This window comes from Panthera uncia, chromosome B1 (genome assembly GCF_023721935.1).
Source record: "Panthera uncia isolate 11264 chromosome B1, Puncia_PCG_1.0, whole genome shotgun sequence".
Classification (NCBI taxonomy): domain Eukaryota; kingdom Metazoa; phylum Chordata; class Mammalia; order Carnivora; family Felidae; genus Panthera; species Panthera uncia.
The window spans coordinates 41002793-41074566 of record NC_064811.1 but is presented as its reverse complement, the minus strand read 5'-3'; the positions used below and the strand labels follow the sequence as shown (position 1 = coordinate 41074566).

At 43.6% G+C, this 71774-nt stretch overlaps 1 protein-coding gene across 1 annotated transcript; it reads left to right on the top strand.

The window, feature by feature from the left end:
* Positions 1-18589: 18589 nt before the first annotated feature.
* USP46 (ubiquitin specific peptidase 46) lies at positions 18590-60222 on the top strand. Its single transcript, XM_049630012.1, has 10 exons — positions 18590-18607; positions 22139-22204; positions 23252-23332; positions 26376-26589; positions 28030-28259; positions 41357-41433; positions 49880-49963; positions 52025-52222; positions 55373-55451; positions 56492-60222. The coding sequence occupies exons 1-10, from the start codon at positions 18590-18592 to the stop codon at positions 56591-56593; spliced, it is 1149 nt and encodes a 382-aa protein (XP_049485969.1). The 3' UTR covers positions 56594-60222.
* Positions 60223-71774: the final 11552 nt, after the last annotated feature.

The window sequence follows — 71774 nt, the reverse complement described above, 5'->3', positions numbered from 1 at the left end:
CTTTGCGAAGCCTCAGCTTGACCCCTGGCATAAAGCATTGCCCTCCTGTGCAGGGTGAGAGACTGTGCTTTGCTTCCATTCTCCAGGGTCCCCTTCCCTTCCATCAAAGCGTCTCCCCCCCCCCCCCCCCCCAAGCTGGAACATGTATGTGTTCTTTTAATGCCAGTTGGGGGAGAACCTCCCTTGAAGCTAATAATACAGGCCCCTAAAGGGAATCTGAGAAGGCTTGATTGAGAAGCCTTGGGGTAAGGTGATCTGGCTACCCTGCCCCCGTCACACAGCTTTTTAAATTTTCTGTCCCACATTCTCCTACAAGATTAACACATGGTCAAGGAGCATTACAGAGCCCTGGGTTGTTAGCTCAGGACCCACTGGCCCTGGCTTCGGTTTTCAGCACCGTTGGACGTCGCTGCTGCCTTGGCCAGCAGAGCAAAGGCTGGGGCTTCCCAGAGTGATAGCTGCAAAGGTATTGGCGCAGGACCAGTTAGATGTGGTGGGTGGCCCCTGAAGCCGTTCCATTTCCTCCCTTTTCCTTCCTTCTCCACGCAGAGATGGGTCTCCTGCTCCTTCCTGTCTAGTGGCATTAACGTTGCTTGGTGCAGTGGAAAGGTGATGCCTTTCTTCTCTGTTTCTCTCTCTGCGAAGACCAGCTCCTGAGGGGAACTGTGAAACCAGAGCAGCTCTAATACTCTCTCGTGCTTGCTGTGTGGCCTCGGGCTTACAGGGCAGTGAGGCATGGTCCCAGCCCTTGGTGGCGTTCCTCTCCTGCTTGGATGTGGTGACACCTCTCTGTATTGAAGTAGGCTGGGAACTTGAGAGCTTACATGTCCCAAGAGGAAGCCAGCCTCCAGCTTTCCTCCCTCCCCCCGCCCCTCCGTGCTGCTGGGGCTTCTTGGCACACCTGGGTGGAATGTCACAACCAGTTTCCAGTAAAACTCAGGGAGGTGGACTGCAGGGAGGACGTGAGAGGTGCAGGCCAGTACTGTGTCTGGAGAGTCGACACTGTAAGTGCAAACAAAGGCATCAGGGTTAGCATCATCACCCGGGTGAAATGAGGATCCGGTAATTCCTAAAAAAAGGATTTTTCCGCTCCTGTTTAGACACTGTCTTGAGTGAGTGCAAGTCCTGGCTCTAACATGTACCCGTTTTTTGTCCTTGAATGAGTTGCTGTCTTCCTTATCTAGCAAAAGGGGATGACAGTGGCTCGTACCTCATCAGGCGTTGTATTAAATGAGCTCCTGCACTACACGGCCTGGTACCTGGCAAGTCCTCAGTGAGGGGCAGCTGCTATTATTAAGCTCTTTGTCGCTATTATGGCACCTTCCAATGGTTTAAAAGACCAATGAAGATGATGCGTTCTTGGACCTGGTGGAAGCAGCCACTACTGTAAACGAGCCCCAGGATCATTTATGCAAACCAAGCCGAGAGACTGTATGGGAAGGCTGGGATGGGAGTCCTTTACCCCGCCCCTTGTAAAAGGCTGCTCAGATCACCCCTGTCCCTCCCAGTCTTCCTTCCCACGCGAAAAGGCTTGCTGATGAGGCGGCTGCTGTCTTTTCACCTGGCCGCACGTACCTTTGCACCGGATCCCCCTTTAAATTCTTCACGATTATGAATTGTTTCCAGGTAGGTGTTGTCTGAATCTCTCTTCACTATTTAGCTTCTCTCTGGGGCTCTGACTGGTCTTTTCCACTCCGAACGTGGCTAGGTCCTCGCTGGTTTGAGTAGTTGTAGTAAGAGCAAGTGGCAGCTTCATTTTTTTTTTTTTTTTTTTTTTTTTTAGCAGGTCGTTTGGCATATTTTAAACAGGCTGATGTGTCTAGAAAGGGTGTTAAAAGATACCATCCATCCAGGTAAGACTTGAACAAGCCAAAACCTAGCACTGAAAAGTAGATTTGTTTCCTCTACCAGACAAGAAAGGACCCAACAGAGCAGAAACTAAACTTGGAGCAAATCCTTTATGTGATTGAGAAATGATCACCTTCTCTTTCCCCCCGCACTTCTCATGCCGGTTTTAGATACAGGCGTTCTGGAGAATATCCGCACCCCTCTGCCTGTCTCCTTGCCCGCTGAAATTTTATTGTCTCTTGCAAGTTTCATGCTAGTTCCTATTTGTTTTCCTTTTACTTCCATGTGAACTCCTGCCGTAGTGATTCTTGATCAGCTTGCTTGTGTCAGCTTTGCCACACCGCGCATCTGGTTCAGAGAGAGTAAAGCTTGTTTGGCTGGTGTGTTGTAATTTTGAAAATGTACTAGCTGCTGCCAAGCATGAGGAAATGTCCCTCGTTGATAATCCTCTGATTTTTATCCAGATCAATGGATTTAACTTCCTGTGTATTTTTATGGCTCTACAAATGGAAAGGTTTGGTGTGGGTTTGTTTTTGTTTTTTTTTTTCCTGTTTTCAGTTTGAAGAGCTTGAGAAATTTTTCTAAAGAGGAAGCATTTGTTAGGAGAAACCAAATGTGCCCTCTAGAAATGGGACTTGTACCGATGCAAATTGGTCTGAATCATTGAATCTTCATTTGTTGGGAGCGCTCTAAGATGTACCATAGAGAAAATGCTGTGTGTCAAATAGACTACAGTCTCGTTCGCATCAGCAGCCATTTGTTGAGGACCTGCTATGTTTGGGTTGGCATAAACTATGTGTTGGTGCTTCATGAATGAGGGGAGTCCCTATCCCCACAGAGCTCAGCAATTTCGTATTTTGTGGGCATAACATTGGTAAAGATGAAACAATTTGCATACGGTGTGGTATCTGCACAGATGAACGTTGAACAGAATCTCAGAAGCAATACAAAGAAAAGGCTGATGAACACAGCAGGATGTTTCTTTAACGTAATTTGCATTTGACCAAAGTTGGGTTATTTTTTATTTTATAGTAGCGTAGCTTAGACCTGGCATCTGTTCCATGGCTGTCTCTTTTTTTAGGCATGAGTCTAAGGGTGCCTTTGGACAAGTTGTCGTATTTCTTGGGACCTTAGTCTTTCTCACCTTGTAAAACTCATACACTTTTTGGGGTTGTCCAAAGCTTCTCAGTGAACGGTATTTCTTAGAGTCTTTATAAAAAATCTCCATCTCCTAATTGGTTAGCAACCATTTGAGGACCGAACCAGCTTATTTAAAACTGTGTGGAATTTACCACATATTAGCATTTTTGTATTCATTCAACAGTCCCAGGATATTATTGGACACCATAGTGAGTGCCGTATTTGAATTGTTTTGAATAAATGAAGTCACCTTGTTATGAAGGGAAAGTAAATTGAGTAGCAATTTGGAACAGAGCTAGAGAATTTTATAGAGATCATTTTATCTTGCTAAGTCAATTGCCTGAGGCAGTATTTTGAGACTAGTTGGAAAAAATTTTTTAAACTATTCAAAAAGTATGTACATCTTATGATATGGGAGAAGACATAACTTATCTCTTCCTCTAGTACTGTTACTGTCGTTTCCCCTTCCCAAAGAGAATTGGAGACTCAGTTTAATGTATCAGCTAGGGGTCTTTAAAGTCATGTGTGAGGGTCTACTCCCATAGTGGTCAGAGTTTAGAAATTGCAGCCTGGGGTGGGGTGGGGTGGGGTGGGCTGAGGTTTAAAAAAAATTCTCATCTTCTGGCCTCTTGGTCTAGTATGTAGATGTTTGTGTTGGATCAGTACCTGACAATTAGGCCTATAGATTTTTCTCTGTTTTTTCTTGGATTCCTATATGAAAACAAACTTGAATGCCAATATTTAGTTAGCGTTATAGATTATAATATTATTTTCTAAATATCAACTTTGTGTTCCAGTTCACCCACAGAATAAAACCTGTTTTTTCTTTTAATGTTTATTTTGAAAGAGAGAACATGAGTGGGAGAGAGGCAGGAAGGGGGTGGGGGAGAGAGAGAGAATCTCAAGCAGGCTCTGTGCTATCAGCACAGAGCCCAACGTGGGGCCTGAACCCACAAACTCGAGATCATAACCTGAGCCGAAATCAAGAGTCGGTCGCATAACTGACTAAGCCACCCAGCCGCCTCCAAACCTATTTATTTTTTAACTAATGTGGAATTTGGGTATTTGGGGTTGTAATTGAAAGTATTTTTCAATTTTGATTCTCTTAGCAATTAAGAGAAATCTATAGTCACGTTTCCTTTTTCCCCAGCTTGTTTGTTTGAATGACTTCAGGCTTTATAATCGTGTTCAATTCTGTGGTATCAAAAGGTGTCTCTGGGTGGTTTTCTCTCTAGCCTTCTCATGGAGCTAGCCCAAAGCAAACAGACTGGAAGAGTTTGGTGTATTTTAGTCTAGTTAGTGCTCTGGACCAAATATTTTAATGCAAATTAAATTGCAATTGTGGTGAAACCAATGCTAATCTAAGGGTTTGAAAGGCCTTGCTGATCTTTTAAGAGAAAAAGCCACTCCAACATGAACAAGCAGATACTTTTTTGAGACAAATAAATTCTGTATCAACAATCAAACCTGGCATTAAAGGCTTTTTGGAATGTTTGTGTTCGGAGATTGTTGCCAAGAATTTTGGGTATGTCATAAGTCCTCTACATGAGATGTTAGTTACTACAGTTTTAAGAATGGTTATTTGTGCTGGATATTTTTAAGAGCGTGTGGATGGAAACCTTGTTGGTTCCCAAAGCTTCACGTTTCACCTGTCGGTCCATTCTTCTCCCGCCCGTCCAGTTTTCATGCCACTTGCAGAGCCTGAAAATGCTTTAAAGTTGTTCAGACTTGGGACTCTTTTTCTGGGTGCTTACCTGGGTGGTAAATTTCAGGCACACAGAAAAATACGGAGAATACTAGAGTGAATGCCCGTGTGTTTCCATCCACCACCCAGTGAAGAAATAAAATATAAATACAGGCGAACCCTTCCTCATTTCACTCCCCCCTGCTCCAGATGGTGACCACTCTTCTGCATTTGGTGTTTATCCCCTGTTTGTATACTTTTACTAGATACGTGTATGTTCATCAACCACATGTAGTGTCACTTCCTCATGTTTTAAACATGCTCCCTGATAGTGAGATTGCTTTTGTTTTAAACTCTGATTTCGAGGGGCGCCTGGGTGGCTCAGTCAGTTAAGCGTCCGAGTTCTGCTCAGGTCGTGATCTCGCGGTTTGTGAGTTCAAGCCCCGTGTCGGGCTCCGTGCTGACAGAGCAGAGCCTGGAGCCTGCTTCAGATTCTGTGTCTTCCTCTCTCTCTGCCCTTCCCTAACTCGTGCTCTTTCTCTCAAAAATAAATAAACATTAAAAACAAAACAAACAAAAAAAATAAACTCTGATTTCGAGATTCATCCATTAAAGTCTACGTGATTCTAGGTTATTAACTGCTCTCCATGTGTATGCTACAATATACTCACTTTATTGTTGATAAGCACTTGGCTTTACACTTTTCTGTGTTTGTCGTGACATTTTGAACTTGTCTCCCTGTGCATATGTTTGAAGTTTCTCTGTGGCATATACGTAGAAGAGAGATTGCTGGGTCAAAGGAAATGGGCATCTTCAACTCTTAATATATTGCCTGGTTGCTCTCCAAAGCAGTCGTGCCGATTTGCATTCCAACCAGCAGCGCTGGGGAGCGCCAGCGGCTGCACGTGCTTTCAAACACCCGACATTGTCAGACTTGATGTTTTGCCAGTCTGAAGTGGGATCTTTGTGGTTTAAAATGTGCACTTTCCTGTTTACTAATGAGGCTGGACATCTTTTCGTGTGTTTATTGTGCTGGGTTGTTTTTCATCCAGCGACTCCGGGGCAGTTTTCCAGGGCTTGAAAGTCAGGATTGCATTGGTTTTGTCTGAAAATAGGGAAAGGGAGGATGCAGGGGGAAAGTGGGGAGACCAGAGAACAAGTTGAGAACGGTACGGGTGGAGTGGAAGATACAGGTTGACGGAATGATAGAAAGGGGCTGAAGACTTGCAGCGACAAGACTACAGACTAGAAGGGAGAAGATACGTTGAGTGTTGAGAGTAAATTCGTGATACGTCGCCGGTGAGAACGACAGCGAGGCTGGACTTACAGAGTTTTCCTGTTTACCCAGTTGCTTTCGGAAGTTCTTTTAGAAAGGCAGTGTATTTCTCTGGAAACAGTGCTGCCGTGAACGTGCTCACGCCTGTCTTCTTTGCACACGTGCCTTCGTTTCTCCAGGATGTAGGCCTCGAAAGGAAAGTGCTGCTCTGGGAGTGTGCCCATCCGGGGCTTTACTAGGTGTCGCCAGATTGCTCCCCAAGGTGGTTGCATGAAATGGAGCTTTTTGGATGTGTAGCTTCTGGGGCCCTAGTCTCAGAGTTTGTGACTGTACAGAGGTGTAGGTAGGTCCGCGGTGGGTTTTAATCACCCGCGAGTTTTTTAAGTGCCACCGCTGATTCTGAGGAACATCCCAAGCTTAGACACCAGGGTGTTAGATTGGCGGCTCCTCAAGGTTATCTTCTTCACCGGCATTCAGCGCAGTGCCTGGCACATACGTGCCAGAGGCTCAACCAATGATTCCTGGCTGATCGAATGAAGAGCTGGAGCCTGGGAGAATGGGAGAATTGCCTTGGAGGGAGGTAGTGCTCCTCGGATTTCGGATTCCGTCGTCCACCGGAATTCAGAATTCGCTGGTGAGCTTGTTAAAATGCAGATTCTGATTCAGGAGGCCTCTAGTGGGGCCTAGATTTTGCATTTCTAGTGTGGCCAGATTGTCCTGGTTTGGGAAGCACACGTAGAACAGCAAGTCCCCAGGGAAAAAAAGAAAAAAAAAAAAAATTTTTTTTTTTTTCTAAAGTGAGGAGTTTGGGATTTGGAATCCTGCTTGGTAAATTTCAAAGCCTGTCTCCTCATCTCTTGATAACACAAAAAGGCAGGTGATAAAGTACCTTTCTCACAGCATTCTGGGGAAGAATCAAAGACGATCTTGCTGCCTGTGGAAACATTTTGTGAACTGCGATGCCCTCACACATTCTACTTTTCATAATTATTCTCGTTCTTTTAGGGAATTAATGTTTTCCCTCAGGTTACCCAAAGCACAAAGCTGTTGTTAAAAGAAGTTGAACGGCTTTAGGGAAAGCAGCTGATAAGTTCAGGTAGTTTATAGATACACTGAAAACCACAAAGGATAACACACTGACGTCTGAGAATCACTGGTTTGATGGAATTCTGCTCTCATTTGACCTGCTGTCTACGTTTAGTGGGCATTTTGGGAGGAGTGGAGTTGGGGGAAGGAGGTCAGGCAAAGAGCAGAGGCAAAATTCACCTTGTGTGGTTCTGACTGCGGTGCTGGGATGTGGGGTTCCCTCTTCACTGGTTTGTGGTAGGGGGAGGAACGGGACTAGAGAGAGGCCCAGAACTCTCTCCCACTCAGCTCTGCACTGTAGCAGGTGATAGGACAGTAGGGAGGCTCTCTAGTTTATTTCCCCAAGTCAGACACTTCTTACAGTGAGAGGGGGATGCTCTAAATAGCTATTAGGCATTAATTGATTTACTGTAGGTGTAATCAAAGCTATTCAGGGCAAACCAGGCCTTGTGGTCAACCCAAGGTTAAGCCACCGAAGGACACTGTCATTTAAATGCAGCATTTCAGGGTGCTTTATTTATTGGGGATACTGCCTCATCCACCTGAGAAGAGGCAGTGTGGTGTAGAGAGAGGAGGGCAAATACAAATAAAATAAAAGGGACATTCAGAGCTAGTGTGTATTGTATGCTGCAGTTTTTTTTGTTTTTATTCCCAGTCTTCACTGTATCTTTTTTTTTTTTTAATGTTTATTTATTTTTGAGAGAGAAAGAGAGAGCGAGAGAGGCGGTGGGGAGGGGCAGAGAGAGAGGGAGACACAGAATCCAAAGCAGGCTCCAGGCTCTGAGCTGTGAGCACAGAGCCCGACGCGGGGCTTGAACTCACGAACTGCGAGATCATGACCAGAGCTGAAGACAGACGCTTACCAATTGAGCCACCTGGGCACCCCTTCACTGTATCTTTGAACCACTTGAATTTAGTAGTAGTTTTCCTTGAATCTGTCCAACTTCTTTTAATTTGGTCTCATTCTGTGCTAAGACATCTGTGAAGTAATGGGTTTGGTGAGCTAGTTATATGCTTTTGTAATGCATATCAGAAACATAATCGCTATAGATACAAATATCAGATCATTATGTTGTACACCTGAAACTAATTTAATGCTGTATGTCGATTATATCTCAATAAAAAATGCATAATTGCTAGAGTTAAAAGTGTTCATAGTTGTGCCACCTAAGATTATCTAACCTCCCACTGGGATTCATGGTTCCTAGTTTGGGAGGCATTGGCTCAGATAAGAGGTTCTTTATGGTGGTTCAAATAACCGACTATTGGAGGAACACTTGTGGTTTTGTTGTTGTTGTTTGTTTGTTTGTTTGTTTTTTAAGTAATCGCCATGCCCAATGTGGGTCTCCAACTTATGACCCCAAGATCAAGAGTCCCACGCCCTACCGACTGAGCCAGCCAGGTGCCTCTGGAGGAATACTGTTACAGTGGTTTGTAGGTTACAGGTTGGCGAGCTTCCTTGGGGGGCAGGTTAACAAGTGGAGGAGATCTGGTTGGGGTTTCCACACTGTTGGTGGTTGAGTGTGAGAGTTGCCAATGCTCCCCTTTCAGAGACTCTGCTTGTCACCCATAATGTTGGTGGCAAGAGAACTTCCCTCCCTGTGGTATTGTGGGGCTGAAATGGACTCATTAATGTCTGGTGCTTAGCCCAGAGCCTGACCATTTTACTACTCTTGCCTTCTAGTGCCCCTGTTTTTCCCACTAGCACTGCAGTCCAAAGGATGGAGTGGAGATTGCCTTGGGATCTGAAGTCTCAGGTTCCAGTCTTGATCCTGCCACTTTGTAGCTTTCCTAACATGGGCAGGTGACTTAGACCTCTTTGGGTTTGCACACTGCAATCTAGCACGGCTTCCAGTCAGAGACTGGACTTGTGGGGAAAGCCCGGAGGGGACAAAAGGAGGAAGAAGCTGTGATTTCCCACTGAAAGGTCCTGGGGAGGCACAGTGCAGGCAAAACTTTTGTAATCATCGGTCAGGATACAATGTTTTTCCCTTTCCTGATAATGAGAGCGCGTCATCTAGTCAAAGACTTTTCATCACCTAATAAGTGTCTAACATACCCTCTTGTACTACCTGGCATCTGCAGTTAGGTGTTCCTACCTGAGAAATACATAAGTAACTGAGCTCAGTTTCTTTTTAAAAAAAAATTTTTTTTTAAGTTTTTAAAAAGGTAATATGAGTTCCTATGGTAGAAATTTCAAATTGTACAAAAGGATATATCTTGAAAATATAGCCAGCACCCAGTTGTTATAACTGGCCTGATTAATATTTGCAGTTTCTTCTGCTTCCATTCAGACGTATCCTATGCATATACAAACGAATATGTTTATATTTCTCTCATAGTTTTTATTTTTATTTAAAAAATTTTTTTCAATGTTTATTTATTTTTGAGACCGAGTGAGAGCATGAATGGGGGAGGGTCAGAGAGAGAGGGAGACAGAATCTGAAGCAGGCTCCAGGCTCTGAGCTGTCAGAACAGAGCCCGACATGGGGCTCGAACTCGTGGACTGTGAGATCATGACCCGAGCTGAAGTCGGACGCTTAACTGCATGAGTGACTCAGGCCCCCCCCTTTTTTTTTTTTAATTTTTTTTAACTTTTATTTATTTTTGAGACAGAGCATGAACGGGGGAGGGTCAGAGAGAGAGAGTATTTTTGTTTTTTAAAAAATGTTTATTTATTTAGAGAAGAGAGAGAGAGAAGGGGCAGGGGAGGGACAGAGAGGAAGAGAGAGAATCCCAAGGGGACTGACTGTGCTGAGCGCGGAGCTGATGCGGGGCTCAGCCCCACGACCTGGAGTTCATGACCTGAGCCGAAATCAAGAGTCGGGCGGTCAACCAACCGACTGAGCCACCCAGGCGCCTCTATATTTCTCTCATAGTTTTTAAAAACACAGGTAGTACCTCCGGCATATACTGATCTATCCTGATCTGCCCCTTGCTTTTATGCCTTGAAGGTGGGTCTGTGCTAGTAGTAAGTGAAGAGCATCCTCATTCTTTTTTAATGGCTACAGAGTATTCAGTTGCTTGAATGTATTGGATTCACTTAAGCACTAATGGGCATAAAGGTAGTTTTCCACCCTTTGGTTTTTACAAACAAGGCTATAGGGAACGTATATCCTTATGTCCATAAATGATTTTACATGTGTGTGAATATAGCTGTCGGCTTACTTCTCAGAAATGGATTTGCATTTGTAACTTTGACGGATTCTGCCAAATTGCCCTCCACCAGCAATATGTGCGACTCTCGTTACCCACAGCCTTGCCAAAGCAGTGTGCTATCCAGAAACCTTTTGATCCTTGCCAGTCAAGGGAAAAATGGAGTCTTAGTATATTTTTAGTTTGCGTCTCTCTTGTTAGAAGTGAGCTTGAGCAGCTATTCACACGTTCAAGAAAACCAGCTCAATTTCATTTAACTGTTTTGTTGTTGGCAATTACTTTCGAAGTCTGTAGAGAAGGACCAGTTTTATTTTTATTTTCAATCTGTGGCAGACTGATATTTTTATAAAATACAATAAAAAAGAATTATTAGCAAAACAGAGTTAAAAACTCCAAAGATACATAAGCACACAAACCCCTATTTTTTTTAATGTTTATTTATTTTTGAGAGACAGAGCACGAGTAGGGGAGGAGCAGAGAGAGAGGGAGATACAGAATCTGAAGCAGGCTTCAGGCTCTGAGCTGTCAGCCCAGAGACCTATGCAGGGCTCGAATTCACCAACCGTGAGATCATGACCTGAGCCGAAGTCGGACACTTAACTAAGCCACCCACACGCCCTCAAAACCCCTATTTTTTATGATTAACTTGACAGATACAGAATTACTCTATCCATTCATTATATCTGTTTTTACTTTCTGAACTTAGCTCATGGCACTATCAACACTTTGGGTAATATTGCTGTAAAGAACTCCTGTCGTTTCTTTTTTTCCATTGCAGCCCTGTTTGGGGATGAGAGAAGAGAACACAGAATTCTATATTTTATGTTTCACAATCAGTACTAGATGTTTTCGCTCCATTAGAGTAGAATATCTCTGGTGGTGCAGTACTGATCCAGAAGGGCAGGGTGCCATGCAAACCCATCGGGTACCTTAACCCCTTCGGTTCTCCCAGGCTATAACATGGAATACTGGTGTCCTGGTTTTTCACTGGATGAAGACCTTGAACTTGAACTACTAGACAGGGTTGGGTGGAGCTCAAAATCACCCGATTAGTCCAATTTGCAGAGTTGACCTCTATGACCTGGGATTTTGCCAGTATCCCATGCCATTCATGCTGCTTTTCTAGGAAGTGATGGGAGGGGTTCCTGGGTGAAATAAGAGCTTAAGAGACCTCATAATCAAGGTGGCACGTTGGTGGCTTTGCAGAACGTTGGATTGGGGATGAGTTTCTCTTCTAGCACACTGAGTTCAGTGACTGTGGGTGAAATTTCCTTTTTCTCCCCCTTCAGCCAGAATATAGACACAGACCAGTATCTTTTGTTCTGCTTTTGAGTTGAAATTTTATCTTTGCATGAGGACTTTGTTACGCTCTGTCTCTAGGCATGCGGAGAGCTATTTTACAAACCAGAGTCTCTAGCTGCTCTTTAATGTCCCTTCCTGTGATGACTTGGGATCATTATGTATCCCAGGGTCATCTTTCTTCAGTAGCAGACGTTTTTGTTTTGTTGTGTCATGATCATTAAATTAAATCCTGTTGAGATGTTTTTCTGCGTGTTTCCCCCTACCCAATATCATAGAGGGCATGGAAATGTCATGCTATCGTGGTGCAGAATGAAGATGTGTTCTCACTGCCTTCCGTGGATGATGGCTCCCGGGGAAAGCCGGCAGAGGTCCGGGAGGCGGGTGAGTGCTCGTGCCAGGAGTTGGGGCTGCAACGTGTCAGGATTTAGGTCGTGGGTTCACAGCAGACCTCTGCTTCATACTAACACCTGACCTTGGCGAGTTCCTTAACCCCCCACTAACCACATTTCCCTCACCTATGAAATGTGGTCCCCGGGAGTGGTTTACCTGGAAGGAGAGTTTGGTTCAGTGTTGCTCACTGGGCCTGGGTGACCTGTCTGCTCTCTAAGCAGAGAGGTGTTGCGTAGTCGGTGGTTAGCGTTTGATGGTTAGGTGATGAGGTGATGTGTGACCAAGGGCCAGAGAACACGTGCTCAGGAGCAGCTCTGGCTCCCTGCCTAGTCCCTATAATCTGCAGCTATGGAATTATGAAAAATACAAATGAAAAGATCATCTCCCTTGCCTGGGGGTCAGGAGTTTGGGCTCTGAATCTGAACGGCCTATGTTCAAGTTCTGTCTGCTTTACAGACTGAGTGAAGGTGGGCAAGTTCCCTCCATTTCTTCATAAGTAGAACAGGGGTAATAAACATAATCTGGCTTGGGCTAGTGGACAAAATTAAGTGAATATATAGACATGAAGTTTCTGAATGAGTGGCACCTACCACTTACTCTTCCCCATTTGCCAAATTTATTCAATTAGCAAATTTATTTAAGTGCCTTTTATATGCCAGGTGCTCTGCTAGGTGCTGGCAAACGAATCAGATGTAATAAGAGTCTGTTCTTGTCGAGTTTATGGTCTAGTGTAGAGATTAGCAAGCTTTTCGGTAAAAGGCTCCATGGTAAATATCTTGGGCTTTCTGGGCCATAATGTCTTTGTCACAACTACTCTACTATCATATTGTGAAAGTAGCTACAATAAGTAAATGGATGACTGTGTCTGTGTTCCAATAAAACTTTATTTACAAAAGCAGTTGTGCCAGATTTGGTCCATAGATCATCACTTGTCAACCTGTGGTTCAGTGGGAAAACATGTTAAGTAAGCACAAATATGTTATCAGAAGTCTTGATAGGTTTTATAAAACGGAAATCTCACAGGATTACATAAGAAAAAGGTCAAGAAAGGTAGCTTTGAAGAAGTGACATTGAAGCAAAATGGTAGGAAGGTAGCCAAAGGAAGAAAGGGCAGCTGCAGCAGGCATAGCTCTAGTGGCCAGTTTTAAACTTGCCACACCAGTTGTTAGCTAAGAGGCTCAGAATTACAGCCTGCATTTCTGTCTTTTGGAGCACATTGGATATTTTGAAGTTTTCTTTGAATTAAAACAGAAATGGGTGTCTGACTTCGGCTCAGGTCATGATCTCACGGCTTGTGGGTTTGAGCCCTGCATCGGTCTCTGTGCTGACAGCTCAGAGCCTGGAGCCTGCTTTGGATTCTGTGTCTCCCTCTCTGTCTGCCCCTCCCCCACGCATGCTCTGTCTCTTTCTCAAAAACAGGTAAACATTAAAAAAAAATTTAAACAGAAATGGGAAATTTCCCCTGAAATATAATTCATGCCACTTGTCTTCCCCTTCCCACCTCCCTAACTCCTGTTATAATCTTAACACTGAGAGATGAGTTGTATTAATATATTAACACATTTTGGGGCACCTGGAGCATGTGACTCTTGATCTCAGGCTTGTGAGTTTGAGCCCTACATTGGGTGTAGAGATTACTTTAAAAAACTCTAAAAAAAGGGGCGCCTGGGTGGCTCAGTCGGTTAAACGTCCGACTTCAGCTCAGGTCATGATCTCGCGGTCCGTGAGTTCGAGCCCCGCGTCGGGCTCTGTGCTGACAGCTCAGAGCCTGGAGCCTGCTTCTGTTTATGTGTCTCCCTTTCTCTCTGCCCCTCCCCCATTCGCGCTCTGTCTCTCTCTCAAAAATAAATAAATGTTAAAAAAAAAAACTCTTAAAAAAAAAGGTGTAAAAAAAGGTGTGTGTGTGTATATATACACATATATAAGAGATCTATATAAAGTATATATACAAGGTATATATATATACATATAAGGTATACATACACATATAAAAGATATATATGTATATATAAACAAACACATTTTGTTATGCATTCTTCTGGTAGGTTATTTTCTCTATGCAGGTGTTTTCATTATAGTGTCAGTATCTAAAAATTCAGAAGTTAGAGTAGTAAGATTGCACATTATTTCATTATTAGGTATAAAACGTTTTACCCCTTAGAACTCATTTTTACTTTTTGATGTTGTTTTTCTCTTTTTGCCTGGTTAAACTTAAGATTCTTTTCTTTTCCTATTTGGCTAAAGATTCACAGACCTTAAAACCATTTTGGGAAAAAAAAAATCTGTTTTCTTATTGACTACATCCTGAGTTTTTCCCGATTTCCAACCTCAATTGTACATTTCCTTTAATTTTTTTTTTTTTTAACGTTTATTTATTTTTGAGACAGAGAGAGACAGAGCATGAACGGGGGAGGGCCAGAGAGAGAGGGAGATGCAGAATCGGAAGCAGGCTCCAGGCTCTGAGCTGTCAGCGCAGAGCCCGACCGACACGGGGCTGGAACTCACAGAGCACTCATGACCTGAGCCGAAGTCGGACGCTTAACTGACTGAGCCACCCAGGTGCCCCTGTACATTTCCTTTAGACGGGTTGTAGCATCTTACAGTATTCCGTAGAGATTTTACGGAAAAGGGCACGTATGTTGCTCACTGTGGACTATTTGAAGGGGTGCCTCAGAGTTAGGGGTTTGTCTGTACAACTTTGTGACCCCGTCATGTTTTCTCTTTCTGCCATTCTGGGATTCCGAGGGGACTCTGCCTGCATGAGAGTCATTGCGGTGCAGTGTTTAGGAGCATACTGGTGTGAGTTAAACCCAGTTCTGTTCCTTGACTGTGTGAACTTGGATCAAGTTACTTACCTTCTCTGGGTCCCAGTTTTCTTCTCTTTAAAATGGGAACAATCGTGGCATTAACCTCATGGAGTTAAATTTAGAGGATTAGAGGAGTAAAATGAGTAAAATACACATCAGGTCCTTGGAGCAGTGACTGCAGTAGGGAGGATGATTTGTGTTATCCGTTGTTATTATTACTAGTTACAGCTGGGGAACCAGTGGCCCTATTCCTCCTTAACCATCCTTGAATTCTGGCAAGTGGCTCCTGACTCATCCTGAGATCTTGGGCTGTATCACTTCATTTTTGTTTCACCCTCTGTGTAAGGCTGTAGGAGTGACTTTAATCAACAGAAGTCAGGGAAACCTAGTTTTTTTGAAATCTAGTTCTTTATGTACTTTTGTACTTGGAAAACTTACTTGATAAGTAGAATAGCCTTTTGAACATAGACCTAAAAGTATGTCTTTGGCAACAACATTATCTTCTTCTGTCACATATTTTATTTTATTTTAAAAAATTTTTTAATGTTTACTTATTATTGAGAGACAGAGAGAGACAGAGCACAGCTGGGGGAGGGACAGAGAGAGGGAGACAGAATCCGAAGCAGGCTCCAGGCTCTGAGCTGTCAGCACAGAGCCCGACGCGGGGCTCGAACTCACAAACTGGGAGATCACGACCTGAGCCAAGTCGGGTGCTTAACCGACTGAGCCACCCAGGAGCCCCTCCTGTCACATACTTTAATTCCGGCTTTATAACTGATGACTTATTCTGTGTATACTTGGAGATTTTTACATGTTCTCTTTGGCCTTTTTTGTGTGTGGCCCTTCTTTACTTTGTAAAAACTTGAAAGAGAGGTTGCCTAACCTAGGATGCCGACAAATGGGCTGTCCTGGGGTTATCTTGGCCAAGTAGGCTTACTTCTCTGGGCCTTGAGTTTTTTCATCTGTGAAATGGGTCTAGATGATCTCCAAGGGCTCTTCCTGGTCTCTGTGGCTTTTGTTCAGGCGCTCCCATAGTCTGGCAGTATTCTCATTAGCTTTTATAGACCTTGCAGTGCTGCTGTTCTGATTATACCATCCTCCTGAGCAAGATTCTATCTCCTTTTTGTCCCCCACTGGAAGAAGTCCTAATATGCTTTCCTTATAAACTGCCTTTAAAATCACTTTAAAAAGAAATGCCTTTCTATATCCATCTATGCATTTACGATTCATCCTTCCCGGTGGCGGTGGTTGTTTATTTGGTGGTTCTGTAGCCCCCCCTCGGCAGGCACAGGATTGCTCTCAGAAGTGCTCTGAAGAGCTAACATTACAGTCTTCTTGTTGGAACTTGTCCCAGTTCAGATTCTATTTTTAATAAAGTGTGGTGCATTGTTTTTCAAAGGTTACCAAATTTTTTACTGATGGAAATAAGATCTTTATGTTTCTATACCTCCAGACCCTGTGATTTACCACCATTGATAAGTTCTTTTGTTCAGCATCTGGTCATGGAGTAATTATTCTCAGTGCCTCCCACTTGCCTTTTGTGCCTGTGGGCTGGGTGCTAGCAGTGGGAGTGTAGGAGTTGGGATTTGTAGTGTACCTTGCAATTTGCATGGTGCTGATGACATTCCCAGTTTTGCTTGATTCTCCCTGTTACCCTGAGTAGTGGGTTGGCCCGATTCCAGCTCCTCCCCCACCCACACCCTCCCCAGCCAGGAAACCAAGGCCAAGAGACAAGAGTGACCAAAACCAAAGGCAAATTCACACTGGGAGGAAAAAATGGCCAAATACAGTCTGAATTGTGTGCTGTGGGCTCGAGATAACTGGTCTGCAGGATATTAGTTTGCTAATTTTCACTAACTTTCTTTTTTTTCTTTAAAAATTTTTTTTCAATGTTTATTTTTGAGAGAAAGAGACAGAGTGTGAGTGGGGGAGGGTCAGAGAGAGAAGGAGACATAGACTCTGAAGCAGGATCCAGGCTCTGACTTGTCAGCACAGAGCCTGATGTGGGGCTTGAACTCACAAACCATGAGATCATGACCTGAGCCTAAGTCGGACACTTAACCGACTGAGCCACCCAGGTGCCCCCATTAACTTTCTTTAATGACAAAAATAACAATGCCCAGTGTAAAAAGGGTGAATAGTTGGGAAGAGAACACGAAAAGCCCCTTGGTGGCCTCCTCAGTTCCCAGCCCTGCTCCTAGACCCTGGTGACTAGTGTTCATAATTTCCCAAGTATTCTTGAAGGGGTTTCCATTAGAATGTAGGCACGGAGGGGCGCCTGGGTGGCTCGGTTGAGCATCTGACTTTTGATTTCATGATCGTGAAATCAAATCAGGTCAAATCGGGACGTGATCTCTCAGTTTGTGGGTTTGAGCTTCACGTCGGGCTCTGCACTGACAGTGGGAGCCTGCTTTGGATCCTCTCTGTGCCTCCCTCGCTCAGGCACGCACATGTGTTCTCTGCCTCTCTCTCTCGTTAACAAAAAAGAAAAAATGTAGGCATTAAACACAGGCCTGGTCTGCGTGTGCTGTGTGCCTCAGATATAAGTGCTGGGCACAAAGCAGGGCTCGGTGTCCGTTGATTAAATGAGTGGCATCTCCAGCATCATCCTGCACATTGTCACTCGCCAGCACGTTTCTACAGATTTTCATAGCGGGACTTGTATGGCAACTTTACTTCTTTAAATAGCTGCATGGTATTCCATTGTATGGATTACTATAGCTTTTTAACCAGTTCAAGCTGTTTCTAACTTTTTCTGTCACAAACCTTGCTCTGAGGGCCCTCTGAGACATTGACTGAGGGCCCTCTGGGAACAACATTGGTTGTTCCCCCGGTATCCATTTTTCAGTTCTTTTTTTGTTTTTTGTTTTTTAATGTTTATTTATTTTTGAGAGAGAGGAAGAGAGAGAGAGAGAGAGAGAGAGAGAGACCGAGCAGAGGAGGGACAGAGAGAGAGAAGGGGACAGAGGGTCCAAAGTAGCCTCTGCACTGACAGCAGACAGCCCGATGCAGGGCTTGAACTCACAAGCCGTGAGATCATGGCCTGAGCCGAAGTCAGACTCTCTCAAATGACTGAGCCACCCAGGCACCCATTTTCCATTTCTGATGTTAGCTGGTCATGGCCACTCACACCTGCCAAGTCCCCTTGCAGTAGGTACGGATACCATACAGGGTCCCCAGGTGGGGGGTGGAGGTTGTGTGGGCGAAGTTTCCTATTGCTGCTGTAAAAAATTACCACAGACTTCAGAGCTTCATTTGAAGCTCCAGAAGTCAAAAATCCTAAAGTCAAGGTTCGGGCTAGCAGCACACCTTCTAGAGGCTCTAGGAGAGAATGCGTTTCCTTGCCTTTTCCAGTTTCTAGAGGCTGCCTACATTCCATCGCCCAGGAACTCTCGGAACTCTGCTTCTGTTGTCATGTCTTCTCACTGACTCTTGCCTCTCACCTCCCTCTCCTGAGGACCCTCCCTTGTGGTTACACTGGGCCCACCCAGATAATCCAGTGTGATGTCCCCATCTCAAGATCCTTAAATTAACTGTACCTGCACAGTCCCTTTTGCCGTGTAAGGTAACAGATTCACAGATTCCAGGGATCAGGGTGTGGAGGGGCCATTATTCTTTCTGTCACAGGGACTACCAGAGCCTGGGGGTAGTCAGTGAAGAATGCCCTGAGAAGGATGATGGGGTACAGCCAGGTGAAGAAGCTGAGGAAGAACCTTCAGGTGGTGAGTGGGATGGAATTTGAGGTGTCCTGATCTGTATGAGGAATGGAACGAAAGGCTGTTGTGACAGCCAAGTGTACAAGGGAGTGGGTGGTGAGAGGTGACGCTGGAGACAGCAGGGGAAGTCACTGGAGGGTTTTAGAGTAGCTTTGTATTTACAAAGAACACTTGTGCTGCCATGATGACGGTGGGGTTAGAGGTGGGTATGGAGGGTGTTGGAGGCCACATAGGAGGCTGTCGTAATTCAGGTGAGAGATGCTGGGGGCCTTGCCTTGCTCGTGGCAGAAGATGAAAGAGAAGCGGATGGCTCTGAGAGATTGAAACCACAGACATGGTAGTGGGTGGGTCGGGCAAGACCCCCAGGCTAGACCAAGCGTCGGCCAAGAAGGTGGCAGCATTGTCATTTGTGGGGAAACACCAGGAAAGTGTTGGAATTGGGGGGAAAGAGAAGGGAATGCTCTAATTTGGAGTAGATTGATTTTGAGGGCCTATGAGACAAACCAGTGGAAATGTCAATATTCATCCAGTCTGAATGAGCTCAGAAGTTTTCTGGAATGAAGATGAAATTGGAAATGGTAGCTGCTGATTGATGCCACATGAGTGGTTATTGCCTGGACCCTACGGAGAGGCATGGAGAAGAGGGGAGAGGGCCTCAGTGCTTGTAGAAAGCCCAGGGTAGCTAAAAGCGCCCTCTGTAGTTGGCAATGTTTCGAGCTCATCAGGGGTGAAGTGGCGATAGAATCCAGATGAAGAAATGTGGAGGTGAAGAAACAGAAGAATCTTAAAGAGTATTATGGAAAACTTCCAAAAATTGTATTAGCTTCCTATTGCTGCTATAAGAAATTAGGATTGACTTAGTGCCTTAAACAACACAAATTTATTGTCTTATAGTTCCGGAGGTCAAAGACCTGAAATTGGCCTCCCGGAGCTAACATATAGGATGTATAAGTTTGAGTTCTTCCTGGAGGCTCCAGCAGAGACTGTTTCTTGCCTTTTCCAGCTTCTGGAGGTTGCGTGTGCTCCTTGGCTCCTGGTCCCCTTCCTTCATCTTCAGAACTAGCAAGGGCCAGTTGAGTCCTTCACACATGGCATCACTCTGATCTGTCGGTCTGCGTGTTTCCCACTTTTAAAGATGCTTGTGATAACATTGGGCCCGCCAAGATAATCTGGGACAGTCCTCCTATTTTTTTTTTTTTTAATGTTTATTTATTTTTGAGACAGAGAGAGACAGAGCATGAACGGGGGAGGGTCAGAGAGAGGGAGACACAGAATCTGAAACGGGCTCCAGGCTCTGAGCTGTCAGCACAGAGCCCGATGTGCGGCTCGAACTCACGGACTGCGAGATCATGACCTGAGCCGAAGTTGGCCGCTTAACCGACTGAGCCACCCAGGCGTCCCCAGTCCTCCTATTTTAAGGTCAACTCATAAGCAAATTAATCCCATCTACAAGCTGAATTTTCCTTAGCCACGTAAGGTAATGTATTCACAAGTTCTGGGGATTAGGACATAGATATCTTTGGGGGATCATTACTCTGCCAGTACACATGTATGTTAACGTATAAACAGAACAGTATAACGAGCCCCACGTACCCAGCACTCAGCTTCAACAACACAGCGTGTCCTCACTTCTCCCCACCTCACCACTGGTTATTTAAAATAAATCTTAGAAGTTATCTGACTCATCTGTAGATGTTTCAGAATAGAGTTCTTTAAAGAAGTTGAGCTTTCATGGGACAGTGATGAGGGGGAGGTCACTGGGGAGATGTGTGGGAGAGTGTGCACGTGTGCGTTTTTAGTGGGGGAGGCAGTTAGGCATGCTAAATTCTTCACTTTGACATTTGCAGCACTGGGCAGAAATCACATCATGTTAACACCCTCTACAGGGCCCTGTAGTAGGCATGTTAAATTCTGACGGGAAGGATCTAACAGTGGAGGAGAGACGGGCTTGGACAAGAGACGTGTCCGTCATTAACAGAGGGAGGCATGTAGGTTTGAAGGTTTGGGAATGAGAGTTCCTCTCTGCTGGTTTAATTTAATCCAATTAAAAAAGATGTTCCCCTATTGAGTAGGAAGCCAGTGAGTGGGGCAGAGGGGAACTAGGGGATGTTGAAGATTTGAGGAGCTCCAGGAAAGTTGGAAACAGTCACTGTGGAGAGAATGAGTGCACTGAAGAGACATTATTGGAGGCGGGACATGTTCGGGGCCTGCTTGGTGTATTCAAGTGAGTCCAGCCGGCATCGTTGTGGGACTTCTTCCGTTAGCATTGCACGTCTCTATGGGTGTATGTTCAGAGATGGCGGACCATTTGGCTCCTACTGGCTTAGTTTTTTGCCAGGTGGTGTGACCAGAGGACAGGGTTTTTAAGAGCAATTGAAGTCATGCTCCCTGGGCTCTATGCTGAATAAGAAAGAAGAGGCGTGACAGGATCAGGTGGGGTGAATGTAGCCATGGTGCTGGGATGCTTAAGGAAGCTGGCAGGCAGAGCGGAGCCTGGATTGATTGTAGGGTGGTGACCAGGTCCAGAGGAGCTGGAGTGGAGTGGAATAAAAAGCCAGCTGGTAAAGAGGACATCCAGTTACCGAGAGAGCAGGCTGTGGGAATGCTCCTCCACGGGGGTATTGAGATGACCCCGGATGACAGCAGGAGGCCGAGGGGAGGGTGAGGTCGGCTGTGAATGGAGGTCAGCCAAGAAAAGGAGATGGGAAGGGCCTTGCACAGACCTGGGAGGTGTGGACCTCAGGAGGGCAGGTGTTTAGCACAGGTTATTCCTCTTAAACATTGCCCTCCGTTTGGGTAATCACCTCCCCAACTCTCTCCCTCCAGTGGGAAAATATTAAGTTAGGTAGAAAAAAGCAGACTCGATCCAAGAATTCCTAAATAGCGAAAATCATGGATTAACTTGAATATATGGCTACCTCATAAAGAGAGATTTAATGAGCTCTGTCTCCATGTGCTATACTTTTATATCTGAAATTCCTCCCAGGCTCTAAGCCATATATTCTAATGTTGCTTCAGATATGGCCGTGGGTGTATTTAATATGCATTATTTATATTGATTTATGATTGGGATGTGGCTTTCTTGAAAAATTTTAGTGGTTTTTGTCTATACCATAAAATCCTGCTGTAATATTATAACTGCTGTTTAAAAGACTCATCCTTGTATATGGCGTCGCTTATTGTGAAAGGTGATGAAAACCGCGCGCGCGCACGAGAAGACAGTGAAACTATCAAATATGCACAAATGACCACTGAGCTCAAAGTCTCAGCTGACAGGAAAGGGAATTTAGATTGGTGGGCTGTATAATGGACCTAGAAAACACATGAAAACAGGATGTTATGATAAGGGAATAGAATTGGCCATTTCTGCTGCAGTCCCGTTTGCTCAAAATTGGGTTATTTTACATTTACCATTTTCTTGCTGACAAGTGACCATTTTTGTCTGGTTCTCAGTCCACCTTTTGGCCATTTCTTCCCATGACAGGAGATGCCAATTATATGGATCAAGAATAGATATTAGCAGCAGATTCATTTTTTTTAGAAAGCACAATGGTGTCTCTTCCTGTCTCCCAGATCTTTGAGATTCTCTGAACGGAGTCCTTCTCTGATAGCCTGAGAACGAGAGAAGGCTATAGAATGATGACAGAGCCACAGGTATATGTGGAGCCTGATCCTCGCACCCCAAACAGCTTACCTTGTCGGACTGGACTTCCGTCACTTTTCCTAATTGCAGCGGGCCCTTCTGGGCCTTCCGGGAGAAATGGGTGTCGTGTCGCTAGTGGCCACTTTGCCCTTAGCGGTGCGTTCGATTGCCCTGCATAGCATTTGGTTAAGCTCAGGGGCTCCCAAGCCTGACTCCTGGGTTCAAGTCCTAGCTCTGCCGCTTACTGCCTGTGGTTCTTGGGCAGATTTTTAATCATTGTAAACTTCATGCTCCTATCCGTTAAGTAGGCGTTGTAACAGTACTTACCTCTAGGATTGTTGTGAGAATGAATAGTGCGGTCCCTGGCTCTTAATAGGAGTACCCAGTAACTTCTCATCATCACGTTGGAGCTTTCAACTTGGGTTCACATGGCTTACCAATCTGATGCATTTGGGAAGGGTTTTAAAGTATATCGTTCCATTATTCACAGTATTCCTTGGACGTTTCACTTTCCCAGTTAAGGCATTTCTCTGAGCACCACATTTAAAGCTTCAACTATGTACACTCCCCCCCCGCCCCGCCCCCCACCTTCATTTCTCTCCTCCCTGAGGTCCACACCCTCATTTCCTGATTTGTTGTTCATCACTGCGCTTACCGCCTTCCTGTATACTGTCCATTGTATTTGCTTTTTCTTTCTGGCTGTCTTCACTAAAATGTGAGCTCCGTGAGTGTGGGCTTCCTTGTCTGTTTTGTTCACTGTTACATTGTCACTGCCTGGAATAGTACCTGGCACATAGTGGGCGTGCAGTAAATCGTTATCAGAATGAAGACGTTGACTTTGAGAGTGGTGATATGATTCTCTACACCACCAAGTATTATAAAAGCTGCTGGGCTTACAATGTTTTATTCACAAGCTCTTAATGATAATTTGCTTATTTGCCTATCTCAAACCAACTTTACTAATAGAAGATCATCGAAGTCAGGTAGAATGGATTTGAAGGGATGATTACATTGGATGAAGAGAAGAATAAGGCTGACATTATTAATTCCTTTACCGACTTACTTCTGACACTTTTTTTTCCCAGCACAAACAGCACTAACCACCACGAGGGCGAGAGAGATGCTGATCTCAATAGTGGACTCTCTTAAGAGTCTATTGTCCATTTTATGTACAATAGAAACTTTGTTATTTTTCTCTTTCAGGGCACCAATGCCTCTGCTCTGGAAAAAGACATTGGTCCAGAGCAGTTTCCAATCAATGAACACTATTTTGGATTGGTCAATGTAAGTATATAAAGATGTCTTATTTTTATCAAATGTTTTAGAGTACTTGAAGCAACTCCATGGCAGTTTCTCTTATTACCAATTTTTAAATAATTGTTCATGCGCCTTAGTTCCTAGAAATGGCAGGTGTTGGGGAGGAGAAATTTAGTTCAGTTTTTCAAAGTGTCAGTTGTCCCAGAAAAAAGGGTTTAATTACTGCATTGTTGGGTCACATTCTTACTTTTTTCCCCGGTGCTCATGAGATTTCCTTTGTAACTTTTGGAATAATTTTATTAGCCTTTATGGCCAAATCTGCTTGTATCACGTGGGTGAGCTGGTCTTTGGCCAGTCTCTGTTTCAGTATGCATGAGTACAGAGTTTTAAAAGTGTTACCAGCTCATCACCAGGAACTGTTTAACAATCAAACTTGATGCTGGTACTGAAAGCAGGGGTGGATTGTGGGGGGGGGGTGGGAAGACTGGGACCAATTTATCTCCCAATTCCTGGGCCTTGTCTTATCTGTGCTCAGCAATGCTGCCTTGCATGTGACCACACTTAGGCTCTGCTTCCTTGATGAGTTGGTTATGACTAAGTCGTTAGGCGATGTTACCCAATACCCTTGTGAGCTTTCTTCCTCACCTGATCCGTCCCCTCTGGGGTAAAGGTTTTCCACCTCATAAGCACCTGGTTTTCTGGTACAACCGCTCTGAGCAGAATCTGTCAGTACCCAGGTGTAACAGCTAGTAATTTCCACTGGGGAAGCCAGAAGTATTCTCAGTGAACAAATGCCCCTTGTGGCATAATGGAAAGAACATTGGCTTTGAAGTAATATAGCCCTGAATTCTGCGTGTGCTGCTCACTAGCTGTGTGATCTAGAGCAAGTCACTGGGCCTCTTTGAGCCTCCATTTCTCCATCTGTAAATTGGACACCATAATGATATCTTTCTCTTGGGTTATAATGAAGGATCAGTGAGCAAGCTCCTACTGAAGACCCTGACACAAGGCTGAGGCACATTGTGGACACTCCGTAAACGTTAATTCCTTTTCCCTCCCAGAGTCATCCACTGGATCGGGGCCAAGTATTACTAAAGGGTGTCTAGGCAAAGGCGGATACACTGAGTCAAAGAGAAAAGGATGGAAGAAGGAAGGCTAAAGTACTAGAATATAGGGCATTCTGTTGGCAAAATACGGACTTCCAATTTAAAATGTTTTTTTTTTTTTAACATTTATTTATTTTTGAGAGACAGAGAGAGACAGGGCGTGAGCAGGGGAGGGGCAGAGAGAGAGGGAGACACAGAATCTGAAGTAGGCTCCAGACACTAAGTTGGCAGCACAGAGCCCGACGCGGGGCCCAAACCCAAGAGCCGTGAGATCATGACCTGAGCCGAAGTTGGACACTCAACCGACTGAGCCACCCAGGCGCCCCTGGACTTCTAATTTTAATACAGTTTTTTTAGCCATTATGCACAGGCCTCTGCTGAGCTCTATGAAGATAGTTGTTCAAGTTGTGGAAAATTCTGCCCTGGCTAGGGAAAATACAAACAAGGAAAAAAAGAATTAAGTCCATTTCCTAGTTTGTGGAAGCATTGTGAGATTACATTTATTAATAGCTTCGTTTATGTTCACTTCAAATGGTAATTCATGAAAGTTCCAGCTTCTCTTTAAAAAGAGGTTTGTCTCCTATTACATAATTATGTCAAAGTAGATTAAAATATGTAAAAATAGGAAATGTTCTCTCTTAGCATACGTAGAAATGTCACATTAAGTATGGCGGAGCATCTGTCTCACCCTTGGGAAAATGACACACAAGCCAACAACCAATCTTGAGAAGATGTTCATGTTCTATTTTAATCTTACAAAGGATTTTGAGATCTATGTTATTAATCTTGTGGTTTCTTTAGATTTTTCCCTTTTTATTTTCCTCTCTGTGAAGATTCCTAAAGTGATAGTCTGGGCTGTGTTCTTCCACAGAGTTGGTGTCACAGTCTGTTGAAAACCACTGAGATGATGACTTTTCCCTTCTTTAATCATAATCTGAGTATCCGTGGTTTTTGAGAGGAACAGAATATTAGGGTGTGAGTCCTAATGTGATTGTAGGTGACCAGGAACTGAGTGCCGTTGTGTTGGGACACTTACCATCATGGCAGAAAAAAGACTGAAGGTGACTCAGGAGTTGGAGGGGAAGAAGCTGGTGGGATGACCTAGGGAGGCACCTCTTTGCCCCATTGCTCTGGAGTAAGTGAGGACATGGGGTCTGAAGCAATGCGCAGGGGCGCCAGAATCTTGGGAGAGTAAGACTAAAACAAGTCCCCATGTAGATGAGGCTGCTTCAGCTGACCAACTGGTTCTTTTTCTTGGATTCTTTCTGATTTGGATTTTTATTTTCCACCATAGGAGTTTAGATATGTCGTAATGTGGCCTCTCTTATTTATTTAATTATTGTTACTTTTCAATGTTTATTTATTTGGAGAGAGAGAGAGACATACAAGTGTGAGTGGGGTACGGGTAGCAAGAGAGGGAGACACAGAATCCGGAGCAGGCTCCAGGATCTGAGCTGTTAGCCCAGCGCCTGATGCAGGCGCTCACACCTACGAACCATGAGATTATGACCTGAGCTGAGGCTGGTCGCTCTACTTACTGACTGAGCCACCCAGGCACCCCCTACAACATGGCCTCTCTTATTTAGCCAGCTACTTTCCTTCGTCACCATATTATGTCAAGTTTTCTTCTTTTCTTTTTAAGCACCAGAAGCTCCCCTTAGATTTTTTTTTTTTTTTTTTTTTTTTTTTTTTTTTAATTAAGGCTGAGAGCTTCTTATCTATTTTGGGGACTTTCATGGGCTAGAGAGGCACCAGGCTGATATAAACCTGTATTCGTTTCCCTGTTGCTCAGATAGTCACTGGTGTGCGTTTAGAGTGGTTTGCTGGTTTTCTAACATGGTGAGCAGGCCTCCAATACTGGGAAATCTGGGCTGGCTCCTGGAGGGTGGGCTTCTCCCTCTTCCCACCGGAGGTGGCGCGTCTCCAGACCATGAACTTGAACCATCCCTGTTGTCCTTTGTCAGTTCGGAAACACGTGCTACTGTAACTCCGTGCTTCAGGCATTATACTTCTGTCGGCCGTTCCGGGAGAATGTGTTGGCATACAAGGCCCAGCAAAAAAAGAAGGAAAACTTACTGACGTGCCTGGCAGACCTTTTCCACAGCATTGCCACGCAGAAGAAGAAGGTTGGCGTGATCCCACCAAAGAAGTTCATTTCGAGGCTGAGAAAAGAGAATGGTGAGTAATGTGTTTGAAGGTCCGAAAAAAGGAGTATTCATAGTTCTGTGTATCCTCAAAATGTACCTCCCCTCTTGCTTTTTTTCATGGGAAAATGGTCTGGCCAACTACTCATAAAGGCAGATATAATTCTCCTTTTCCACCACGTATACGTAAAATAAGACTGGATAAAAAATATGCTTACAAATTTGGATTTATCATTTCGTTTTGGAATGGTCTTTTTATTTGCCGTGCATCGGGAGGGGCTTTTTTCTGGATAGGACCCATGTAAGAGAAAACTTGCCCAAGGCAGCCTTCTAGGCCGGCACACTGATTGGAATAAATAAGTTGATGCGGTAATTGAATAAAATGGTACTCTTATAAAGTTGTCGTAAGTGATTAAAATAAATGTATATTCTCTAATTGGAGACTCTGCTCTTTTAAAAATAATACCTCTGATTTTTATGCCTGAGACAATTGAAGGATATTAAGTTGATATCTGTATACTATAAAAATGCCTGGCTGTCACCTGATTTTTTTTGTCTTCTGATTTGTTTTGTTTTGTTTTGTTTTTTGGGTTGTTTTTTTTTTTTTTTTTTTGGTTTTTTTTGGGGGGCGGGGAGTGGTGGTGGGGACTAGGTTATTCCAGAAGATTTGCATTGGTAATTTCTATGACTAGAAATAGTTGGTATGGCAACTTGTGTTTATCCTAGATTTCAGCCTTACTCCAACAGACTTGCACAGTTAATCAGATGTTTGTTTTATAAAGTCTCATTTAATTTGATTGCTGTCTCTTAACGTTGTTGTAGTTTATACGTGCCAGAATAAAAATAATGTGAGCAGGAGGCAGAGCGCCCCCGAGTCTTGTCGCGAACGTGATTAATAACGAAGTTTCACAGCTGCATTCGTCTCTTGATTGTCCCTACGGCAGGGAACAGCAGTAGGCTTCTGGAATCACTCGTATTTGGTTTCAGAACACTATCAGATAGACACATATATCCCTCATCTCCCATATGTGTTTCGTTTAAGCTGCTTCCAGTCTGGTCCAGGGCTTAATATGATCTTTGGGAAGAGACCCCTTTCGCTCTAGATAAAAAACAAAATGAATAATTGATCATTGGTGGTCACATCATATTCAATATTGATATTTTATCAGGGAGCTTATCAAATAATTTCTTGGGTTTTTTTTTTTTTTTTGTAGAACAAATAAAAATTTTGGTAGCTTTTTATATACATGATGACTTTTAGGAGACATGGGAAATTTAGTTCTTGGTGGGTGGTGAGAAAAATGAACAAGGTTCTTTTAAAATGTACCCATTAAAGTTGGAAAATAGAGATGAATATATGTGATACCTGTCCACTGGACATTTCAATATAGAACTGAAGCGTGGTGTCTAAAATGGGGCATCGTGTTTGCTTTTCAAGAACCAGAGACTGAAACGATGACCTTCTCTTTTCCAGATCTCTTTGATAACTACATGCAGCAGGATGCTCACGAGTTTCTAAATTATTTGCTAAACACTATTGCGGACATCCTGCAGGAAGAGAAGAAACAGGAAAAACAAAATGGAAAATTAAAAAATGGCAACATGAATGAACCTGCAGAGAATAATAAACCAGAACTCACCTGGGTCCATGAGATTTTTCAGGGAACGCTCACCAATGAAACGCGATGCTTAAACTGTGAAACTGTGAGCATTATGAGGGCTTTCATGTAATTCGCTTGTGCGTATTTGTACAGGCCGTGGTGTGTGTGAGTGCATTGTCTGTGAGTGCAAGCACCTGGCACTTGTCATCAGGATATGCAGACAGTTCTATTTATGTATATGAGCAAACTTGTGGAAGCGTGTCTCCATCCAAGATGTCTCAGCTGTGGCTAAAGTAGACTGATGAGGGAAAAATCTCAAAACTTGGATGTCTTTGGATCATGGGCAGATTAAGGGTGCACATATTGAACAAACTAAGGGTGCACAAATTAAGGGTGCCAATTAAGGGTTAAACTAGACTTCCACCAGTTACCTTGAAAAGATTTTGCTCGTGCGGAGGTCATGTGAGGCTTAGAACAGACCATCCCTCCAACTTGAAAGGAATCAGCTATGGGATGGTGAACTTGAAGTTGGAAGTCGGACTCGGCTTCTGATCCTGCTGCAGTTAGCTGGGTGTCTTTGGGGCGGGTCCCTCACAGCACTGTTGCAAGGGCTGGGTGGGTTCATCTGTCTGGAGGAGTCTGGCACATGGTGGGCACTTACTGTTAGTTGAATTTGAAGTCATGGTCTCCGGAGTGCGACTCAGGATGTCACATTTGCTTGGTATATTTGACTTAACTCTATGAATGGTCTCATAATTGGGAAGTGAAAAGCCCAGCTCTAGAGCCGGGCTGCTGAGTTTGTATGCTGGTTCTGCCATTCCTTAGTTATGGGACCCTGGGCGTATTATTCAGCCTCTCTATCTTCACTCTCCTCATCTGTAAATTGGGGACGATGAGAGCACCTATGTCATAGGGTTGCGTGGGAGGGTGAAATGAGTTAACAGTTGGAAAGCACATAGGGCCATGCTTGGCATGTAGCAAATATGCCATAAATGTCAGCTGTTATTATTTACTATAACTGCTAACAACGTAGAAAGCCTCCGAGTTCGTTAGGAATCTCAGAGTTTCTTCACATCATATGAAAAATTCTGTAGGATTGTGCATTTTTCTGGGGGGAGAGAGAGAGTCGCTCTCATTAGTTTTTGCTAAGGGGCTAGGACCCAGAAATGGTTAAAAAATGTGGATTTAAGTGGGAGGTTCTTTGGGTTTTTTTGGCAGTCTTTCTTCTGTCCTTTTAAATAATTTTTGAATCAACATTCTGATCTGTTCATTGTAGAAACAACTAGAAAGCATAGCTAAGCAAAAAGAGAAAAGAGACTAAAAGTTACCAGTGATCTCCCTACCCAGAGATGATAAATTTGTAACATTTTCTAAAAATTGTGATCACATTTGCCCAGAGAGAACCACTTGAACATTTTGAGATACATCCTGCCAAAACGTTTTCTACACATACTTTTCTATCTAGAGATCTTTCCTCCCTCCCTTTCTCCTTCTGTCCCTTTATATTTTATATTCCAGTACAATCCAAATGAATACGGAAGTAGAATAGTAGAGTAAATCCCATATGAGTATTACTATGATTGTTAGCACGTCGGCCTGTCTTGATCATTTCTTGTTTCATGCCTCCCCTACTCCCCCCCGACCCTTGCCAAACTGGTCATTTTAAAGCAAATCTCAGATAACATATCACTTCCTTTGTAGTTCCTTTACTACTTTGTTACAGATCTCTAGAAGGTAAGAAAAAACATTTTAAACAAAAGTACAATACCATTATCACACCTAAAAAGAATTCCTTTAAATCATTATTAACTTAGTGTTTAAGTTTCTCAGTTTATGTCTCTGTCTTTTTTTTTTTTTAAAGCAGTTGGTTAATTCACATCAGGATCCAAATGTCCACACACTGCATTTAGCCAGTATGTGTCTCAATCTATAAATTACCACCCACTGTTCCCCTTCCTTCCTTCTTTCCTTGCAATTTAGTTGTTGAAGAAATCAGGTTTGTCTTGTAGAATTTCCCACATTCTGGAAGCATCCTGGGGTGTTAACAGGTACAGGAAAATGGCAGTAGGTTTCTACCGTCCTATTCTTTGTTCTTATTTAACCCTCCTATTTTATATTCCTTTTTCTTCCTTCTGTTCTTTTATATCAATGAATTCTTCTCCCCCACCCCACCCCCCTTCTGCATCTTTTGTATTGTTAGTTTTAACTTCTCTCAGAGGTTACTCTGGACTCCATGATATACATCTTTGCCTTAATTTTTTACCACTTTCCCAACATGGCTAGAACCTGTGGCATACTTCATTCCCTTTTCCTTCTTTTGTGTTACTGTTTTCTGATGAACTCATGAATTTTAGCATTTTACATGTTTTAATCCATTGCGGTTTTTTATTCTTCTTGGTAATGTATTTTTAGAATACCTTCATGTCTTTTAAACATCAAAATTAGAGCTATATTGTAAATATTATAATCTGCAGATGTATAGTCTGTTTCTTTCCTTCTTCCCTCTTTTTAATAAGGGAGGATTCCTTGGTACCATCGTCACCTTACCTCTCGTATCTGTTCTGTCATCAGGTTCTGTCTGTTGTATCTCTTTTTTCTTTCTTTTTTTTTTTTTAAAGTTTATTCTGAGAGAGAGAGAGAGAGTGGGTGAGCAGGGGAGGGGCAGAGAGAGGGGGAGAGAGAGAATCCCAAGCATGCTCCGTACTGTCAGCACAGAGCGTTGTATTATTACTATTTAATTTTGATTTTATCTTATTTATGTAAGTAAATGTATTTATTTATTTATTTATTTATTTATTTTTTAACGTTTATTTTTGAGAGACATCAGGGGGCGGGGTGCAGAGAGGCAGGGGGACAGAGGACCTGAAGCAGGGCTCTGTGCTGACAGTGGAGAGCCTGGTGCGGTGCTCGAACTCACGAACCATGAGATCATGACCTGAGTCGAAATCAGATGCTCATCTCACTGACCAGCCAGGAGCCCCAAAATGTTTATTTATTTTTGAGAGAGAGAGAGAAAGACAGAGCATGAGCAGGGGATGGGTAGAGAGAGAGGGAGACACAGAATCTGAAGCAGGCTCCAGGCTCTGAGCTGTCAGCACAGATCCCGACTCAGGGCTCAAACCCACGAACTGTGAGATCATGACCTGAGCCAAAGTCAGACGTACAACCAGCTGAGCCACCCAGGCACTGCTCTTTTTAATCCTCTACTTCTCTCAGTCCCCACTATCACACCCTGGCTCAGGCCCCCTCAGCTCTTGGCAGGTGGTCTCAGTTAAATTGCAGTAACTTCCTATTGGGATTTTCTGCCTTTTCTCTTGCCTCCTGCGTGTTACTGTCCTACTAACCTATAGCAGTCTATCGGTGCTTTGAGTGTTTGGTAGAACTTGCAACTTACTTTTGCATCCCTAAAATGTATCATTCCATTTGGCTTTTTTTTTTTTTTTATCTTGATATGAATGAAATCATACAATATGTATTCTTTTGTGTACTGTTTTTTGGTTTTGCATTGTTGTATCCCTGGTAAGATTCTTTTGTGTTGTTGCAGGATTCTTTAGTTCATTCATTTTCATCACCATATAGTATTCATTCCATTGTATGAATATACCACACACCACACACTTTACTAATTCATTTCACTCTTGGTGGATATTTGGTTGTTTCCAATTTGGGGCAACTCTGAGCAATGCTGCTGTGAACCTTACAGTACATATAATCTAGTGGACGTAAATCTCCCTCTCTCTCTCTCTCTCTCTCTCTCTCTCTCTCCCCCCTCTCTCCCCCTCTCTCTTTCTCCCTCCCCCCCCTCCCTCCACACACACACACACACACACACACACACACACACGTATATGTATGTATATATCTATGTATTAATCATATGGTATGCTAATCAGAAAATGTTAAATCCCCAAAATGGTTGTACCATTTTACACATCCAGTATATGACCATTCTCCTTTCTCCACATTCTTGTCTATATCTACTATCCTTTGAGAGAGCCTTCCTTAGATGGCTTCACTTTGGATAATACAGTGACTTTGTAGCTGAATACTCTTTTATTACTCTCCCCACCCCCCCCCCCCCCCACCCACCTCACATCTGCTGTGTAAAGTCACAGATACTGAGGATATAATGAGAGCCTTGCCTTTCTGGAACTTTCAACATGGAAGACAGGCATTAATAACAAAATAAATAATTAGTTTTGCAATTAAGATTATAAAATGCTGTGAAGGAGAAGTACCAGATACTCTTCGAACTTATGCTACATGAACCAGAACAGTGGGGCATCGCATGTCTTCATTTAGCCAAGAAGCCTGCAGCAGACAGTGTGGCTGGTCTGGTCCTTTTGGTTATCTTGGAAATTAACACGGTTACTAAATCTATCTTGTGGAAAACTAAGTGAGAGTTTTCAGGAAGGCTCAGATAATAGGCTTAGTCACATTTGTAGTTTCTTTTTTTTCTTTTTGTCTGTGAACAGTTATTTGAGCCCAACAAATGCAAATACCGCACTCTCAGACATTTGTATGGCAGTAACTATCACTTAGCCTGTTATTTCCTAAAGGGTTACCATAGATGTGATGCCTATGCCCACAGATACCCTTCAGAACTTTTGGGTGATGGGTGCCTGGGTGGCTCAGTCGGTTGGGCGTCTGACTTTGGCTCAGGTCATGATCTCATGGTTTGTGGCTTCAAGCCCTTTGACGGGCTCTGTGATGACAGCTCAGAGCCTGGAGCCTGCTTTGGATTCTGTGCCTCCCTCTCTCCCACTGTTCCTCCCCTGCTCGCACTGTGTGTCTCTCTCTCTCAAAGGTAAATAAAGATTAAAAAACAAATTAAAAAAAAATTGGGGTGAGACCAAATTTGTTTGGGATAATGGGATTCTAATTATACAACCATTATACTTGGTGGAAGTGAATGTGAATGTGTGAGTGTATCGTTTTGTTTTGTTTTGTTTTGTTTTGTTTTTGTGTGAGTGTATCTTTATGGAGGATGGCACACTCTGAAAAACCTGTGTTTTTTAAAAAGGGATTCGATTTGTGGGAGGAGTTTTCTGTGGAGTTCCTTAGGTGGTCACCTTCATTTCATAGATCCTTTAACTGGATGGGATCCTAGGAGTCATCTAATCCTTCCCTACCAGTGCCCGAGTCCCTTCTGTGACATACTAGCCAGTTGGTCACCAGCATCTGCTTGGACTCTGTCCAGAGATGGGGAACTCAATCTTCCCAGCAGTGCATTCCATTTTTAGAAAGCTTTAATTGTTAGAAAAGCCCTCTACTTTCTAAGAAAATACAAAGCCTGCAGGCTTTTTTGTTGTTGTTGTTGTTGTTGTTGTTGTCGTCGTGGTCATCGTGTTGTAGTCGTCGTCGTTGTAAAATGTTGAGGACTTAGTGTAAAAGAAGACCTAACATTTAAGTTTTCCTTCACTGGCTGAGAAATAGGGGGCAGCCTTTGAGTCAGGTCCTCTGCCCAAGGCAAGCAGCCTTTAGATGGTGCTTGAGTCACATTTGTGAAATCTCACAGTGGGATTCAACTGCACTAGATCCTAAGCGGCAAATGAGCCCCTGGGGGAGCAGGGAGGGAGCCTTGCCATTGTAGCCACCTCAGCCAATTGTGCAAAAAACTCTTTGTGTGGGCTTTCATGCTTTTAGAAAACAGTGATTGTTTTTTTTCTTGGTCTTACCCTTTGTGAATGTTGCTTGTGATTGCAGTGCAAAATGTCAACTGCGAGATTTATGGAGACAAATAGTTTCCCTCTTCAATAGACTTGGAGAAACTGTTTTAAGGGGGGTAATTCAGTGCAGACTTTCCCAGATAACCTTGATCTAGGCACTTCAGAATTGCAGCATGGGGATTTTCCAGCCTAGTCTCAGTGCTCCTTTGGTTGTCCTTTGCTTGGTTTATAAGATTTGCTGGGCCATTTGGAGCTTAATTTTGTTGGTGTTAATTTCCCCCCTTTCCATTTAAGCTGGGGTTTTGCTTTGCAAACTGGTGGTTTTTAGTGCTTCTCGGGGGCTTTAAGGCACATTTATATCTGTCGCTGGAGCCAAAAGGGTGTCTAAAGAACTGCTTTATTAAGTACCAATTGTACGGCTCCTTCTTGCTTATTTGCAGAGGTTAACACTGATTCAGTAGAGCTTCTGAGCTCCTCTGTAAGAGGAGGAGTTGGGGTGGGTGGTGCGGCCAGGTGACATCACTCACTGGTGCTTCTGAGTCCCTCAGGTGGGCTTTTGTTACCACTTTTCCTAAGCCCACTGCTTTGGCACTGCTCTAAGGTAGCACATCTTCAGTTCCTGGCCGATGGGCGTCGAATAGCCCCCTGGCCTTTTCCAACAGGCCAAGGAGAGGCATCTGGGGACTCGAAGCACATTTGAATATGATGTTAATTACTTAGAGCCCTTGGAAAGCTCCTAATTTATATGTATACCTTATATATTAATTTGTTTTATGAATTGATTTGTGATTTGTTAAAACGAAGAGCAGGTAGGGTCACTTAATTTTCCTAGATACCTTTTCAACTAGTTTTTGGGGGAACTCCATGCCCAGAACTAGGGGAGAAGAAAGGAGAAGAAGATGTAGCCTGTGCTTGCTGAGAGTATTGGAGCCTTAGTGACATATATGTTTCCTTGGAGACAAGCTGTATTTTCACTTAGACCACAATGAGATCCTTGTGTGTGGGAAGAAAATGGTTTCATTATCTGGCAGCTTTCTGGGAAGATAGAAAGGGAAAAAAAAAAAATTGCTTGATCACCCATTGCTTTTGAGTATGTCAGTCTGAGTCAGAGGGAAGAAGAATCCTGATGGAAGTGGTTTAGAGCCATTTTTTCATATTCCCCACGGGGATGATCTACCTGAGCAGTGCTTTCTGACACTGTAAATTCTGGAAGCAGGTTACACTGGGAATTGGGAAAGTTACAGTAAGCTTCTTAATTTTGTTAATCAGGCTTGTACCTTTCTCCCCTCCCTAAAATAATTAAGTAGAGAAAAGATTGGCATCCAGCAGGAAACCATGTTTCTTTGTTTTTGCCCCCTTCAAATAAAAGCTTTCTTAGAACCTGATCCTCCCTCTCTAAATGATGTATGATTTCAGTTAGCCGCAAATCCGTTTATTTTCTCCCAGACAAGGACCATTTAGGTTTAAAAAGTTTTACTAATTAAAAAAAAAAATGCAATACCTATGGATTATTATTATTATTATTATTATTTATTTATTTATTTTTTGCAAATCATACACAGGCATGTTTAAAATGAAAATCATTTATAATTCTGTTTTCCAGATGCCACTATTGGCATTTAGATATCTTTCCACTTGTTCAGTTATATATTCATTCATTTAGTGAATATTTATTGGGTACCTACTAAATGCTGGAAATTATTTTAAGTACTAGGGATATAGCATTTAAAACAAGCAGAAAAGATAGTCCCTGCTCTTTTGTTTACTAAGATGCACATTTAAACCTATACATTTCCCTTTACTGCTTTAGCTAGATCCCACAAATTCTGATTTTTCTTTGTCATTAGTTGAGAATATTTTCTAATTTCTCTTGTGCCTTTTTCCCTTTGATCCATATATTACTTAGAAATGTGCTGTTTAACTTGCAATTATTTAGGATTTTCCTGGACACCTTCATTTTATTGATTCAAAACTCAATTCTCTGTGGTTAACGGGAAGATAGCCTGTGTCATTTCAGTCTTTTAAAATTAATGTGACATGTTTTGTATCCTAACACATGGTCTATCCTGGTAAATGTACCTGAAAACGAGTCTCTCAACCTTGGAACTATTACTATTTAAAGTCAGATAACTCTTTGGGTGCTACCCTGTGTATCATGGGATGTTTAACAGCATCCCTGGCTTCTACCTGCCAGGTGCCAGTAGCATTCCCCAAGATGTGACAGTGGAAATGTGTCCAGATGTTGCCAAGTGTTCCTGGGAAGGAAAAGTTTTCCCTTGCTGAGAACTACTGGGTTGAACAGGATATAGATATTGCAGTTATTGGATACACTATTCACATAACAGAGTTCTTCACATTTTCTATGATTTTTCTTGATTTTCCCGCCTAACCTTTCTATCAGCTGCTGAGAAAAGGGGTTTAAAATATCTATGATTATGGGGTTATTTTATTTCTTCCTCTAATTCTGTCAGCTTTTGCTTCATAAGTCTTTTACTTTTTAAAAAACTTTATTGAGGTATAACATGTGCCATAAAGTTCATCCATTCAGTAATTTTTAAAGTAATTTGGTGAGTTGGGGTACCTGGGTGGCTCATTTGGTTGAGCATCCGACTTTGGCTCAGGTCATGATCTCACGGTCTGTGAGTTCAAGAGCCTCGTCAGGCTCTGTGCTGACAGCTCGGAGCCTGGAGCCTGTTTCAGATTCTGTGTCTCCCTCTCTCTCTGCCCCTCCCCCACTCATGCTCTGTCTCTGTCAAAAATATATAAACATTAAAAAAAAAATTTTTTTTTAAGTAATTTGGTGAGTTGTGCAGCTATCATCATAATCTGGTTTTAAAGCATTTCTGTCACACTAGTAAGATCCCTTGTGTACCCAGCAGTTAATCTCTGTTGCAAGCCCCAGGCCACCACTAATGTTTAATGTAATTATTGGTGTGGTTGGGTTTGGGGCTCCCATTTTATTATTTGTTTTCCATTTATCTCCCCTCAGTTTTTTATTCTTCTGTTCCTCCTCTGCTTTTTTTTTTTTTTTTAATTTTTTTTTTTTTTTTTTTAACATTTACTTATTTTTGAGACAGAGAGAGACACAGCATGAACGGGGGAAGGGCAGAGAGAGAGGGAGACACAGAATCGGAATCAGGCTCCAGGCTCTGAATCATCAGCCCAGAGCCCGACGTGGGGCTCGAACTCACGGACCGCGAGATCGTGACCTGAGCTGAAGTCGGACGCTTAACCGACTGAGCCACCCAGGCGCCCCCCTCCTCTGCTTTTAAAAAAAAAAGTATTTTAATACATGCATATGTTGAGTATATGTACATATACTCATATGTTCATATACGCTTATATGAACAATTCCATTTTAATCTTCCTCTTAGTGTGCACTTGTGTGTGTATTGTGGTTTGGTTGTTTCTCTAGAGATTACAATATATAATCTTTACTTTTCACAGTCCACTTACGACTAATAATGTCACTGTGCACATAAAACATAGCTTGTTACTGTACAGGCATATGCCTTCTGCCTACCCCCACCATACCTTGTCCTTAATGCTGTAGTTGTTATATGTTTTACATTTATGCACATTATAAACCCCACAGGGCAATGTCAAAATTAGTATATATTTTTTTAATGTTTATTTTTGAGAGAGAGAGGGAGCGGACGAGGGACAGAGAGAGGGAGACAGAAAATCTGAAGCGGGCTCTGCGCTGAGAGCAGAGAGCCTGACGTGGGGCTTGAACTCATGAACTGCGAGGTCACGACCTGAGCTGAGGTTGGACGCTTAACTGAATGAGCCCCCCAGGCGCCCCCAAAATTATTGATGCTCTTCACTCTGTCTTGAGGCTCTGGATTTCCATCTGGTATCATCTCCCTTCGGCCTGAAGAACTTCCTTTAGCCTTTGTTGCAGTGCAGGTCTGTGAATAATGAATTCTCTTTGTTTTACCTTCATTCTTGAAGGATCTGTTTTTGGACTCTTAAGAGTTCTGCGTTGACAGTTTTTTCTTTTAGCACGTTAAAGATGTTGTTCCACTGTCTCTGGCCTCCGTAATATCTGATGAGAGAGCAGCTTCCAATTGAATCATTCTTTTGTAATGTGTCATCTTTCTCTAGATGTTTTTAAGATTTGCTTTTTACCTTTGGCTTGTAATGGTTTGACTGTGATGTGCCTTGGCTGGCCTTCTCTGTATTTATCCTACGTGGTCTTTGTTGAGCATCTTGAATCTATAAATGTATATCTTTTACCCAATCAGGAAATATTTAGCCATTATTTTTTAAATAGCTTTTCTGCCCTATTCTCTCTCCTTCTTTCTGGGACTCCAGTTATATGTATGATATTTTCTAACAGTTCTCTGAGTATCTGTTAATTTTTTATTCCAATCTTCTTTTTCTTTATTCTTCTCATTGGGTAATTTTCATTGATTTGTCTTCAAATCCACTTTTTCTTTCTTCTGTTATCTCCGGTTCGTTGTTAGGTCCATCTCACATATTAATTTTTCAGTTCCGGAATTTCCATTTGATTCCTTTTTTTTCTTATTTCTCTGCTGAGATGTCTTGGTTTTTTTCATTCATTGTGAGTATATTTTACTTTACTGAGGATAGTTAGAAGAGCTTCTTAAAAATTCTTATCTGCTAAAAAAAAATTCTTGTCTGCTAATTTTAACATCTGCGTCATCTAAGGATCGGTGTTAGTTGTCTTAAGAATGTCTCCCATTTTCCTGGTTCTTCACACACATTGTAAGTTTGAGTGATATCTAGGACACTAAGGATGTAAAATTTGAGAGTCCTTGGGTTCTATTATTTTTTCTTCAGTGATTATCGTGTTTCTTGAACTTCAGCAGGCAGTTTTTCTTGGTTGGACTCCAACTACCGATCTGTTTCTTACAGCCACTTGAATCTTGGGTCAGCCCTTTTGTCTGTAACCGAGTTGCTGAGAGTGTATCCTGTGCATAATGTGCTCAGGAGTCAGGCAGAGATGAGGACAGACAGAGTCGGCGATACCTTCCCAGACTCATTTCCTTCTTGCCAGTAGACATGGCTTCCCAGATTCAGTTTTCTGGTTCCAAAACCAAACAGACTGCATTTGTTTCCCAGATAAAGGCTGTGAAACCATAAGGTTATTGTATACAACTGTCTTCCTTCAGGTACAGACTTCCCTGTGTTTACTCTCTTAACACTTTCAGGTAGCTTCTTTTATTTATAGTTCTCTGAGCTTTATATAGTTTTCTGGAGGAGTGTTGAAATCATAAGATTTTAGTCATTACTAGAGCCTGTCTTGAACTTTCATTTTAGTGAGGGAGAGTCAGACAATAAAAAAAAATACAAATAAAACATTTATAATGTGAAGCAGTTGTATCAGTTATCTATTGCTTTGTTACAAACCACCCCAAAACTGAGACTTGAATCAACTCTTATTCATTGTAATTCATTCAACTGTGGGTTGGCTGAAGGTCACCTGATCTAGGCTGGACCTGGCTGAACTCGGGTGTTTCTGTTTCAGCTGACTCACTTGTATGTCTACAGGCTAGCTACACGTTTTGTTCTAGCCTGGTCTTGTCTGGGGCACCTTAGTGAGAACGGCTCTCTTCCATGGGTCAGTCTCTCATCTTCTTCCTGGGGATGGTGGGCTACCCTGGGCTTATCTTTCTTATGGCGCTGACAGAAATGAAGTGAGCGATTTCCTAAGTCCTTGTTCAAGCTTCTGCTCATAACGTGTCCTCTAATATCCCACTGGCCAAAGCATTCAGATGGCTGAACTCAGAATCAAGGATAGGGAAGCTTGTCTCTTGATGGGAGGATCTGTAAAGTCATATGGCGAAGAAGCCAGTATAGGCAGTGGTGAAGATCTGGGGCTTTTTATGCATCCTACCATAGCAGTAACAAGTGCCATTAAAAAAAAAAGGGGGGGGGCAGAATGACGTAGTGTGTGTATATGTAGGAGGGCATGTATATGTGTGTAGATGTATATGTGCCTTTTTTATACAAAATTGGAATTAGCCTATAGATGGTAGTATAGCCTACTTATTCATTTAATGTGGTATGCACCATGCAGTAAACCTTTCCCAGCTCTTAGACCATGTTAGGCCATTTATAGTTTTTATACCCCTCTCCGACTTAGTGACTGTTTCCTTTTTTTTTTTTTTTTTTTTTTTTTTTGTAAGTTTATTTATTTATTTTGAGAGAGAAGGAGCACAAGCACGGGAGGGGCAGAGATAGAGAGGGAGACAGACTCCCAAACAGGTTCCGTGCTGTCAGCGTAGAGCCTGACGTGGGGCTTGAACTCCTGAACCGTGAGATCATGACCTGAGCCAAAATCAAGAGTTGGACACTTAACCAACTAAGCCACTTAGGTGCCCCGACTTTTACTTTTGAAAGCACTTTATGTGTGTTGTTTTATCCTTTCAACAGCCCTATGAGATTGATATTCTTACTGTCCCCACTTTACAGATGAGGAAACTGAGCTACACCGAGGCTAAGTGGCCTTAAGTCATCCACTGCATGGTGGCAGAGACAGGATATGGAACTGGAAAGTTCCATATCCTGCCTCAATACCCTTCCTTGTGTATACTAATGGAAATATAAAAGATTGTGCCCACACTCTGAATATTTCTGTAGAGAATGGCCTAGCGGTAGAGTGTTGGGTCATAGGGTAAATGCCACACTTAAAGGAGTGTTTTCTCATTTGGTTGCCAATTGGCGGAACACTTCAAGGTTGTTGCTGAGCTAGTTTGCTCCTCCCACTGCCAGAGAGTAAAACGCCAGGCTGCCAGTGAACTTCTGGCAAGTGCAAGCACTTACTCGGTGAGCTTGGATAGGTACGAGAGCCAAGATCGGTGTGGTGTGAACCGTAGGGGCTGACAAACAGCTGGGCCAGGGAGCCAGCCCCCGAGAGCAGGCCGCAGCACGGGGCCCGTGTGAGCCAGGGCCCCCGGCCAGCTCCGGGCCCAGCTGTTACCACAGACAGCACAGGGCTCTGCAAATGATGGCCACTTCCCAAGCTGAGAGACAGGTGCACGTGCCGTTAGTGTGACTGTCCAGCCCGGCTCACACTAGGCTCCCTGGCCCCAAACACAGTTTGGATGACGAGGCGCAGGAGCGAGTGATTTCAAGGGATTGGCAGTTAAGCGCAGACAGCGTCATGAAGAGGTGACCCTCTGAGCCGGGGGTTTTCAAAGTCTCTTGTCCTTTCTCCATTTCCGTTTTTATCATTGTGCCAGTCTTGGCCATGCGGGTGTTTATTTGATAACTTCCTACTTTGAAATGATGGGGAAAATGAATAGAGAGGAAGAGACATCTGGTTGAGTGTTCCCTGCTAAAAGTTCTAGATCAAAGCTGGAATGGGACCGTGGGTAAATTGAGAATTTGCGATTTTCTCTAGGTCGTCTTCAGCGTAGCTGGTTGCCAGCGACTGTACAAAACCGTACGTGGCTGTTTCTGCAGTCGTGGGGTTTGGTTGCCTAGGAGCATTCAAAATTTTATCTATGTCTATTATGTATTTTGTACCTAATACTTTTTTTTTTTTCTTATTTTGCTTCAGGTTAGTAGCAAAGATGAAGATTTTCTTGACCTCTCTGTCGATGTGGAGCAGAATACATCTATTACCCACTGTCTGAGGTAACCTCATGAATTCTGACTGTGATCTGAGATTTGGATCAGACCGGTAAATAAGTGGGGGGGAGGGGGGGAGCGGGGAATCCTGTATTTCCTCAGGAGGTAATCTTCCTTTCTGTTAAACCCATATAATCCTATTATTTTCTGTTTCTTCTTTCCCAAGAGAGATTAAAAATAAATATATGTGGTCTAGAGAAGGATCCTGCTGAGAAGAAAGAGGATCAAGTGGAAGTCATTAGTCATTAAGTTTAAAAATAAGTTTTAGTCTTTAACACAGATGTGGGCTTTCGGCTTTCATCAGTTTCTCTCTCTCTCCTCTTTGTCTCCTTGACACAATCACACAATCAATGCTGCACATACCTACCGTTACCCTTTTTTTTGTTTTTGTTTTTGTAAGCTAATATTAAAAATTATGTACTTTTGAGCAGAGACCCGGTGAGGGGAACTGCCTCTCCTCCACCTTTCGGCATTCTGTGGAGATCTTTAATAGAAGGAATTCTTCCTTGTTAGGGTTGAGAGAAGGTACGAGCCTGGAATGCAGGAACAGCTCATGTCCAGGGTTCCATGCGTGTCGTGTATTGACTCGAACATTGGAAATGTGCCCAGAGTTGACACGGAGACACGATTCCCTTTTCCCTACTCCATCCCTTCTTTCCTGTCCTGTTTTCAGTAGGTTGGGAGGGCTTAGCAGCAGCCCAGCCCTGCTATAGCCACTAGGCATGGAGGAGTGAGTGGCAGACACATTCCGGGCCCTCACAGCACTTACATCCTGGGGGGGATCCACAGGCAACGATTGGTGCCTCGAAGAAATTTAACAGGTCCACAGAGTGCGTGGTCATGGGGGTGCCAGTGTAGATAGACCTCGTGGTCAGGGCAGGCTTCCCCGTTGCTTAGGAGCCCAGAGCTCTGAGACATTTTATAGTGTCTAACAAGGCACTGTTGATTTTTACCAATGGTGATTGGGTGACAGAGATGTTAGTCCAGGTTACTTGGGACGTTTTAGAAGGATAGGTTAAGGGGACTCGCTGTGGTGGTTGGCTGTTAGAAAGTCATCTTGCAGGGCAAAGGCACCAACGTCAACATGGGAGAGTTTCTTGCTTCATCTGGGTTTCATGTTTTGTGTGAGCGGGTGGGGAGCTGATTGCTTTCTGATTACCCAGGGCCCCAGGTTCCCCTCCGCTCCCTCATGAGTGACCAGTTACCCAGCCCTTCCTGTTGGTGTGGCCCACCGGCCCTTGTTCCAAGTGCCTCAGGCCCAGATGTCTAGGACAAGTGTGTTAACTCTTTATCTGCAAAGTGTTTTGTAGGCTAGGGTGGCCTCTTTCTTCTGAATGGTTCTGTTTATAGCATGGGTTCCTAATATTCCTGTGACAAGGAGCCATCTTTTATTTCCCCAAGGTCTTATGATCACAGGGAGTGGGGAAAGTTATGATTTTGCCAACGTCAGTTGCAGACGAAGGACTGGGAGGAAAGGTATCACTTGCCCATCCCGCTCCTTTTTATTTTATTTTTTTACGTTTACTTAATTTTGAGAGGGAGAGAGAGCACAAGCAGGGAAGGTGCAGAGAGAGAGGGAAACACAGAAACCGAAGCAGGTTCCAGCCTCTGGGCTGTCACCACAGAACCAGGGCTGTCAAACCTACAAACCCTGAGATCATGACTTGAGCCCAAGTCAGACGCTTAACCACCTGAGCCACCCAGGTGCCCCTCATTCCCCGCCTCTTTTTTTTTTTTTTTTTTTTTTTTTTTTTGTAAACAAGTGGGCATTAGGGAGCATTTGGAGTTAGATTGACTGCTTCCCCTTCCTTCTTAGAAATTCCTGGGCTGCTCAAAAGGGCAGATGGCAGTGGCTGTAGCTTTGAGATCTCAGTCAACCAGCTAGAGGAGGGCTAACTTGTTAGTTACAATTTTAATCTTTGGGGAACCTTGTTATAAAGAAATGTAACCCAGATTTACGTTTCTATTATTATCATTATTATTTTGAGAAATGTGTATGTTAGTCATGCATACCTGATGTAGAGGTGTTTGGAGATGTTAAAGCTGGGATGGATGAGCATGAAATAGCTTCAGAATGCCTTTTTAAACATTAGATTCCCATCCGATTGGGCTTTCCGGGCTGACATTCCCGAATTGCCTGCCCTGCCGCCATTTTACATCATCCCTAAAGTAGACCTTGACTGACTTCCCCACGACTGACTTCCCCACACCTGCCCTCACGCAGGCAGGCCTGACATCACCCCCACAACAGGAAGACAGGCCCTGCCAGGCCCACCCACCCCCACCCTCACCCTCCCAGAGAGTATTGTGCTGGGACTGGCGGCTTTCTCATCTGCCCCAGAGGAGTGAAGGGGGGAGCCAAGGCCCCAGGGGAATAAATGACATCAGCTGATTGTTAGCATTTTCTGTCTGAGACAAGGGAGAAGGAATGATTACAGATCTTGATCTTTTGGGCCTCATTCATGGTTTAATTTCGTTTGCATTCTTAAAGGTTTGTTTTTAAAATTAGAACTATGAATTTTCTTTTTATGTTTGCACCTCTTCTGATATTTTATCTTTCCTTCATTTTGATGGCCAAAAAAAAGTTAAAAATCAAGCTAAAATTGTAGGACTCTTTTTTAATGTTTGTTTATTTTTGAGAGAGAAAGAGCGTGAGTGGGGGAGGGGCAGAGAGCAAAGGGGACTGAGGATCTGAAGTGGGCTCTGTGCTGACAGCTAGGAGCTCCACTTGGGGGAGGGGGGGCTTGAACCCAGAAGCTGTGAGATCATGACCTGATCCGAAGTAAGACCCCTAAAATTGTAGGATTTGAATGCAGGGCCTTTGCCACCTCCTTTAACGGGACTTTAGATGACCGATTATGGTGTGTTTTCACTGCTTTTGTTGCAGAGAAATGATGAAATAGTGGTTCTATTCAGGGTACAGGCCTACAGAAGCCATTAAATCCATCCTGTAACTGACCTATATTCCAAATATTTCATGTCAGTGCCTTGTCTTAGGCCCGGGGAGCCATCGGTATCAGAAGTGAATACCAAGATAGTTTTTTCTTCTTTTGAAAAGTTCAGGGATGGCCTCAGGCAAAAACTTCAAATACGTGAAGTTTATCTTAATTACCCTTCTATGGCCTTTTGGGTAGTTTTTGTCTTTCACTTCAGTGCCTTAGTCTCCCCTGTGGCTCCTTTACGGAAACCTTCTCTTGAAGCGGTCCACTCTCTGAAGCACCTTTTTTCCCTTCCCCTGTCCTCCTCTCATATTAAATGTCCGTTCTTCCAGCGCTGCCGAGGTCAGCTGGGAGGAAAGTAGCTTTTCATTCTCCCGTAGCTGTTTTAAAAATGTATCCTCTCTAAAACGAATTATTTTTCTACTTCTTTTGGAAAATTTCTTTTAAGTACTAAGTTCATATATCTCCTGTCCCCACCACACATCCATTGCTGCATGCTTGTTTATTGGTTTCTCTGTTTTGTTTCTCTGACCTGTGTTGGGTTATTACTGATATAAAGTATTTTCTAATAGTTGACATCTAAGTGTTTCTTGTGGATTTCTTTTTCAGTCTTCTTTAATACTCTGCTCATTGGTTCTCAAACTTTGGTGTGTATGAAAATCACCTTGGGGAAGTTTATAAAAATGGGGGCCTAGCCAGTATTCAACTTCAGTGAACCCAGGCCTCTCTCTCCCTCTTTTTTTTTTTTTTTTTTTTTCCTTTTCAGAGCCAGGGCCCAACAATGATTTATTTGTTTTGGGCATCATATTCTTTTTTTTTTTAAGTTTTTAATTTTAATTCCAGTATAGTTCATATCTAGTATTATATTAGTTTCGGGTGTACAATATAGTGACTAAGCAATTACACAACACTCAGTGCTCATCACAACACTTGCACTCCTTAACCCCCATCACCTATTTCACCCAGCCCCCCACCAACCTCCCTTAGTAACCATCAGTTTGTTCTCTGTAGTTGTGTCTTTTTTTCCTTCCTTTGTTTTGTTTGAGTGAAATCATATGGTGTTTGTCTTTTTTGACTTATTTCGCTTAGCATAATACACTCTAGCTCCATCCATGTTGTTGCAAATGGCAAGATTTCACTCTTTTTTATGGCTGAATACTATTTATGGCAGAAATACACACACACACACACACACACACACACACACACACACCACATCTTCTTTATCCTTCATCAATCGTTGGACACTTAGGCTGCTCCCATAATTTGGCCCTGGCCATATTCACCTTCAGTGAGCCTTGGCCACTATTTTTAATTAATTTTCTTGGTGATCCTAATACCACCAAAGTTTGAGATCCGCTGCTCTAAATCTTTGCTACTCAAACAGTGGTCTGTGGGCTAGCGCCATTGACATCACCTGGGATCTCATTAGAACAGCATCTCAGGTCTCCCCCAAGAATGAATGAATGAACCAGAATCTTCATTTTAACAGGATCTCCATGTGATTCAAGTGCATGTTAAGGTATACAAAGCACAGACCACAGTGGCTCTCAGACTTCGAAGCATATTCTTAAAGGGAAACTTTAAGAACAATAATGCCTGGATTCTACCTGGAGAGATTCTGGTGTAATCAAGTGGGGGCCAGGGGGAGGAATTAGGCATTGAGTGTGTTTCGAAAGCTCCCCGGGTAACTCTAATGGGCAGCCCGGAGACCCGCTGATGTTGCCGATGTCAACCCCAGAACAAAGTTTCCCAGCTGGTGTGCACCAGGAAATAGGTTATAGGTGTGGATTGATCCCCTTGGCTCCTGGGAGGTCAGGCACAGCCTGGAGCTGCTCTGGGCTAACTCTTCTACAGGGTAACCTTTTCTGTGGGGATCATGACAGGACACTTATCGGGAAGTGTTGTTTGAGAATTAAAAAAAAAAAAAAATCAATTTCTGAACTATTGCATTGAGTGGAAAAGTTAAGACTGTACTAAAAAATGTGTCAAACATGGACATAACCTTGGACACAACGGCTGTCTTTACAACAGTCTTTCCACCCGGAAACATAGTCTTTCTTCAGGTTTTCAAGTTTTCTTTCATACATTTTTCTAGAATTTCATAGTTTTCTTTATAAAGACTTCTATTTCTTACTGGATTCATTTCCAAAGTGTATTTCTGAATGATGTTTTATTGCTATTGTAACTCTTTGTAAAGAAATACAGAGTTTTGTGCTTTCCCCTAACCTTACCTCTGTGCTTTGGTCATTTATCCTGAGCATCAGAAAGGCCTCTCTACTGTCTCCCTCCTCTTTGACTTTCTCCTTGAAAGGTTTCCTCACCCCTTGTTGCCTGCTTTGATTCCAACAACTGTACAGCCTCTATCGACAGACCTGCTCTGCCTCCGAGTCTCCTGCTGGGGTCAGCCCTTTTCCCTGATGTAGCCTCATTTTCCACTTCTCAACTCACAGATGCCCCGGAAGCATTGCCCTGTGTCTCGTGGCAGTAAGCCCCCAGCCAGCCGGGGTGTGGCAGGATGGAGGTGAATTTTAAATCAGGTCTTTATATTAAGTACTAACTTTTGCTATATTTCCACTCGTGTGGGTCTGCAATCACTTCAGAAAACTTTCTTTGAAAAGTAAGAGTAGAAAGTATTTAATTCCTTATTCACTGCTGTGCTTGCCTTGGTTACTCTGGCTCTTGAGCTGGATAAAGAGCTGTATCTGTGGTAGAAATCCCATGGGTATGAACCTCCACCATCACCTACACATACTCTCCTCCCCCCCTCCCTTGTCTCCCCCGGCCCCATTCCACCCCAACCCTGTGCAGGCCAAGAAAGGATTTCACATCAGTTACTTCATTAAAGAGTTAGTCTGGGGGCGCCTGAGTGGCTCCTTTGGTTGAGCATCAGACTCTTGACCTCGGCTCAAGTCATGACCTCACGGTTTGTGAGTTTGAGCCCCACGCCGGGCTCTGCGCTGACAGTGCGGAGCCTGCTTGGGATTCTCTCTCCCTCTCTCTGCCCCTCCCCTCCTCATGCTCGCTCTCACACTCTCTCCAAATAAATACATAAACTTAAAAAAAAATAAAATAAAAAGGAGTTAGCCTGTGTTCATTCAGTTAAGTGTGAGTTTGTATTACGCACCGAGCAGCTGAGATCTGAGATTTGAGCATAATTGTCTTCTAAATCATTTTCTTGCCTCTCAACACCTCCTGTCCTTCCTCTGTAGTGCTGCCAGAAATGGTTACTCTAGAAAGCACTGTCTGGTTACATCTTTTCCTTGCTGAGCCCCATCAGTGGATTTCCAGAGTCACAGGGTCCACACCAGCTTCTAAGGCACACCCACACCTTGCTTCCGTCTCCCTATGCTGGAGCGTTCCCTCTGTCTGGAATGCTTGCCTCTTACCCACCTGCACACTTTCCTTCTTCGAGAGCCTGACTTCCACATCACCGCTTGGAAACAACTCACATTACCCCAAGTTCATTTCTCCCTCCTCTGTGCTTTCCCCTGGACTTTATACACGTGCTTCTGTCTTCACTCAGCCAACAAATATTATGGAATGCCGTGCTGCATTGGGCCTCTTCATGGTGCTGGGGCTGCGGCAGTGAGTGAGACAGAGTCATTGCCCACATAGAAGGCATGTAATCAAATAGGAGGATGGTTTCAGATAAGGGTAAGTGCTCAGAAGAAAACAAGACTGCAAACCAGATAGAGGCTGAGTGGGTTTGGAGAAGGTGGACAAAGAAGTCTCCCAGGAGGTGACATTTGTGCTGAGCTCTGAGCAATGGGCAGAGGCAGCCATGGAAGCATCTGGAAATGAGCTGTTAGTGCAGAGGAAGCAGCACCTGCAGAAGCCCTGAAGCAGAAAGGGTATGGCATTCTGGAGGGACAGGAGAAAGCTGCTGGTGTGGCCTAAGCCAGGTGAAGGAGGTGAGGCAGGGTAGGAGATGAGGTCAGAACAGCTAGGGGTATGGGGACTGAGGGCCTACTGGCCATGGCAAAGAATTCGAGTTTCATTCTGAATTGCACTAAGGAACTGTTGAAGCATTTTAGGCAGAAGAATTGTATGAAATTATTATTATTATTTTTTTTTTTGAGAGAGAGATGGGGGGGGGCAGAGAGAGAGAGAGAGAGATACCACAAGTGTGGAGCCTGACTTGGGGCTTGATCTCACAAACTGTGAGATCATGACCTGAGCCAAAATCAAGAGTCTGACACTTAACCAGGTGCCCCTGAAATGATTTTTCTTTTTTAATGTTTACTTATTTTTGAGAGAGAATGAGTGGGGGAGGGACAGAGAGAGAGGGAGAGAAAATCTGAAGCAGACTCTTTGATGACTGCAGAGAGCCTGACACGGAGCTTGAACCCGCAAACCTTGGGATCATGACCTGAGCTGAAGTCGGACACTTACCCGACTGAGCCACCCAGGCGCCCCTGAAATGACTTGTTGACCTGCACTGAACACATAAGCGGCTCGCTCGCATGTGTGCGTGTTAGACTGTGAGCAGTGTGAGGGCAGGTGCCTCTGTGAACCCCTGGCACCAAGCCCAGAGTGCTGTCAGTAAACATTTGAGTAGTGAATAAATGAGCAATCTATGTTTTCTTTTGGTAAGCTCTGTTTATGTGTGTGAGTCCATAACACCATGTAAATAACACTTTCTGTTTAATAAAATCTGATCATTCTGGTGCTAGGATACTCCCTATGAATAAAGAAACATCACAGGCTTTCTCAAGACTCTAGGGTATTATTATATTCTGGATGTTCTTCTCAGCCTTTGAAGCGGTACCACAGGAATGTTAAGTAGAATCTCAATGACCAGAAAAGAATGAAAAGCCATGACATTTAAAAAAAATGAAAACTTATAAGTAGTGCAGTAAGTCTCATGATAGGGGTGAATACAGATATAACATCACAATGACATTTGTTCTCAAAGGGAGCCGGGTGGGGGGGTGGGGGCGGGGAGCTGGGGATTGTAGAAAGCTGGCATCTCCTGCTAATTTGGGATTTTCTTAGTTCAATATAAGGGCAGTTGTATGTGATTTAAATTTCATTATCTTTACTTTCGTGATCTTAGAAAATACAGACTCCTGAGATACCCTGTTTTTCATTAACTACACAATAATGTCACCTTGCATTTTATGTGATTGAGGTTTTTGGACCTGACTTACAGTGTAATGATGGACGTTTACAATAGTATTTTCTGTTATAATTTTTAATCTCCAATTTATAGGTAGTCTTGTTAAAACTTGATATTTTTTTTAATCACTTGGAAACTCTAATTTATATCTATTTGTGTCCCACTTAATAAAGCTATCCTTGGAAATCTCCAAAGGTGAAACCATAACCCAGTCCAGCAGACATGCTGTAATGGCAATCATAGCCCCTACTCATAAGAAAAGTCTTTTCTCATTACTTCTTTCCCTGCATTCACTTAAAAATTACCCTGCAGGTGATAAAGGGTTTAAAACATGGTGTATACTAAGTACATTTTGGACTGTTTTTTGAGTTGAAAATATTTTTCTCTGCAGAGACTTCAGCAACACAGAAACACTGTGTAGTGAACAGAAATATTATTGTGAAACGTGCTGCAGCAAACAGGAGGCCCAGAAAAGGTGTGTAAAAGGGTTTAGCCCAGAGGGTGGCTTGGTTTTGAGGGAAGGAACCATACCTGATTTTGAATCCCAGTTCTGTGGGCTCGTGGCCAAGTAGCTTTGAAGAAGTCAATTGCCTTCCTCCCTGGATAAACTAGGATAAGAGTGCCTGCCTTGGAAAGTTGTCCATTTGTCTGATCGTTTGATCATTTGTTCATTCGTTCAACAAATATTTATTGTGTGCTGTGTATCAGATACTATGCTGGGTAAATGAGTGGTGGTCAGATATAATTACTATTTTCTTGTGATTAAAGACAGATTATAAAAAGGATTTAGCATAGAGTATAACACATAGTAGATATCTAGTAGAATTGTTACTTCATATTGGAACTTCTTATTTAGAGGCACAAGAGGTTTAAAAAGTTAATGATTTAATGTGGAAACACGAGGAAATCAGTAACACATCAGTTGCATGGATAGGTGATAAGAAGCATCACATTCTGAATTGATACAGGATCCATGGTTGCCTTTTTACCAGCACCGGCAAGTTAGAGCCCCTGGACAATGTGTGCGAATCAGTGATTCTCTGTTATCTGCCCCCGGAAGCCAAGAAACTTGACATTTTAATTATCGTGTGAAGCCTTACTGTGAATTGAATTTACCCTGCCCATGGTTGTGGAATATTCAGAATAGTTCACAGAAGCTCATTACCATCATCTAAAACCTTCAGGGGTCTTGAGCTGAGGTTGAAATCATTTCTCTGCTCAGCCTTCCCTGCTCTTCCCCCCTAGACATGCACACATGCACATCTTTCCTTGCTGCATCAAAACTTACAAAAGGTGACTCCTTGTGGCAGATGGGAGTGCAGTGATAGCTGGTTAACTTTTGTGAGTCATCAGGGGAGCTCACTTCTCCCTGTCCTTACAATCTCAGTCAACCCAAGGCCAGCCCAGGCCTTCCTATATGGCATGAAGGCATATTCATTAAAATAATGTGTGTTCCTGTAAAACATCAGGCTTCCCATGATTCTTCTGTTTCTGCAGACGTTATTTTGCTTATTTTTACAAACAGGGTTTTACCTCAATAGATTCCTGAACAACAGTCTCTTAAAATTTGTCCTTTTCAAATAATATGCATTGAAAATGTGTGCATGCTGAACAGCATTGACACTGACTCAGGGCATTCCTAGAATGGGGGTCCCGGAAGGGGACCAAAGGTCTCTATTCCAGCAGAGTTGGTCTCCATAAACTATTGTTTTTATGAATTTTTTTTTTTACCAAGGAATATTAATGGTCACCTAGTGAAAAAAGATTTCTGTGTTCATGTAAGTTTGGGAACTGCTACATCAGACAAAAGAGAACAGTTCCTTTACTGTAGGATTTCTCAGAACCTCTCTGCCAGTGCACAGGGAGGAACTTTGAAATAGAAAGTAGCTGTCCAAACTTGGCCCCAGGAACCCCGCCTCTGCTGATGTCTCCAGTGCTCCACAAGCCCAGTTTGGGAAGTGTGGCCCTTAAGCCAACCCCTACATTTTACGAGTGGGGAAACCAAGAGCTAGACGAGGGGAAGGACCAACACAAGAGTGAGTGAGCATGAGCCCAGCGTGCCTGGTTTCCCTAAGCGCCCCCTGTGGTCCTCAGACCCCAGAAGTCCATACCGCAGCCTTCTGCTTGTCCTCTTCCCAAAAGTGGTCACCCCTCCTCTCCATTATCTCCAGGCGGGGTGGAGGGGGGGTGTGGCTGTCCAAATATTGTTCCTTTCTGGAAGGCAGGGGGCAGTAATGGAGAGCAGTTACACACCGTATTTGCATTGGTATAAAACTTCAGGACTGTCTCCTTTGGCCAGAGAGAAACAGAGCTGCTATTGTCCTCCTCTCCTGCTGGCTGTGCCCGGTTAGCCGAGCAAGCAGGTTAACCAGCTGTATGTGTGCAAGCATCCTTTTATTCTTGCGGGCGGTGTGGTTACTTGCTGACCTGAAGTCTGTTAGACCCCTTCTGCTCTCCGTTTGTGTGGCAGCAGTGTATTCTGCCCCCCAACAGCTCTTCGGGGGTACAACTTCTTTTCTATTTCGTGGTTTCTTAGGATGAGAGTAAAAAAGCTGCCCATGATTTTGGCCCTGCACCTAAAGCGGTTCAAGTACATGGAACAGCTGCACAGGTACACCAAGCTGTCTTACCGGGTGGTCTTCCCGCTGGAGCTCCGGCTCTTCAACACCTCCAGCGACGCCGTGAACCTGGACCGCATGTACGACCTGGTCGCTGTGGTGGTTCACTGTGGCAGGTGAGGGCAGGCGGAAAAGCGGGCGCACGGCGGGGTGCACGCGAGAAGGGTGCCGAAACAGAGGCAGCTATGCCTTTCCTGGGCTGTGAGACTCCGTAGTAATGGGACTTCTGAGAACGTCTTCCAGGCTCTTACCTATCATCTCAAAATAAATCCAAAATGTACTCTTCAAGATATTCTTCATGCAGTTTTTAGCCCTTCCCCAACCAGAAAAAAGAGAGTAGGAGAGAAGGCTCCTAGATACGGAGAAGAAAAGTGTTTTGCTGAAAGTCCTTTGAGCAGATATTTTTTTCTTCCATAGCTATAGATACAAGCATGGAAAAGTCCACTGAAAATACACCTGTTTGTTATCCTTTGCTCAGCTGGAAGAGATTTGTGTTCTGTCGTTCCCCTACCCTTCTGGGTTTTAGGTAGGGGTGTGTCACTGAGCAGGATTATTTTCCTCTCCATCTGCCTGGATTGGATTTTCGTGCACAGACCATAACAAGAGGATGCGTGGTTCCACGCAGAGGAGTAGACTGATTTCCTTTTCCCCCTGCACGGCGGCGGATGCTTCGCCTCTGAAGCACCTTATTTGTCCCATGCAGAGCAGACTTGAAGTCACAGGATCCTTTCTTACATTCCCAGTGTTCTGTGTTTTGGTCTGTTATAAGCCAGCTCTGTGGTTTTCCTGAAGAGGAATTCCACCAGTTATTTTTCTAAAGAACACATGAGGCCCGTGATCTGGAAACTAGCTGTGAATGCTGGGTGGGACCTCGTGGCAGGAACTGGAAGGTCTTAGGGCTGGCAGAGCCCGGTACCTGGAGGGCATTGTGGCCAAGGCTGGCAGTGGGCTGATGTGGGCAGGTGATGGGGAGACAGAAGGTGCTCAGAAGTATATACACGTTTTCAGTACGGATCTCTGTGGGTGATGACTAATCCCTAGAGCATTGGTGAGGATAAGGCAGTGACCCCTACAGGGGACCTGGAGGACAAGTGAGGTTGGGTTGCAGAATAGTGACTTTCTGTAATGAGGGCTCAAGGTCAGAGCGGTCCTGGCAGCGAGGGCCAACTGGTGCCGAGTCACACGTGCTACTAACTAGCATTCATTAAATTCTCCCCCACTAGAGACAGGACTGTCCTCCTACACAGAGCAGGGCTGGCCTTGCACATGGGGATCAGGTGGCTCTGGGCCGTGGACGCTGGGGATCTCCGAGGCTGGGGAACTGAGCGTTCCCTCATCCACGCCAGGACCTCCTGGCCCATGGATGCAGCTGGTGCGGTCTCATTCTCTGATTTCGACTGCAGTTATTCTCTGAACCCTTGTTTCTTGGGTTCGTAGCAGAGTCTGAAGGTACAGCAGTGATGAAGATCCACGGGCCCTGTTCTCATGAAGCTGAGCCTCTGGCGAGAAAGATAGATAATTAGCAAGTAAGCACACCGCCTGTCAGCACCAAAACAAAAGCACTGGGAGATGACTTCGAGTTTGAGGAACGCTATGAGGAATGAACAGGGCGCTGAGAGAGAGCAGTTGAAGGTTCCTCTGCAGGGATGGGGACTGGTGAAGTGAAGCTACCAAGGTGACATTGGAGCTGAGGCCTAAGGGCTAAAATGAGCCAGGAAGGCCCACATCGGAAGAGGATCATTTCGGGCAGAGTGTCTCCAGGGCAAAGGCCTGCCGTGTGAAGAACGGGAAACCTGGGGTCCAGAGCCCAGGGAGGGGAGAGAGTGGCTGGATAGCGTTGGAGAAAGGCAGGAACAGTTCGCGTGGCTCGTCTTGTATTTAAAGAAAGCGGACAGGGTCACCTGGCTGGTTCAGTCAGTACAGCATGTGACTCTTGGTCTTTGGGTTGTGAGTCGAGCCCCACATTGGGCACAGAGGTTACTTAAAAAAATTAAAAAAAAAAAAAAAAAAAAAAAAGAAAACAGGCAAATTTGGCTTTTGAACTTTAGTGGTACACTGAAAAAACAAAATGGAACTCTAGATTTGGGGTTAAATTCCCTCAGTTGTGCAGATCTAACTAATAGTAACAGCTGTGTAGTTCTACTTTTTCCCATATTATGTGATACATACCTTTTCCTTTGAGCACGTGTTATTCTATATTATAGTTTAATATATTTCTAAAACTTAGATGATGCCACTCCTCAGAGTTCCCCAGTGTCTTCCTGACTGACTCACCGCAGAGTCCAAAATCCAAACCACAATACCCCATGCCCCACCTCTGTGGCCTCCTTCCTCCCCCCCCCCCCCCCCCGCCCCCCTGGGCTCAGGCTTCCTTGCTCTTCAGTGAACCCCGCAGGAACCCCCCCACCCCCCACCCCTGCCATGCCCAGTACCTTTGCACCTGCTGTAAACTTCCATCACATGGTCACACGGCTCGTCACCATCACCTCGTCTCTCAGGGAAAGTTCCTTCTGCTCAGATCTTGGGTTAGCAGAGGACTGTCACCATTGTGTATCAAATAGTACTTCCCTCTGTCACTCACCATGCTTTACTCTGCTTTATGTTTCATGGCACTTTTTTTTTTTTTTTTTTGAGTTTATTTATTTATTTTGAGAGAGAGCCAGCGAGAGGGAGGAGGTAGGGGCAGAGAGAGAAGGAGGGAGAGAATCCCAGACAGGCTCTGCGTTGACTGTCCGTGCAGAGCCCGACGCGGGGCTCAAACTCATGAACTGTGAGATGGTGACCTGAGTCAAAATCAAGAGGCAGACACTAGACTGACTGAGGCACCCAGGCGCCCCTTCATCACACTTAGTATACATTGAAATCTATTTTAGTTTGTTCAGGGCCTCTCCAGCCCTCATCCCAAGAAAGTGGGGACACTGTTTTCTTCACTGCTTTTTTGTCTGACGGCCAGAAGAGAGTCTGGCACATAGTAGGTGTACATTTATATCTGTTGAATTTGAATATCTGCTTTCCCCACTGGACCGTGGGTCTTTAGAAGCCTGACTTTTTTGCATCTTTGCAGAAGATTCCTTTATGCTCACCACAGCACCACCACGTGGGTCTTCCTCCATAAATTGTGGCCAAATAAATGTGGATATAGACGTGACCTATACCCATTCTCCTGCTGAGGGAGGTTGTTCAGGTAGATCACTGCCTAAAAAGAAGTACCTAGTTTTTGAAAGAAGTTAATGTTAACTTGATAACTTGTGTTTGTTCTTTTCCAGTGGTCCTAATCGTGGGCATTATATTACTATTGTGAAGAGTCATGGCTTCTGGCTTTTGTTTGATGATGACATTGTAGAGGTTGGTATGCAGATTACTCTATAATGGGGCTGCAGCGTAGACTGTATTTGGGGGAATGTGTATGTGCGGACATTTCCTAAAATAGGCCTGTTTTCCCATAACCTGGCTTAAAAACCATTTACATTTCTCTCAAGACTAAATTCTGCTGTTCTTTATTCTCTATAGAAAGGGAGAAAGGGGTGTGACTGGGGACTAATGAGTTAACTGCGTTCTTGTTAACTGATCAGCCATAGATGTGGGATCTCTTTGTCCCCTGAAACCGTATTCATATGTAAGTCTCATTTTCCACTGTGACTAAAGCCCTCTCTACTACAGACCAAATAATAAACTCTTTATTTTCATTTTTTAAATTTTTATTTTTTTTTAACGTTTATTTATTTTGGAGAGAGAGGCAGACAGGGTGCGAGCAGGGGAGGGGCAGAGGGAGAGGGAGACACAGAATCCGGCTCCAGGCTCCAGGCTCCGAGCTGTCAGCACACAGCCCAATAATAAACTTAATAAAAAGCTCTGTAAGCACTCTTTCATTATGCCAGATTCTTCTTGTATGGATTGATATTTAAAAATATGTTTTCAGTCTGTCGGACCTGGAAATCTTTATATTACACTCAAGTGTTCCCATATATTGATTTTGTTGTAAAGGAATACTAGCCGGAGAGAATTCCACACTCAGACAAGGTCCATTTTAGCTCAGAGGGTGACACTAATGGGAATGAAGTCTGACGACCTGCAAGAATTAAGGTTATTCCCCAGACCCCCCAGTTTACCATTTGAAAGACGGGCGTCCTGGCTGCTTCAGAGCACGCCCACATATGTTTGCCGATAGCTTGAAGGCTGGCCTCCCTCCTCCAGGATTTGCAACGTATGTAATCATGCCCCATTGCCAGGTCTGTGGAATTAGCTGTTTGCTGTTGAAAGTTCCCAGTTGTGATTTTGTAGCAAACAGTGTTTGCTTCAGTCTTCTCGTTCATTCCATTTGTTTTTCTTCCCTTCTCTCAGTCATCCCATTAAACAGTTGTATTGTTTTCTTTCTCTTATTGCAGAAAATAGATGCCCAAGCTATTGAGGAATTCTATGGCCTGACGTCAGATATATCAAAAAACTCAGAGTCCGGATATATTTTATTCTATCAGTCAAGAGAATAACTTGAAGAACTGTGGGGCGAGTTCACATGGGGGGAACTGTTCACAGCACTATTCCCTGGTTTCTCTGCAGACTTTCCTCCCCAGTGGCCCCGCCAGTGGTACTACGCCAAGTGTAATGGTCTGGCTGGGTTAGACTTTCTCTCCCTTTGGTTTTTTACATGCAGCGCTACTTGTGGTTTTATTTTAGTCTGAGGTAGAGTTAACTGCAAGCGGATTGTAGTAAGATTTGTATGAGCAACAGTTGCTCATTTTAGGATTGGGTAAACGCTACGCCACCGGCTATGTCTGGCTGAATTAGAGTGACATTTCCTACGGGAAGGTCTACAGTCTGTTTTGGGTCCCTGCTAAACGTCCCAAGTGGCTTCCGGGATCTCATGTCAATGCATTCCTTTAACTTGTCCCGGGAAGCACTGCTACCCATTTGTAGCTTCTCTGCCTCTTTTCTGACGCAAGGACAGAATCGGGTGGAAGTTCACCTGTTAGGGCTGCAGCTATAGCTTTAAGTTTGTGCAAGTGAAAACGTTTAAAAGTGAGTAACCTCAATACTAAAATCATCCTCCGGGCGGAACAGGGTGGAGAGAAACTGTTCACGGTGGCTAGCGCCTGCCTGGGGCTGTGCTCCCCTCGCCGCCCGCCGCCGTTAGGACCCCAGAGGCTAAGAAGGCACGGAGCTCAGGGCAGGCAGAGCCCAGAGGAGGACGCTTTTGTGGACAGTGAAAACTTACTTTTCTTACCTTTCTACCAAAACCACGTTTCAGGAAGATACCCCTACGCCATTTGTTTTTAGTGATGCTCTACTTCCGTAAGGTCCCGTGAGTTGTATCTGCCCTTTATCTGGCGCTGCTAAGCTTTCCAAGGCATCTGCCCGGGCCGGCTGGTGTTGTGCAGGCTGTGGCCGCAGGGCTGAGCTACCGTGGTGACTGCTTCCGGCACAGCTCTCCTCAGCCAGTCAGTACCCACCACCTTCTCGGTCAGGAAGGACCCAGACACTGCAGTGTCACCACCATTGGCCGCATTGTACAGCTGTTCACCTTTTAACATTTCAGTCTGTTGACTGAGGCGCTGGCGAGTCCCGGGACTAATAAGGAACCTTCCCTAGAGGGACCAGTGGAGTCAGCTGGGGGTGAAGGTGGGTCGAAGGAAGTGGGAGCGGGTGGGCGGAGGAATGAACAAAATGGCAACTTTTCTTTGGCTCAGACTCCTAGAACGCTTGACAAGACCGTTTTTTGGAAGAACCTCATCTCACTGTAGTTACTTTTACTTTTTTCACTTTTGTTATGTATGTATTTATTAGATCACTTGAGTATTGGTACCTTTTATTAAAAGGGTCAATTTGGCGTTTTGCTGTTGAGCTGGTTTTTGGATTCTTACAAATACTATGAGGCATAGATCTTGGCTTCCTTTGGGAAGTCGGTTGACTTCCATACACTTCTAAGATACTGTGAACATACTATTTTGTTACCTAATAAATCAGCGAATGAACATGCAAACGTTTGGCATAATGTGAACTAAAATTGAAATTGGAAATGTTAGCAGCCATTTTGTAACAATTAAGAGCATAGCACTTTATCTAGATGAAAACTGGATTTCTTGTCTTTAAGATATCTTGAACTGTTTATTGCTCAGAACTTAAATAAGCATGCCAACACTTCATTTGTTCATGCTTGAAGTGAAATGTTTTGCTTTTCACTGGAGAAGACAAAAACAGGGTGATCTTCACGTTATTTTATACAAGTGATGAAAATATACCTTGCCTTATTTAGAGGCAAATTCATATTTATAAATATTTTGTCTTTTTTTTTTTTTTTTCCTCATGAAACATATGCAGTAATCACTTACCTGGAAGGTGAGTATTTATTCCGTTTTTAAGAGGAGACACTTTGCAATTGAAGGCAACTGATCCGAGGAACTGTTTGTACTATATATAACCCATATATTTGACTGTAGGTTGCAAAGTTTTTTTTTAAAAAATGATGGTTCATATCTAATATATTTGGAGCTGGTTCATAAGAAAAACTATTAAAATTATCTTTGGAATGACTCTTGAGGCTAATTTGTTAGAGAAAGAAAGCTTCAATGGGAAGCCTACAGAGGTAACATCTAAATGCTAAGTCACAGATTCACTACTGTTTTTGTTTGTTTGTTTGTTTGGATTTTTTTGTTTTGTTTGGTTTGGTTTTGGGTGTTTTGTTTTGTTTTGTTTTGTTTTGTTTTGTTTTTGGTCTGTATGTGTGAAGAGTTTTTCCCAGTGACTTAACAGAAGTAATTGAAAGGGTCAGTTAAAATTCTGAATTCATGGATAGAGTTTAGGAATAAAAACAAGTATGGAAGATAAAATGCGAAGGCATTAAAATGGTTGTGTGATGCAGGAGAAGAAGCTTGGAGAAAGACCAAAACACACTTATCCACCAACACTCCATCAGAGCTTTTAAACTTAGAGCTATCTGGTAATTTCTTTCCTCTTCAGTAAATGGAACAAACACTAGGCAGCTATGTTTCCCCAGAATCATTTCACTTTATGTAAAGACAGTAGCATGCAAACACTTTCTCTTTCACCCTTGTTCATCGTGCAGGGCAGGGAATGGTGTGAGGTAGGTGAGACCATTCTGAGGTCAACGATAGCACAAAGGCTCAGCAATATTCCCTCAAATGTCAGGGTTTTTGTGGGTCCTTTTCTGGCAGGAGTGAGTAGGCCTGCTGTATTTCTTTTAACTGCTGCAGGGTTTTAAAATAAGTTACAATATTTTACACCCAGAGAAGAGAAGAGTATTTGCTCTATTGGTGACTTACTGGCTGAGCATCTAGATTATGGTACAGTTTGCTAAAAAGGCATTTGTTTAAAAGTCACTTTTTGGCAAAATGAGCTGACATCCAGTCCTGTTACATGGATGCATTTTTCCTTCCAAGGCAACATCAAATGGACTGGTTCTCAGAGAGCCAAGGAACAGAATGCAGGAGGGTGTTGGTTTGACTCGGAAGCCAGTCATATTTGGTTTTACCGCCTGGTATATTTTGGATTTCAGATGAAATGGGAAAAAAAAAAAAAAATGACAGGAGTGGTCCCTATGCATTTATTTTCATGGATATGCTTAATTTCATGGGCATGCCTAACAATGAACTATGTTCTAACTGGAGTTTAGGGCTTATTTTAGATATTGGAGTGTAGCTTTATTACAGATGGATTTTATCTTTAAACATTGCATTTTGATCAACTTTGTATATTTACGTGTATTAAAATATTGTGCACTAAATGTTTTGCCCTCATTTGCTATTATATGGTCAAGGCATTTATCGGCACTATTGTGATTAACTCATGTAAATGGCATGGGTCAGGGAAAATTATTTCCTACTTTTCTGCCTAATTAAATTTCTGTTTTCCAGTATTACATTAATTTATTTTTGGCTTCCATTTCTTTGTAACCAAAATAGTTACTGTATTTGTGTGGCATTCATTTCATTTTGTTGCTAAAGAAAACAAGTTTAGTTTTTATTTAAAATGATCTGTACCTTAATCTTTTTTTTTTTTTTGTAACCAAGTCAAGCACTTTAAGCAATAATGTCAATCTTGTGAAATTTCAATCAGTTTAACACCCTGCCTCTAAAATTGTTTGCAAAAAAAATAAAGAAAATAGGAATTCCCTTCCTAGAGAATTATATCTTGGTAATGTTACACACATGGACTTAAAATCCTTTTTATAAAATGTGAGTTATTGGCAAGTCTCATGTCTGGCTAATCATTCCAAATGTAATTTTGAAGCGGTGGAAATGTATAGAACATTCTGGTCATTGTGACATATAAAGGCAATGCTACTGTCAAGGTTCTGGAGGTAACTCATCCCTTGCGCCGAGTAAAAAAAGATCAACAGAAGTAATCCAGAAACCTGTATTTGGGGAATAGCAAATTGAGGGTATCAGTGGGTAGGGGGTGGGGAGAATTGGGGGCAGTATATTAGGCATCACAGTGAATTCCTTAGCTGGGACTCTGCATATCAACACGTCCTTTCCCAGTTAGGAAATAAAAGGTCCGTTCCTTAAGTAAGAAAGTAGCTTCCGGCTTCTGGCTTCTAGGCAAGAGCGGGCAGTGTGGCCCTGGCCCTGTTGTATTGACAGCCAGCCCCGGACCTCTAGGTGGTTTCCAAGCTGAGGTGGGAGGGACCCCAGCGAGGTGCACACCACTGCCTACACTGGCCTGCCAGAGTAGGGGCAGTATGTGGCTTCCAGCCCCAGACTCAAGGTTGCTGTTAAAAAGCTCAAGGCTTCCCCACCGCACCCCAGCCCCCCGCCCCCAGCCAGTCACTTCAAGGGGCCATGTGTGGGCAGGAACTTGTCATCTGAATGCATCTGTCTGGGCCCAATTATGAGAAATGCAAACCCACAGGCCAAGAGTGGGACAGTGTGCCATTAAGTCTCTCAGCTTCTGTCCCTCTTCTCTCAGGTCAAGTCAGCTGAGTGACCGAGCTGGAACAACAGAGGCTTGTGGGAAAGTCATCTGTATCCTCCATGAAGGCTGTAGGAAGGAAAGACCTCGGGAAAGCCTTTTTCTTTTCTAGGCCTGGTGTTGGCCAACTGTTAAATGGGGTCTGTAGGATAGGTCTGTCACCGCCAGAGGAACCCAGTTCCTGGGGAATAAGGAGTGTTCTCCATTTATCCTCCATTTCTGTATTTTGATTCCTAAAACACCTTTAACAGAGAAAGAAGTCTCCCTTTGCCTCCTATTTACATGAAGATAATATCTGCTAAGTAGGGAGGGTTTTGATTGTGGGGGTAGTACTAAAAACAAACCACTTAGACCTGTCCTAGAGATGCCCCCAGTGGAGAGATTTCTAATGAAGCCATCATTTAGCACCTGTTACATGCCAGGTGTGTTGGGAGTTAGGGGACAAAAGGAGGAAACAGAGGATCTCCTTTCTCATTTCTTAACCTCAGAAAGAAAAGATTTGTAGAAAAGAGATTTAAATTGTGGAAGTACTGTGTGTGAGGGGAATTCACAACTGAGCACAGTTTGGCTTTTGGCCTGGGTCTCCAGGAGCAGGGGGGCAGTTAGATAAGGCAGGCGGGTTCCTCTCTCCCCTGGGTCCCATTCTCGGAGTCCCAGGTTCCTCTCTGCCTGCTCCTTCGAGGGAGGGACAGCACATCTTTAATTTTTTTTTTTAATGTTTATTTATTTTGGGGAGAGACAGAGACAGAATGCGAGTGGGCTAGGGGCAGAGAGAGAGGGAGACACAGAATCGGAAGCAGGCTCCAGGCTCCGAGCTGTCAGCACAGAGCCTGATGCGGGGCTCGAACTCAAGAGCCGTGAGATCATGACCTGAGCCAAAGTTGGACACTCAACCAACTAAGCCACCCAGGTGTCCCAGCACACCTTTAAAAACAGTGTATAAATCTGTTATGTTGCAGCAATGGACTTGAACATTTTGCCTCTTAATTTCATGTCAAAAGAGCCAGAATTTTGAAAGTCTTAACAGGATTTTTGAATAAGATAAACAATCCCTTTACATTATTACCAAATAATTGGAGCCTGTCTGAACTTAGCAAGACCGATCAGGGCAGGAGAGTTTCTAAGCTATGCGACTAATGACTTTATTGACTTATCAACTGTGTTCCCTTTTTTGAGTTCCTTTATGTTTTATTATTTTTTTAATGTTTATTTATTTTGAGAGCAAGGGAGCACAAGCAGGGGAGGGACAGAGAGCAAGGGAGAGAGAATTCCAAGCAGGGCTTCGTGTTCAGCGTGGAGCCCAACGTGGGGCTCGATCCCATGACTGCAAGATCATGACATGAGCCGACATCAAGAATTGGACGCTAAACCAACTGAGCCACCCACGCGTCCCAAGTTCCCTTCTGTTTTACAAGTGCTTTGAACAAAGCACATTAGGCGGGAGCTTACAAACAAATGAAAAGCTCCATTTTGGTTGTGAGACACCAGAGTCAGAAACGACATTAAATGTTGTAAAAAGGATTCCTAATTTTGTGCTCATTTCCCACATGATCATTCATGATAAAGTTTTTATTGATGACCCTGGCGTCGCATATCCGCGTCGTAAGTTAACGTGGACGCATCTTCACAAGCGAGCACACAGGTTCTACTAAGGCAGTGTGGGATTCCACAGAAACTCCGAGAAGGTTGGGCGCTTGTGTTGTGGGTTGAGTTCTTACTTTGTTTTTACCTCCTCCTTCTCACAGGAGGGAGCTTGGAGAAGAAAACAGATGTAGATTTGACTTGGCAAGAGGCAATGTAATTTAATAGTTGAAGCCACCATTTCTGTGTATTTAACCAAGTCCTCCTGAGATCCAACTCAACTGTATTTGTATTCAAGAGGCTCTTAATCCACCTTACCTGAGAGAACATTCTGTACTGGGATAACTGAAAATAAACACACAATTTAAGAGTGAGCCTTCATCCTTCCTGTAGCAAGCTGAGTCTCTTCACTAAGGAGGTCTTTTCCAGGTGAAAATTCCCTGTTTCCCATGCTAAGGGGTAGAAAAATATCTTTTTTTTTTTTTAAGTTTATTTATTTATTTGGAGAGAGAGAATTCCAAGCTGGCTCCGCTCTGTTAGTGTGGAGCCGGACGCGAGACTGACCCACCCAGGCACACTGGAAAATATTTTTAATGGGTGATAAAAGCTGCGGGAAGACTCATTCACCCCCACCCCCAGAATAAATTGTTTGGGAAAACTCTGAAAAGAGGCTGCTTCTGCTCATTTTTCCATCTCTGCAACCCCAAAGCCCAGAGAACAAAAATAAGTATGAGCTGCCAACCTAAGTTGGTCCTCTGTGCCAATCTGGACTTTGAACAGAAGGAGGGGTGAAGGCTGTGGAGACGATCCCTCTTCCTGGATGTTCATTGATTGACCTGGTCCCTCAATTATGTCCTCTGAGGAGTCTGGAAGTTTGTGAAACTTACCTCAGAATCTGTCTTCAAGTGGGAATTTGTACAGAATGTAGAAGAATAAGGGGGTGTGGCTCTCAGGAGGGGAATAAGACCCATCTACCAGTCTTCCAGCCTGGGTCTCACTGCTGCACCTGCCCCAATCTGCATTTGCCATGCAGGATTAGATGAGCCCCAGGGAACCCTACAGGTGCCTCTGGCCCATGTACAGCCTACAGATGCTACGCCATTTTCGTTACTGTCCTGATCTCTGACGAGAGAATTTTAGGCTCAATTCAGTGGCAATGTGGAAAGTCCTCCCGGACTCGGAATCCGCTCCGGGTTCTCGTGCGGGTTGGTCGCCAGTTGGTGCCCTCGGCAGAGCATGTGGGGAGAGCAAGGGATCAAAAGCCATAAAATCTTTTTTTTTTTTATTTTATTATTATTTTTTTAATATATGAAATTTATTGTCAAATTGGTTTCCATACAACACCCAATGCTCATCCCAAAAGATGCCCTTTTCAATACCCATCACCTACCCTCCCCTCCCTCCCACCCCCCATCAACCCTCAGTTTGTTTTCAGTTTTTTTTTTTCTGACAAATACGATCTTTTTTTTTCAACATATGAAATTTATTGTCAAATTGGTTTCCGTACAACACCCAGTGCTCATCCCAAAAGGTGCCCTCCTCAATACCCATCACCCACCCTCCCCTCCCTCCCACCCTCCACCAGCCCTCAGTTTGTTCTCAGTTTTTAAGAGTCTCTTATGCTTTGGCTCTCTCCCACTCTAACCTCTTTTTTTTCCCCCCCTCCCCCATGGGTTTCTGTTAAGTTTCTCAGGATCCACGTAAGAGTGAAAACATACAGTATCTGTCTTTCTCTGTATGGCTTATTTCACTTAGCATCACACTCTCCAGTTCCATCCACGTTGCTACAAAGGGCCATATTTCATTCTTTCTCATTGCCACGTAGTACTCCATTGTGTGTATAAACCACAATTTCTTTATCCATTCATCAGTTGATGGACATTTAGGCTCTTTCCATAATTTGGCTATTGTTGAGAGTGCTGCTATAAACATTGGGGTACAAGTGTCCCTATGCATCAGCCCTCCTGTATCCCTTGGGTAAATTCTTAGCAGTGCTATTGCTGGGTCATAGGGTAGATCTATTTTTAATTTTTTGAGGAACCTCCACACTGTTTTCCAGAGTAAAAGCCATAAAATCTGAGTTCAAGTCCTAACTGCCATCCTAGTTGGATGGTGCTAGAGATCTGTCGCCTAAGTCAGACGTCGGACACAATGTTGGGGTTAGGGTGCTAATGAATGGTATTTGCAAAGGGGCCCTTCTCCACAGGCCTCTAAGGCAGATAAAAATACAACTGCTGACAACAATGGAAAGCATGTAATTGCTAGTTTAAAAATTTTTTTTAATGTTTATTTTTGAGAGAGACAGAGACCGAGCACAAGTGGGGGAGGAGCAGAGACTGAGGGAAACAGAATCCGAAACAGGCTCCAGTCTCTGAGCTGTCAGCACAGAGCCCAACGCGGGGCTTGAACCCACGAACTGTGAGATCATGACCTGAGCTGAAGGCAGATGCTTAACCGACTGAGCCACCCCGTTTCAATAATTAAGTTCTGGGATACCATGCTGTATTACTTTTTTTTTTTTATCTAACCACATCTTCCAGACGTGAAAGACAAGACTAAACAGAGCTGAGAACAAGAAAAACAGCCCGGACAGGTGGGAGCTAGCTTGCGACAGATAACATTTTAGATGTTGTTAGGAGCTGACCTGGCACTCCGGCTGGGCCACCGTGTTTTCTGGTTGGACGCACCCAATGTCACAAAACACCAACCTCAAACAAGGTTATGCCGTGACCACGATGAAGTGACACAAAAAACAAGACCACGTCATAATTTTATCTAAGCCCAGGCAAAAACAAGGTCACTGCAAGCCACAAACTACCAAACATTCATTTCTCCCACCGAAGTCTGAGTCACTGCCGCTGCTCTACTGGTGACAGCATTAGCTTTGCTCTCATCTGTCCTAGGTGAGATTTATTGTGATACACCATCAAAGAATTATCCCCACTTCCTGACAGCACTCGTTCCAGAGCAAACCCCTGTTCCTTGGACCTTCCCCCAAATTACCAGACCAAAGCCCCAATCCCACTGGATCTTTCTACACGCTGTTCCCCGAGGGCCCCACGCTTCCGCACCATGTGTGGTCTTGCTGCTGTGAACATTAAACACGATCCATTCAGCTTCAGTCGTGTTCCTGATGGTCCGGCTGGAGAGCATCCACACAGGAGTGTCCTACACTGACAGATATGCCACTTCCTGGGGTTGGCCTGCATCGGCTAGCCTCCTGGCTGGCGAAAATGAGCCACACACGTTCAAGGTTGTCATTACGGGAACTTAACAGTTCCTGTAGAGGCTTCTTACAAGTGACTTCGGATAAATCTAGACCTCAGTTTTTCCTAACCTGTAAAATGAAGTTACAGCAGGACTGTGATGAGCAGAAAACCACTGGAGAGTATGGTAGGCATACAACATGGGGATTATGAGCAGGATAGGATATATATTGCTCATTGTTCATGGATCCCTGGTACCTGCATATTTGCCCACACTTAGAATTTCTCAGGCTCAGGTATGACTCTCTCCAGAGCCCCCTTGAGTTCACCCAAGTGTCAGAACCCCTATTTTGAGGCAGGGTCTGAAAACTCGTGAGATGGGCCTGAGTTCCATCTGCAGGGAGGGTGCAAACTCTACTTGAGGAATTCCCATTCTCACCAACGAAGAAGGTCTCAGTTCTGTCTGGACCTTGTTATGTATGCTGAATAGCTTTTTAGAATTACAGAGGCAGTGAGGGGTGAGGGCCACTGAGAGGTGGGGAAGCCCAGGGTCCTAGAGGTGATTGAGAACCTGGTGCAGGGTCCAGTGCCCCCTAATGGGAATAACCTAAAAATACCCCTGAATTTTCTCAAAAGAATTACTGTTTGTCTGCTTTTATTTTATATACGTTATTTGTCCATGGGTTTTTGTTAATTACAAACAAACCCTAAACCTGACAACAGTTACGTTGAATCCACATCGAGGCTTTAGTTAAACAGGCCCTCACTTTTCTGCAAGATGGCGCAGTGGAGCAAGGTATGGGCGGGGTCACAGGAGAGAAGAAAATGATCTCTTTGGAGACAGAGGAGTGTTGCTTTCACATCCGAAGCTTCGTGCCTGGAAAAGGCTGTAGAGTGAAAACAAGCGCTTGATATCAGGCAGGAGCTAGAGGAGAGGAACCTAAGACAGGAGAGCAGAGGGCAGTTGATTCCTGGTCCTATGTAGCTTGTTAATGTTACTAAGCAGAAAGGGAAGAATAGAAAAAGAAGAAAGGAAAAAATATGGCATCACTGAGGAACTGTTATAAAGAGTTCAGTGAAACATCTGACGGCTACTTTCATGTTTGGAAGGTAAAAGGACGGAGTGCCCCACAGCAAGCCAGCTAAGGTGACAAGGCGTAATTTTAATCCTTACGGTTTTGCCCAAGGGAAAAGATACTGTTCTCTCTTTTTTCTGCTATTCACATTTTGGTGAACGTTCTTTGCAAGCTATTGATTTTTGTGCACAAACACTGTAAGACCTCTGCAAGGGTGATATGGGGGTAGGAATTCATTTATTGTTTTAGAGTTTCTGGAAAACTCTTTTGCATTTGGGGCAGCCTTACATTATTTTTTCTGGAGGTGTGTATTTGTAATCATGTCTGCTGACCCTCAACTATGGGGTATAGACAACAGAACTTTAATTACAATTAGGCTCAGGGTTTTTCTCTTCTGCATTTAGACAAATGAGGGAGTGACGTATGGACAGAACGTCTATAGTGACATTTGGGGACAGGAGCTGTGAATAAGAGAATGAGGTGTGAGAAGAACATCCAGGAAGAAAAATTGCATCGTGGAGCCAGAGGGAACAGGGAGAGATAACGGTTATTCCTCTCAGGCATGGCTGGTTAGTGTGTGACTTCTGTCACACTGAGATTCAGATGAAGGTGACTGATAGGATCTATTCTAAAAGAGATTTCAGGGAGGATCTATTCTAAAATAGATTTCAGATTTATTTCAGTACAAATAAATACATTTATTTAAACTTTATTATAAGAAAACTTAAAGACTTATAAAAGTAGGATAGAATACTGAACCTCCATGAACCCACGACCGGTCTTCAGCAGTTAGTTATGGCTGGTCTTGTGTTAGACTGATAGAGTTTTCAGATCGCACTGGAAAGTTACCCAAACTCACAAGCCTCCAACTCTTCTGGATATCTAATAAACATATGAGGCATTAGTACAGTTCAGATTAACAACCTGCTCTAAGGGATTACCTGTCTATCTTGTCATTCCTCTAACGTCATTCCTTGAACCTGAAATGTTTCTGCATACAAGTGGAGACATTTTTGCAATACAGAGATTTATGGTGGAGGTAGGCTTAACTTGTATAATGGCTAAATAATATGAAATATAATGCTGAAGCTGCAGGGTTTGAGGGTGACCACATTTATTTGGAAAATAATGATGAAAATAATGGTCCTTCTATTAGTTATAAACTAATCTAGATTTTAGAAGACGGTCCTCCGTATGTTTATGCAAAAGTGAAAAGTTTTATGGCTCCGATCTCTCTCATACGCCTTCTCTTCTAGGTCTTCACTTTTCCATCTACCCCTTCTCTTTCTGGAATTTTCCAGAGAAATGGGGCCAAGCTCAAAATTTCTATTTGCCTCCATCCTTTCCTGTTGGTATTTTCCCTCCCACAAGCTCAAGAACAGATCTCGCCGATAAGTGGAGTAAACGGATGAACGCTAACGTGGAAAGGAAGTTCCGGGTTAACAAGAACCGGAAGCCCTGAGCTCTTAGCAAGACTTGCTTGGTTTGCTTTCCAAGCCGGTGTGGCCTAGCGTCAGGCAGGAGGGGCTGGCCGCAGACAGGACCTCAGAGCTGCAGGGTCTGAGCAGGGAAAGAGAAACAGGTGGTCTTAGCAGTCGGGGTAGAGCAGAGACCTGAGGGTCTTGTGCATGAGACTTCTCCCTCCCCACCCCGTTGTCCAAATGGGCTAGGGCTGAGGTTTTCAAACTTTTCACTTAGTAGCACGATCTTTTCTGAAAAATAAAATCTTATGTAGAACCTCACTGTGGGTGTATATAGTAGTTTATATCACATTTTATTAGTCTACATTCCTTTTATAAGTTAGCTTTATAAAGCTAATGAGAACAATGAGACTCCTTGATGAACCTGGGATTTCGAAAGTGGCCGCGTTTTTTTGGTCCCGGGACCCAGCTTTATGAATTTTGTTTTGCTTGCATAGGATTAAGAAAATCCAAGCTCACACAGATATATGATTACAAATAATGTTTTGGGTTTTGTTTTTGTTTCTTTGTTTCTGTTGTTTTTTAAAAAGCTGTCTTGCAAATTCCAGTATTCTTTTCAGTAAAGAAAGTGAGGGAATTTTATTTTTGAAATCTTCATAAAAATAAGTTAACCTCTGAAGTTATTTCAGCTGGAAGTCTCCAGTGAATTTAAATTTGATTTATAACACACTTGAGTATGTCTGTTGATTATTAAACCACATTATATTTAAAAAGTAAAATCCTAATGGGGTGCCTGGGTGGCTCAGTGGGTTAAGCATCTGACTTCAGCTTAGGTCATGATCTTGGGGTGAGCTCAGGCCCCCATCTGATCTCACACACTCTCTCTCTCCCTCTCCCTCTCTCTCTGCAACTCATGGGATTCTCTCTCTCTTCCTCTCTCTGCCCCTTGCTCACTTGTGCCTTCTCTCTGTCTCTCAAAAAAAAAAAAAAAAAAAAAAAAAAAAAAAAGGAAAATCCTAATGAAAACATTTCTGGAACCCCTGAAAGCAGGGTTGTGTGGAACACAGTTTGAAAACTACCAATCTGGTCTTCAAAAAGTAAGGCTTCCTTTATTTCCTTACCCAAACGTCTTTCAGCCTTTAATGCTGCCCTTTCATGGCTGGCACCCCCCCCCCCCCCCCCCCCCAAGATGAACACATTGAGTTGATTTTCCCCCAAGCTTTATTGAAATGTAAATGACGCACAACACTGTATGCATTTAAAGTATACCAGGTAAGGGGCGCCTGGGTGACTCAGTCTGTTGTCAGACTTTGGCTCAGGTCATGATCTCACACTCTGTGAGTTTGAGTCCCACATCAGACTCAGTGCTGACAGCTCAGATTCTGTCTCCCTCTCTCTGCCCCTCCCCCACCTATGCTTTGTCTATCTCTTAAAAATAAACATTTAAAGAAAAAAGTGTACCAGGTAATGATATAATACACATATATGTGGCAAAATGATGACCACCATTACCTTAGTTAACATCCATCACCTCAAATAGTTAGCGTTTGTTTGTTGTTGTGAGAACTTAAGATCTACTCTCTTAGCAACTTTCAGATAAGGTTGATTGAGCTCATTTTGACTGTTCCCCTAAGATAGCGCTGTTGGTCAGAGGATGGAAAGGAGGATGAAGTAGTCAGCTTGTTCTGCCTGGGTGGGTTCCAGGGCCAAATAAATCAAGTAGGTGAACTTGATTCCCATGGCTTCTTCAGTCCTTCCATCAAGACTTCTCTCTGTTCAGTATTCCCTGACTCAGACCCTATTTCTGCACGGAGTTTGTTGGCTATCCTGGTAAACCCATTTGGCTGCTGTGTCTACTGGTACCCTTTTGTAAGTACTAGTTATTTGTATTACATATTTATTGAGCAACTGCTATGTGCAAGATACTAAGCCAAGCACATTACATGAGTTACCGCCTTGGGTTCCCACAACAACCCTGTGAGATGGGGTCTAGTATTAATTCCCATCTAGGGATGGGAAAACTGAGGCTGGCACTTCTGAAGCTTGCTGTTCTGCCACCAAAGCTACCTGGTTCGAATTCCAGGTACAAATAATGAGGTGGTTTAGAACCAAGCTTTTGTTCATCTGAAGAACAGATTTTCTTTCAGTAACAGAGCAGTTAAGAGCACAGGCGTTGAAATCAAATTACCATTAATTTGAATATAGGCTCTGCCACCTACCTGCGGTGTGTTCTTTGTCAATCTCAGTTTCCTTATCTGTAAAATGGGGATGAGGATAATAATAGTACTTATGTGTAAACATTATGCAGATTAACTGAGATGAAATATGTCAGACAGGTAACACAACTCTTGCCTCTGAGTTCAGTGCATTCAATACATTCGATGCTATAAGTGTTCAGAAAGTATTAGTTATTATTTTGTCATTATTAATTCATTAATAGGTCTGGACTGGCTGAACACGATGGTAGCAGTCAAATCTTCCACTTATGCACATATTTAAAATAGGAACAAACGAAGTTGCCTGGATTAATTTCAGAGAAGAAGTGAGACTATGCTAATACCATTTAGATGACTGGTTTTATTCTTTTAAGGTATGATGGCCTCTGAGAGATGCTAGCTCATGTTTGGTGTCTTCTGTGGCCTAGTTCCTTTTTGTCCTTATAGTTTTTTTTTTAACGTTTATTTATTTTTGAGAGGGAGAGACAGAGCATGAGCAGGGAAGGGGCAGAGAGCAAGGGAGACACAGAATCAGAAGCAGGCTCCAGGCTCTGAGCTGTCAGCATAGATCCCAACGCGGGGCTCGAACCCATGAACTGCAAGATCATGACCTGAGCCGAAGTCGGATGCTTACTGACTGAGCCATCCAGGTTGCCCCTGCTGTGCCCTAATTCCAAGGTTACTGCTCCTCCTCCATACCCGCCATGTAAACCTTTTGTTTTAATAAATAAAACATATTCATAGCTCAGATTTTATTTATTCATTTTTAAAATATTTATTTTTTGAGACAGAGAGAGAGTGTGAGTAGGAGAGGAGCAGAGAGAGAGGAGAGGGAGACACAGAATCCGAAGCAGGCTCCAGGCTCTGAGCTGTCAACACAGAGCCCGACGCGGGACTCAAACTCACAAACCACGAGATCATGACGTGAGCCAAAGTTGGACACTTAACTGACTGAGCCCCTCATAGCTCAGATTTGAAATCACATTTACAGACGAGGAACACTTCTGGGCCCAAACAGGTTAACAGTGAAGCTACTATTACTAGAAGGAACGCATGCCCCTTCCCCCGACCCAGTGCAGTTTAAGCCTAAAGAGCAGAGACTTAATGTCAGAAAACATAAGGTTAGTGTTTTATGTCTTCTTTTCCTTTAGGGCAACAAAGTCAGCAGATCAGCGTCTGGGCATAGGTGCTTGCTGCTCTGGCCCAATCTGTGGAAAGAAAGGGCAGAAGGAGCTGAGGTCAT

What these genes read in the sequence shown, in the direction of transcription:
- USP46 (XM_049630012.1), top strand. An exon ending in GAGGCTGAGAAAAGAGAATG is followed by an intron (nt 26,590 to 28,029) that starts GTGAGTAATGTG and finishes TCTCTTTTCCAG; the next exon opens with ATCTCTTTGATAACTACATG. An exon ending in TCTATTACCCACTGTCTGAG is followed by an intron (nt 41,434 to 49,879) that starts GTAACCTCATGA and finishes TTTTCTCTGCAG; the next exon opens with AGACTTCAGCAACACAGAAA.